Consider the following 72,089-nt stretch of genomic DNA (forward strand, 5'->3'; position numbering starts at 1 on the left):
ACCGCTCGCGTGCAGGAGTCCATCCAGCACTGCCTCACCGACGCACAGGTCCGGGCCGCCCTTCGTGAAGAAAAGACCGAGGCGCGGTGGTCGGCGTTGATGTCAAGCAGTGCCGTCAAGCTCGACCTACTCCGGACCAACGTCGCCGCGAAGAAGAGAAACACCGACCTGGCTTTCCTGCTGGGCGGGGCGGACATGCTCCAGAGCAACGACGAGGCGGTCAAGGCGTGGTATTTGGCGGAGCGTGGCCTCATCCTCAACCAGCTTCCCTCGACGACGACGCCCACGCCCACGCCCACGTCGACGCCGCCGCCAAGCCCGAGTGATGATGCCGCCGAGACTCCCCGCAGCACAGGAGCCACGCCGACGCTGCCAAGCACAGAGACCCCGTCAAGCCCGCGCACGCCGACTCCGCCGACGCCGGAGGCCGACCTTGCCGCCTGATGCGCGCTTTCGTCCTTTCTGCTTTTTGTACGCCGAACTTTTCATCCGATCGCCGATCTACTGGCCGCTTGATCGCCGGATTGTGGCGTCTATTTTGTGCGCGGGAATGACTACGTTTGAATTTGTCGTGGCTAGGGGATGGCGCCTGGGGGGCGTGGCTGGGAGCTAGGCCGCCCCCAGGGGCCAATCTAGCGTCGGTTCGCCCCCGGGCCGCTCTTTTTCGACGCCCTGGGGGGCTGAACGGCTGGAGATGCTCTCACTTGTACTCTCCTCTTGCAAACATCTGCATAATTGCGACAGTCCTTTGGAAGCTAAACTTTTGGCATGCATAGACGGAATTAGCCTTGCTCTGGAATGGTGTCTGAGCGCTCATCATTGAGACTGATCCTGAACTAGCGCCCAACTATCATGAGATGAGAGCCAGATCGATCGGCCAATGCAGCGATTGTTAAGGAGATTAAACACCTACTCTAGAGGGATAATCAACATGTCATCTCCATGATCCGTCGATCGAGGAACTGTGGCGCATCGCCTCGCTCAGCTAGGGCTTCTTTTAAAAAAAAAGAGAAAGAAATGAAAGGTTTGTTCTCGCAAAAAAAGTGAAACACCAAAGAATTGAACCACTAAGAAGTTAAGTAAAAAAATTGAGAGGTAAAGTTGAGTAATTAACACTGAAGAGATCAAAGTGAAACACTAAAAAGTGACACACCACCAGCAGGCGTCGTGTTGTCATTCAGCACAACACACGCAGCATTGCGAGCAGAGGACAACGCGCAGCGCAACTAAAACGCCGGGTGAATCTCATGGCAGACCAACACTTCCTTCCAAGCGCTAGCGACCAACAGCAAACAGCAAATCCTCGCAGTCTCGCCGATCTGATGGTGGTTCGCTCGCCTCCTCGGTGCTGTCGCGCTGCCTCGCTCCCCTCGCGCCGGCCGGTCGTGGCAGCGTATGTGCGCTCGCTGGAACAATGCAACAAGGGAGCAGTGCCGTCGGCCGCTTCATGGCTGCAACGATGCGCTGGGGCAGCATGGAGGGAGAGGCTCGCTGATGAAGGGAAGGAGAGGTGCTGCCGACCACGGCCGCCGCCGCGGCGCATCTGTTCGGGAGAAACAATGGAACCCATGCGGGCATGTGTAGGAGGAACACGTAGGCCGATAGTCCTTATTAAAATCTCTAAAAAGACTTATATTTAGGAACGAAGGAACTAGATTTCTGTGAATCTATTTTCTGAATTCGTAATGCGGAGACACCACGCTATTTGGGCACATATATTGTCCTTGCAACTGCGTACCTTGCACACGCGCTGACATACACAAGCACAAGACGATGATGATCAAGATATGGTTACTCATAAACAATATGTGGTTAGTTTTTCTTTACAGCAGTGTTGTTAATTCCAAGTTCCTCTGATGCACAATTTTACTAGCTCGTATCTCTGAAGAACCACTAGCATAAACTTGGATGGAGATGATTGATCTTTCTTTGAGAGGAGTTCTCACAGAACAGACTCACACGCTCAGCAAGATGTCGAGATCGCGAGATGGCACAGGCAGAAAGTATAAAATTAATTTATTGTTGAAACACGAAGTCAACTTCTTCTAGAAAAAGAGGATAACCCTTGATCTCTTCATCAATCATTGAAGACAAACACGACTAAGGCAATGAATATTTTTTTCTTTCATTATGATGGAATGTAGGGGCAGCGGTCCAATTTCTACTCCGGGTATAAACTTTTCTTTTTGGACCAGGTAAAAACTTCCTACGTTCACCATTGTCATGTCTAAAAGGACATCTTCAGAGTGGACCCTCAATTCGCCCGCAAACGTCTAGACCGAGTTGTCTGGGCGCGGTTTTCCATATAACGTCATCCAACATCGGTCCATGGACCACTTCGTACGTTCGTTTTCTCGCAAACCGGAAGCAAACTAGGGGGCTTGGTGGGAGTCTGGACCTCCGTCACGTAGGACTCTGACACCCCCCGCCCACCCAAAACCACACCTGGACCCCGTGTCTCCATCGCTTTCCCATTTCTCTGCATCCGCTTCCCGCCTGGACGCCGTCACCACTGTACCAAGCCGCCCGCCCGCCAAGCCCTCGCATGACCTCCGTGACTCCACACCTTCGGCACGTAGCTTTGCCTACACCATGGTTCCACACCTATCGTTCGTCCATCACGCATGTACCATCCTCCCCTACAAATGTCGTCAGTGGGGGTCACCATGCCCCGCAAGTGTGTGGTGAGATGCCCGTGCTACATTTTTGATATTTTTTCTCCCTTTGAAGCAATGGATCAGACATGGAGTACATCGCGAGCACTATGTTGAGTCATCCAATGACTATCCGACGAGGAGGATTATGCGGATGAAATGGCGATGATGCAGATGGTCCTTGTAGACGTGAAGCATGCAGAAGCTTGATTTGGATAGGGCATTTGAAGTGCTCCAAGCCCCTTTTGCCGTTGTTTGTGGACCTGCTAAACAATGGGATTTAGAGACCTGGTGGGAGGTGATGACATGTTGTGTGATCATGCACAACATGATCATGAAGGGTGAGGGTGAAGATGCTGTCGGGGATTTGAAATTTGAGAACATGGGTTATGCAACTTCAAAATTAGAATCTTGTCACATTTGATGAGTTTGTCCAAATGCGTCAACAAATTTGGCATCAACCAACTCATGAGTAGCTTAGGAAGATCTGATTGAGCATCTGTGGACGTTAAAGGAGACAACTAGAACATATATGCCAGTTGAATTCATGTTTGAACTATTTTACATTTGAACTATTGTCGCACTTGAATATTTTAACTCATCGAAGATTTGATATGCTATTATTTTGAGTATTGTGGATCAAGAGAAAATTGGGGACATATGTTTAGGGGACAGGGTTGGATGGCTGGCTCCTTTATCCGCATCCGTGGGATAATAGTGTGTCCATTATTAGGGCTAGCGTTGAACATGTCCTAAGACCTCACCAAGCGCCCACCCTCGAGGATGTGATAATGATGACAACGTATATCATGATGATCCTACATGTTGATTATGATGTTAGTTGATATCACAGTTTTCGCCATGGGTCCTAGTGAGGCCGCTAGCATCTCACCCTGGGTCTTAACTCGAAACATGCATGAAAAGCACCTCTGACACGTCAGAAATTCAGATGAAGATGATGCCAACTTAAGATTGAGGAAGCATAAAGCCTTCGACAGAAGGACATATCAGCATATACTCCCTCCCCTTCATTTCAATGGACCCAACTCCAAAAACTCTTGTACCATTGTAGATTTTTCTAGGGAAAATGGGATTCGAACCGACGACCTATAATCACATAGTCCCTCCAATCCATATTAATTATCGCTGACTCTATTATTTTTTATATTATTTATTTCCCGTCTGATAAGAAATCAAAACAAAATTGAAGGTTGCACTTACCAATGGGTGCGGACCCTCGTACACTCATCACATGGCCAAGCTAGCACATGTGCATGAGTGTGTTGCATGGTAGGTAATTAAGCCGGTTGCTTTCCCTAAGCATAATGTGAGCAAATATAGCGAAATTGACAAAAAATATGAGATAGACCTTATATAAAACGAAGGGGTGAGAGTGCTTCCTCCCGGGGCGGGTCTCCCCACGGGGACCTAATACGCGTCAAGTGTCCGAGACGAGAAGAAAATGGCCCCGATGTCGGGATATGAGGTGGGTAACGGGGGCGCTTTTGCTAAGGAAGATGAGGAAGTAAGAGTGATCACCTGACGGTATATCTGGCCATGGGCCGGGCCGGGCCTAAAAAAGCCCACGGCAGAAAACTGAAGCCCAGGCCCTCCCAAGCCCTATCACTGGGCCTACTTTTCAAGCCCAAGCCCGGCCCATCTGGTAAAAAGCCCTAAAAAGCCCTTAGGGTTTAGGGCCGTGGGCCGGGCCTCTTCCTTAAAATGACAATATGCCAAGCCCAAGCCCGTTCAGGCCCTACTGATGGGCTCAAAACTCAGGCCCAAGCCCGGCCCATGGGCAAGCCCATCGGGCCTAGGCCCTGGATTTTAGGGCCGGGCCTCGGTGGGCCGACAGGGCCGGGCCTCGGTGGGCCGACAGGGCCGGGCCTGAGATGGTCAGGACTACCTGACGGGGACGCCCTTAATTGTTGCCATCTAGAATAGTGACACTAGAACACTAGACACCATGGCAATCTTAGCAGCTAAACCAATGACATTATCGTTGCCAAAATAGTCTGAGACAACCCATAAAGATATATCAATAGTTAAACCGTCATGCGGAAACATGAAGTGTAGTGCTATGCGAACGACGAAACAACACGATTCATGCACGACTATTACATCCAGCCGGACATGTTTAGGACTGGAAGGGCACTGACTGCTGGATTTGCTGGTCATGCACAGATCGGGCACTGCAGTGTCGTGTGTGAAGCAGTTTCGAAACATGAATGGCTCCCCAACAACAAGATCGGGTAACTTCACATCACCGCAAGTAGAAAAAACAAAGTGAAACGTGAATATATATTTTTGAGCAATTGAGATCAAAATCGGGCTAGAACAAATACCAACACACCAGCAGGCAGCAGGTGTCACGCAGGCCAGATCAAAAAATAATAATAATAAACCTAAACGCTGTCTGGTGCGCGCGCGCTACCAAACTCGCTGGAACGGCCGCGCTAGAGCCGTCGATCTCTCGCGACCCGCACGACACGTGGCGGTGGACCGACCAGGTGGGTTTTGTCGATTTCGCCCCGTCCCCTTCGTAATTTCGGGAGACGAGCCTAGATTATCTCCTCCATCCTCCCGTTCCACTCTTACCCATTTCCGCTTCACTGTCCGCCGGACGACGACCAAATCCCCACGAAATCCCTAGGGCTTCTCCGCGAGCACGGCCAGCGGGAGAGCCGAGGACAAATTAAACCACGGAGAAAGACGACGGACCGGCGAAGGGTCCCGCAGCAGTTCGACGGGGTGAGGGCGGGGCGCGCCCGCCGGAGAAGGAGGAGAAGGTAGCAGCTACGGGAAGATGGCGGGGGTGGAGCTGGTGGTTCTACGGGAGGCGGCGGCGACCCCGGGGGGAGACGTGAGATCCTGCTGCTTCGACGACGAACCCGAGGTCAGTTTGTCCTACCTTCCCCGCTCGCTCACACACCTCGCGGGTTGTTGGGGTTTCGTCGCCGACGCCATCGTCGTCATTAACGGACGCAGAATAGATCGCTGATGGTTCCGCGGGGGGTAGATCAAACGAATAGGCTCCGAGGAATAGGGAGGGAGGGGAAGGGATTTTTTGGCTGCTGGATCCTTTGTGTTTTCGTGGAGGTGCTCCAGATGTAGGATGCGGCATCCTCTGTTCATCTGAGTTTTTCTCAGTAAGCACTACTGGAACCTACAGGGATCCTATTCACCTACGCAGGCACAGAGTAACATCGTGTTTTGGTAGGCAAATCAGACATGAGATAGGCAATAATCAGGCATACTGATCCTATTCACCTACGCAGACATACTAATAATGGGTTAGTATGCAATAATCAGACATAGGTTAGTATGCAACCAGACATAGGCTAGCAGGAAATCAGAATAGAAATAGGCAACACTTTTAGCTTTTGTGGGCAATTAGAAAGAAGATAAGTAGGCAATAATCAGAATAGAAATAGGCTACACTTTTTGTTTCTGTAGGCAATTAGAAAGAAGATAAGTAGACAATAGTGAGTATGAAAAGATGCGGGTTTAATTACTTCAGAGAAATTATCACAAGCAGATGAAGATATGTGTATTTTCTAGAGTGGTTTTAGAAACTGTCAGCATGCCCCAAATCTGATCTATGATGACTTCTCAATGAATCCATTGGAACAGAATCAATAGCATCCTTTTTTTGATTTTCTTCATGTGCAATATTTTTTCCGGACAAGCATCTTTCTCTCTCTGTGATGAGTAGTGCCCAATGCTTCTGCTTCTCTTGGGAGAGTTGCACATTTCCACTCCTGAGTTTATTTCAGCTTCACTGTTTGCTGAGTTTAGTGGAGTAACATTTTTAGAATTAGTACACTGTGGAAATACCACAGGGCCTTTTCATTCTTTTTTCCTTTTTTCCAGGTTTATTTTGTCCAATCTGCTGACACCGAAACAGGATACAGCTACGAAAATTATATTTTTAGGTATTCCAGGATCATAGTCCAGTTGATCAGGGGTGGGGGTGGGCAAGTTTTTGCAAATGAATCTGTAGTTATCATAGGCAAGTTTTTCTCAAATGCAGGCTGGTAGGGGTCAGGGAGCCTTTACAGCACGGCAAATATACATAGCTGACTGATAGGGTTTTTTTGGGGAATTTTTCACTGATAGTTTTTAACAAAGAAGCCACACGAAGCTCACATATCTCTTCCCACATGCTTGTATTTTTTCACAGCAGGGACAGATTTGTTTTTTGTTGCTGAAAACACGGGATTGATCGCCTCCCAATTTTCATCAAGTTGCCCAAGGATAGCAGACAGCCAAAATCGCCTAACCACGCACGGCAAGTCGGCAAAATCAACGAGCTTTAGTCGCCTACTAAACAACACTTCGGTGTCGCCCACCGCCATGTGCTTAGTCGCCTTCCATTTTTTCATCAAGTCGCCCAAGGAAAGCAGACACCCAAAAATCGACTAACAGGGAGGGGGCGCATCTCGCCTACCAGAGTCAGCTAGTGTTACCTCACCTGACGAACCAAGTCGTCTAGAAAACCCACGACCATCCACCTCGAAATTGCCTAACACGCAGGGACGCATCTTGCCTCCCTCGGTGGCCTAGTGTTGCCTCACCAGACGAACCAAGTCGCCCAAAAACTCATGACCACCCAACCCAAAATCGCCTAACACGGGAGGGGGCGCTTCTTGCCTCCCTCGATGGCCTAGTGTTGCCTCACCAGACAAACCAAGTCGCCCAAAACTCATGACCACCCAACCCCAAATCGCCTAATACGGGAGGGAGCGCCTCTCGCCTCCCTCGGTGGCCTAGTGTTGCCTCACCAGACAAACCAAGTCGCCCAAAAACTCATGACCACCCAACCCAAAATCGCCTAATACGGGAGGGAGTGCATCTCGCCTCCCTCGGTGGCCTAGTGTTGCCTCGCCTGACAAACCAAGTCGCCTAGAAAACACATGACCATCCACACCCGAATTTTCCTAACACGGGAGGGGGCGCTTCTTGCCTCCCTCGGTGGCCTAGTGTCGCCTCACTAGATGGATCAAGTCGCCCAAAAACTCTTGACCACCCAACCAAAAATCGCCTAACACGGGAGGGGGCACTTCTTGCCTCCCTCGGTGGCCTAGTGTCGCCTCACCAAACGAACCAAGTTGCCCAAAAACTCATGACCACCCAACCCAAAATCGCCTAACACGGGAGGGAGCGCATCTCGCCTCCCTCGGTGGCCTATTGTCGCCTCACCAGACAAACCAAGTTGCCCAAAAACTCATGACCACCCAACCCAAAATCGCCTAACACGAAAGGATGCATCTCGCTACCTCGGTGGCCTAGTGTTGCCTCACCAGACGAACCAAGTCACCTAACACGAAGGGACGTATATCGCCTACCCCTGGTGGCGACTTGGTTCGCATCACCCGACGAACTAAGTCGCCTAAGAACCCATGACCGCCTACCCGCATATCACATAAGACGGGGGGATGCATCTCGCCTAACACGAAGGGGGGGGGGGCATTGCGAATCGAAAATGTAAAGGAACCAAACACTAAAATCGCTAAAATCAAACCAAACTCAGTGAGCAGCCTTTACATAGTTGCAGGGAAATTTTCTACTACTAGGTTCTTGGGTTTTTTTTGCCTCCCTTTCTTTTGTGTTCTTGTAAGCATCTAGACTTCAACTACAAGCTTTTTATTTTGCGAGGAACTACAAATACATTATTGGCCATTTTTGTCTTGTGGACACCCAGCCCAAACCAGGGAGACACGGTAGCAAGACACATGCACGCTGAAAGAAACCAAATACAGTTGGAAAAGATAGCATATGTCTTACAAGTTAATCTTTAATGAAAGAGCAAATTAAACTACATGTTAATCATAATGGAAGAGCAAACTGCACTGCACTAACAACAGAAACTTGTCTTTCCAGAATAGTAGTTCAGTCAAAAAGGAACGTGATAGATTCTTCTTTTGTAGTGGGATTGCAGAACATTGCGTTTATAAGCAGCCATACATCATGAATAGTTATAGATTTTAAAGATTTTCAGAATACTGTGTTTACCAGAATAGATTAAGCAAGCAGAAAGTAGAGGATTTTAAAATCTACAAAATAGTCACTTAAGCCATACATAGCTACTTTTGTTCCATGAGCAATAGCAATTATAATGGAAATTAATGACTCGGACTGAGGAACATACCACAGATACAAGCATCCGTGTACATTAAACTGAGGAACATACAATGGTTTTTTTGCCTACCCTTTCTTGTGTGTTCTTCTAAGCATCTAGACTTCAAATACAAGCTATTTGTTTTGTGAGCAACTACAAATACATTATTGCCCATTTTTAACTATGCACAGATTGCCTACACAGATTACCAACACACAATAACTCTGCTTCTTTTTTTCTGTTCTTTTTTTTTTTTTGCAGACACAAGGTGCAAGACAATAGAGAAGATGCAATTCAAGAGTCAACAACTTTTATCTATAATCCAGTTCTACAGGGTACAGGGGATGCAAGAACAGGGGAGACAAGATACAAGTCAAGGTCTGCAACACTTTTGTACAGGGGGGCAATTCTTGCAACTAGAAGATTAGGGGGGACGGAGGTACAGAGAGGGAAATCAACTAGTTTTAGCAGTAAAAGAAGTTCATGGCCAGAAATTTCTGGAACAACACCTTTTTTACCTTCCCTGTTTTCACTGGGGGAAACTTGCCCAGCTACACCAATTCTCTTGCCCACAATTCTTCAGATTTATTGCCTGATCAGCATGAAGAATTGCAGACACATTTTTTTGGGCGTGTTCTGATCTTTCTTCTCCACGATTTTGTGCCTTGATCTCTTGCCCTTTTTACTTCTGTTTTTTCGCTGTGGGAGGAGAGCTCACCAAACGCTAGGCATTGGCGTCTGGCGGCGGCTGGGGGGAAGGAGTCGCACGGGGGATCTGGTCTGGTGGGGCGTAGGATTTTCTGGTGGTGGGTGTGAAAGAAGGATCACGTGAGGGGATGGTTGTCGGGACCTGGCAACGAGAAGTGGAAGACTTGCCTTTTTCACACATGGGCGGGGGACCGACAGGGATGCACCTTCCATAAATTACCGGCCACGAGCCTAGCCCGCATAGCGCGCGGGCGCTGTGTAGCACCGTCCTTATATTTTTAGGTATTCCAGGATCATAGTCCAGTTGATCAGGGGTGGGGGTGGGCAAGTTTTTGCAAATGAATCTGTAGTTATCATAGGCAAGTTTTTCTCAAATGCAGACTGGTAGGGGTCAGGGAGCCTTTAGAGCACGGCAAATATACATAGCTGACTGATAGGGTTTTTTTGGGGAATTTTTCACTGATAGTTTTTAACAAAGAAGCCACACGAAGCTCACATATCTCTTCCCACATGCTTGTATTTTTTCACAGCAGGGACATATTTGTTTTTTGTTGCTGAAAACACGGGATTGATCGCCTCCCAATTTTCATCAAGTTGCCCAAGGATAGCAGACAGCCAAAATCGCCTAACCACGCACGGCAAGTCGGCAAAATCAACGAGCTTTAGTCGCCTACTAAACAACACTTCGGTGTCGCCCACCGCCATGTGCTTAGTCGCCTTCCATTTTTTCATCAAGTCGCCCAAGGAAAGCAGACACCCAAAAATCGACTAACAGGGAGGGGGTGCATCTCGCCTACCAGAGTCAGCTAGTGTTACCTCACCTGACGAACCAAGTCGTCTAGAAAACCCACGACCATCCACCTCCAAATTGCCTAACACGCAGGGACGCATCTTGCCTCCCTCGGTGGCCTAGTGTTGCTTCACCAGATGAACCAAGTCGCCCAAAAACTCATGACTACCCAATCCAAAATCGCCTAACACGGGAGGGGGCGCTTCTTGCCTCCCTCGATGGCCTAGTGTTGCCTCACCAGGCAAACCAAGTCGCCCAAAAACTCATGACCACCCAACCCCAAATCGCCTAATACGGGAGGGAGCGCCTCTCGCCTCCCTCGGTGGCCTAGTGTTGCCTCACCAGACAAACCAAGTCGCCCAAAAACTCATGACCATCCAACCCAAAATCGCCTAATACGGGAGGGAGTGCATCTCGCCTCCCTCGGTGGCCTAGTGTTGCCTCGCCTGACAAACCAAGTCGCCTAGAAAACCCATGACCATCCACACCCGAATTTTCCTAACACGGGAGGGGGCGCTTCTTGCCTCCCTCGGTGGCCTAGTGTCGCCTCACTAGATGGATCAAGTCGCCCAAAAACTCTTGACCACCCAACCAAAAATCGCCTAACACGGGAGGGGGCACTTCTTGCCTCCCTCGGTGGCCTAGTGTCACCTCACCAAACGAACCAAGTTGCCCAAAAACTCATGACCACCCAACCCAAAATCGCCTAACACGGGAGGGAGCGCATCTCGCCTCCCTCGGTGGCCTATTGTCGCCTCACCAGACAAACCAAGTTGCCCAAAAACTCATGACCACCCAACCCAAAATCGCCTAACACGAAAGGATGCATCTCGCTACCCTCGGTGGCCTAGTGTTGCCTCACCAGACGAACCAAGTCACCTAACACGAAGGGACGTATATCGCCTACCCCTGGTGGCGACTTGGTTCGCATCACCCGACGAACTAAGTCGCCTAAGAACCCATGACCGCCTACCCGCATATCACATAAGACGGGGGGATGCATCTCGCCTAACACGAAGGGGGGGGGGGGGCATTGCGAATCGAAAATGTAAAGGAACCAAACACTAAAATCGCTAAAATCAAACCAAACTCAGTGAGCAGCCTTTACATAGTTGCAGGGAAATTTTCTACCACTATGTTCTTGGGTTTTTTTGCCTCCCTTTCTTTTGTGTTCTTGTAAGCATCTAGACTTCAACTACAAGCTTTTTATTTTGCGAGCAACTACAAACACATTATTGGCCATTTTTGTCTTGTGGACACCCAGCCCAAACCAGGGAGACACGGTAGCAAGACACATGCACGCTGAAAGAAACCAAATACAGTTGGAAAAGATAGCATATGTCTTACAAGTTAATCTTTAATGAAAGAGCAAATTAAACTACATGTTAATCATAATGGAAGAGCAAACTACACTGCACTAACAACAGAAACTTGTCTTTCCAGAATAGTAGTTCAGTCAAAAAGGAACGTGATAGATTCTTCTTTTGTAGTGGGATTGCAGAACATTGCGTTTATAAGCAGCCATACATCATGAATAGTTATAGATTTTAAAAATTTTCAGAATACTGTGTTTACCAGAATAGATTAAGGAAGCAGAAAGTAGAGGATTTTAAAATCTACAAAATAGTCACTTAAGCCATACATAGCTACTTTTGTTCCATGAGCAATAGCAATTATAATGGAAATTAATGACTCGGACTGAGGAACATACCACAGATACAAGCATCCGTGTACATTAAAGTGAGGAACATACAATGGTTTTTTTGCCTACCCTTTCTTGTGTGTTCTTCTAAGCATCTAGACTTCAACTACAAGCTATTTGTTTTGTGAGCAACTACAAATATATTATTGCCCATTTTTAACTATGCACAGATTGCCTACACAGATTACCAACACACAATAACTCTGCTTCTTTTTTTCTGTTCTTTTTTTTTTGCAGACACAAGGTGCAAGACAATAGAGAAGATGCAATTCAAGAGTCAACAACTTTTATCTATAATCCAGTTCTACAGGGTACAGGGGATGCAAGAACAGGGGAGACAAGATACAAGTCAAGGTCTGCAACACTTTTGTACAGGGGGGCAATTCTTGCAACTAGAAGATTAGGGGGGACGGAGGTACAGAGAGGGAAATCAACTAGTTTTAGCAGTAAAAGAAGTTCATGGCCAGAAATTTCTGGAACAACACCTTTTTTACCTTCCTTGTTTTCACTGGGGAAACTTGCCCAGCTACACCAATTCTCTTGCCCACAATTCTCCAGATTTATTGCCTGATCAGCATAAAGAATTGCAGACACATTTTTTTGGGCGTGTTCTGATCTTTTTTCTCCACGATATTGTGCCTTGATCTCTCGCCCTTTTTATTTCTGTTTTTTCGCTGTGGGAGGAGAGCTCACCAAACGCTAGGCATTGGCGTCTGGCGGCGGCTGGGGGGAAGGAGTCGCACGGGGGATCTGGTCTGGTGGGGCGTAGGATTTTCTGGTGGTGGGTGTGAAAGAAGGATCACGTGAGGGGATGGTTGTCGGGACCTGGCAACGAGAAGTGGAAGACTTGCCTTTTTCACACATGGGCGGGGGGCCGACAGGGATGCACCTTCCATAAATACCGGCCACGAGCCTAGCCCGCATAGCGCGCGGGCGCTGTGTAGCACCGTCCTTATATTTTTAGGTATTCCAGGATCATAGTCCAGTTGATCAGGGGTGGGGGTGGGCAAGTTTTTGCAAATGAATCTGTAGTTATCATAGGCAAGTTTTTCTCAAATGCAGGCTGGTAGGGGTCAGGGAGCCTTTAGAGCACGGCAAATATACATAGCTGACTGATAGGGTTTTTTTGGGGAATTTTTCACTGATAGTTTTTAACAAAGAAGCCACACGAAGCTCACATATCTCTTCCCACATGCTTGTATTTTTTCACAGCAGGGACATATTTGTTTTTTGTTGCTGAAAACACGGGATTGATCGCCTCCCAATTTTCATCAAGTCGCCCAAGGATAGCAGACAGCCAAAATCGCCTAACCACGCACGGCAAGTCGGCAAAATCAACGAGCTTTAGTCGCCTACTAAACAACACTTCGGTGTCGCCCACCGCCATGTGCTTAGTCGCCCTCCATTTTTTCATCAAGTCGCCCAAGGAAAGCAGACACCCAAAAATCGACTAACAGGGAGGGGGCGCATCTCGCCTACCAGAGTCAGCTAGTGTTACCTCACCTGATGAACCAAGTCGTCTAGAAAACCCACGACCATCCACCTCGAAATTGCCTAACACGCAGGGACGCATCTTACCTCCCTCGGTGGCCTAGTGTTGCCTCACCAGACGAACCAAGTCGCCCAAAAACTCATGACCACCCAACCCAAAATCGCCTAACACGGGAGGGGGCGCTTCTTGCCTCCCTCGATGGCCTAGTGTTGCCTCACCAGACAAACCAAGTCGCCCAAAAACTCATGACCACCCAACCCAAAATTGCCTAATACGGGAGGGAGCGCCTCTCGCCTCCCTCGGTGGCCTAGTGTTGCCTCACCAGACAAACCAAGTCGCCCAAAAACTCATGACCACCCAACCCAAAATCGCCTAATACGGGAGGGAGTGTATCTCGCCTCCCTCGGTGGCTTAGTGTTGCCTCGCCTGACAAACCAAGTCGCCTAGAAAACCCATGACCATCCACACCCGAATTTTCCTAACACAGGAGGGGGCGCTTCTTGCCTCCCTCGGCGGCCTAGTGTCGCCTCACTAGATGGATCAAGTCGCCCAAAAACTCTTGACCACCCAACCAAAAATCACCTAACACGGGAGGGGGCACTTCTTGCCTCCCTCGGTGGCCTAGTGTCGCCTCACCAAACGAACCAAGTTGCCCAAAAACTCATGACCACCCAACCCAAAATCGCCTAACACGGGAGGGAGCACATCTCGCCTCCCTCGGTGGCCTAGTGTCGCCTCACCAGACAAACCAAGTTGCCCAAAAACTCATGACCACCCAACCCAAAATCGCCTAACACGAAGGGATGCATCTCGCTACCTCGGTGGCCTAGTGTTGCCTCACCAGACGAACCAAGTCACCTAACACGAAGGGACGTATATCGCCTACCCCTGGTGGCGACTTGGTTCACATCACCCGACGAACTAAGTCGCCTAAGAACCCATGACCGCCTACCCCCATATCACATAAGACGGGGGGATGCATCTTGCCTAACACGAAGGGGGGGGGGGCATTGCGAATCGAAAATGTAAAGGAACCAAACACTAAAATTGCTAAAATCAAACCAAACTCAGTGAGCAGCCTTTACATAGTTGCAGGGAAATTTTCTACTACTATGTTCTTGGGTTTTTTTGCCTCCCTTTCTTTTATGTTCTTGTAAGCATCTAGACTTCAACTACAAGCTTTTTATTTTGCGAACAACTACAAATACATTATTGGCCATTTTTGTCTTGTGGACACCCAGCCCAAACCAGGGAGACACGGTAGCAAGACACATGCACGCTGAAAGAAACCAAATACAGTTGGAAAAGATAGCATATGTCTTACAAGTTAATCTTTAATGAAAGAGCAAATTAAACTACATGTTAATCATAATGGAAGAGCAAACTACACTGCACTAACAACAGAAACTTGTCTTTCCAGAATAGTAGTTCAGTCAAAAAGGAACGTGATAGATTCTTCTTTTGTAGTGGGATTGCAGAACATTGCGTTTATAAGCAGCCATACATCATGAATAGTTATAGATTTTAAAGATTTTCAGAATACTGTGTTTACTAGCATAGATTAAGCAAGCAGAAAGGAGAGGATTTTAAAATCTACAAAATAGTCACTTAAGCCATACATAGCTACTTTTGTTCCATGAGCAATAGCAATTATAATGGAAATTAATGACTCGGACTGAGGAACATACCACAGATACAAGCATCCGTGTACATGAAACTGAGGAACATACAATGGTTTTTTTGCCTACCCTTTCTTGTGTGTTCTTCTAAGCATCTAGACTTCAACTACAAGCTATTTGTTTTGTGAGCAACTACAAATACATTATTGCCCATTTTTAACTATGCACAGATTGCCTACACAGATTACCAACACACAATAACTCTGCTTCTTTTTTTCTGTTCTTTTTTTTTTGCAGACACAAGGTGCAAGACAATAGAGAAGTTGCAATTCAAGAGTCAACAACTTTTATCTATAATCCAGTTCTACAGGGTACAGGGGATGCAAGAACAGGGGAGACAAGATACAAGTCAAGGTCTGCAACACTTTTGTAAAGGGGGGCAATTCTTGCAACTAGAAGATTAGGGGGGACGGAGGTACAGAGAGGGAAATCAACTAGTTTTAGCAGTAAAAGAAGTTCATGGCCAGAAATTTCTGGAACAACACCTTTTTTACCTTCCCTGTTTTCACTGGGGGAAACTTGCCCAGCTACACCAATTCTCTTGCCCACAATTCTCCAGATTTATTGCCTGATCAGCATGAAGAATTGCAGACACATTTTTTGGGGCGTGTTCTGATCTTTTTTCTCCACGATTTTGTGCCTTGATCTCTCGCCCTTTTTATTTCTGTTTTTTCGCTGTGGGAGGAGAGCTCACCAAACGCTAGGCATTGGCGTTTGGCGGCGGCTGGGGGGAAGGAGTCGCACGGGGGATCTGGTCTGGTGGGGCGTAGGATTTTCTGGTGGTGGGTGTGAAAGAAGGATCACGTGAGGGGATGGTTGTCGGGACCTGGCAACGAGAAGTGGAAGACTTGCCTTTTTCACACATGGGCGGGGGGCCGACAGGGATGCACCTTCCATAAATACCGGCCACGAGCCTAGCCCGCATAGCGCGCGGGCGCTGTGTAGCACCGTCCTTATATTTTTAGGTATTCCAGGATCATAGTCCAGTTGATCAGGGGTGGGGGTGGGCAAGTTTTTGCAAATGAATCTGTAGTTATCATAGGCAAGTTTTTCTCAAATGCAGGCTGGTAGGGGTCAGGGAGCCTTTACAGCACGGCAAATATACATAGCTGACTGATAGGGTTTTTTTGGGGAATTTTTCACTGATAGTTTTTAACAAAGAAGCCACGCGAAGCTCACATATCTCTTCCCACATGCTTGTATTTTTTCACAGCAGGGACATATTTGTTTTTTGTTGCTGAAAACACGGGATTGATCGCCTCCCAATTTTCATCAAGTTGCCCAAGGATAGCAGACAGCCAAAATCGCCTAACCACGCACGGCAAGTCGGCAAAATCAATGAGCTTTAGTCGCCTACTAAACAACACTTCGGTGTCGCCCACCGCCATGTGCTTAGTCGCCTTCCATTTTTTCATCAAGTCCCCCAAGGAAAGCAGACACCCAAAAATCGACTAACAGGGAGGGGGCGCATCTCGCCTACCAGAGTCAGCTAGTGTTACCTCACCTGATGAACCAAGTCGTCTAGAAAACCCACGACCATCCACCTCCAAATTGCCTAACACGCAGGGACGCATCTTGCCTCCCTCGGTGGCCTAGTGTTGCCTCACCAGACGAACCAAGTCGCCCAAAAACTCATGACCACCCAACCCAAAATCTCCGAACACGGGAGGGGGCGCTTCTTGCCTCCCTCGATGGCCTAGTGTTGCCTCACCAGACAAACCAAGTCGCCCAAAAACTCATGACCACCCAACCCAAAATTGCCTAATACGGGAGGGAGCGCCTCTCGCCTTCCTCGGTGGCCTAGTGTTGCCTCACCAGACAAACCAAGTCGCCCAAAAACTCATGACCACCCAACCCAAAATCGCCTAATACGGGAGGGAGTGTATCTCGCCTCCCTCGGTGGCTTAGTGTTGCCTCGCCTGACAAACCAAGTCGCCTTGAAAACCCATGACCATCCACACCCGAATTTTCCTAACACAGGAGGGGGCGCTTCTTGCCTCCCTCGGCGGCCTAGTGTCGCCTCACTAGATGGATCAAGTCGCCAAAAAACTCTTGACCACCCAACCAAAAATCGCCTAACACGGGAGGGGGCACTTCTTGCCTCCCTCGGTGGCCTAGTGTTGCCTCACCAAACGAACCAAGTTGCCCAAAAACTCATGACCACCCAACCCAAAATCGCCTAACATGGGAGGGAGCGCATCTCGCCTCCCTCGGTGGCCTAGTGTCGCCTCACCAGACAAACCAAGTTGCCCAAAAACTCATGACCACCCAACCCAAAATCGCCTAACACGAAGGGATGCATCTCGCTACCTCGGTGGCCTAGTGTCGCCTCACCAGACGAACCAAACCAAACTCAGTGAGCAGCCTTTACATAGTTGCAGGGAAATTTTCTACTACTAGCTTCTTGGTTTTTTTTTGCCTCCCTTTCTTTTATGTTCTTGTAAGCATCTAGACTTCAACTACAAGCTTTTTATTTTGCGAGCAACTACAAATACATTATTGGCCATTTTTGTCTTATGGACACCCAGCCCAAACCAGGGAGACACGGTAGCAAGACACATGCACGCTGAAAGAAACCAAATACAGTTGGAAAAGATAGCATATGTTTTACAAGTTAATCTTTAATGAAAGAGCAAATTAAACTACATGTTAATCATAGTGGAAGAGCAAACTGCACTGCACTAACAACAGAAACTTGTCTTTCCGGAATAGTAGTTCAGTCAAAAAGGAACGTGATATATTCTTCTTTTGTAGTGGGATTGCAGAACATTGCGTTTATAAGCAGCCATACATCATGAATAGTTATAGATTTTAAAGATTTTCAGAATACTGTGTTTACCAGAATAGATTAAGCAAGCAGAAAGCAGAGGATTTTAAAATCTACAAAATAGTCACTTAAGCCATACATAGCTACTTTTGTTCCATGAGCAATAGCAATTATAATGGAAATTAATGACTCGGACTGAGGAACATACCACAGATACAAGCATCCGTGTACATTAAACTGAGGAACATACAATGGGTTTTTTTGCCTACCCTTTCTTGTGTGTTCTTCTAAGCATCTAGACTTCAACTACAAGCTATTTGTTTCGTGAGCAACTACAAATACATTATTGCCCATTTTTAACTATGCACAGATTGCCTACACAGATTACCAACACACAATAACTCTGCTTCTTTTTTTCTGTTCTTTTTTTTTGCAGACACAAGGTGCAAGACAATAGAGAAGATGCAATTCAAGAGTCAACAACTTTTATCTATAATCCAGTTCTACAGGGTACAGGGGAGACAAGATACAAGTCAAGGTCTGCAACACTTTTGTACAGGGGGGCAATTCTTGCAACTAGAAGATTAGGGGGGACGGAGGTACAGAGAGGGAAATCAACTAGTTTTAGCAGTAAAAGAAGTTCATGGCCAGAAATTTCTGGAACAACACCTTTTTTACCTTCCCTGTTTTCACTGGGGGAAACTTGCCCAGCTACACCAATTCTCTTGCCCACAATTCTCCAGATTTATTGCCTGATCAGCATGAAGAATTGCAGACACATTTTTTTGGGCGTGTTCTGATCTTTTTTCTCCACGATTTTGTGCCTTGATCTCTCGCCCTTTTTACTTCTGTTTTTTCGCTGTGGGAGGAGAGCTCACCAAACGCTAGGCATTGGCGTCTGGCGGCGGCTGGGGGGAAGCAGTCGCACGGGGGATCTGGTCTGGTGGGGCGTAGGATTTTCTGGTGGTGGGTGCGAAAGAAGGATCACGTGAGGGGATGGTTGTCGGGACCTGGCAACGAGAAGTGGAAGGCTTGCCTTTTTCACACATGGACGGGGGACCGACAGGGATGCACCTTCCATAAATACCGGCCGCGAGCTCAGCCCGCATAGCGCGCGGGCGCTGTGTAGCACCGTCCAATAATAAAAGGTGTCACACACGCACACGCAGCACACAGGCTTAGCAGAAAAGCAGAGGATGGCAAGCGGGCGAGCAGCAGCAAGCAGTGTCCCCGGATCTGACGGTGGTTTGCCTCCCCGCCGTCGTTGCGCTGCCTCGCTTTGCGGGCGTGGCGGCGTGCCGGGGCAGGGAAAGGAGAGAAGCAATGCTGCCGGCCGATTCTTCGCCGCGCCGGCGCGGAGGGGCAGCGTGGAGGGAGAGGTTCGGCGGGAAGGGAAGTAGTGGCGCTGCCGGACGCCGCCGCCGCGCGTCTGTTCGGGAATCGGAGGAAACGGCGCTCGGGAGTGTGGGCCGGGCCGAGGAAACGGCCCGCAGGCCCGAAGCCCAAAGCCCTGGACGGCGATGGTGTCAGGCACCTTGAAATACCCCCGCCTTGGCGTTGGCGCCCGGCGTAACCGCCTCAACCAACAGCCAGCAGCCAGAGCTCGCCGGAGCCCCAAGAAACCCCTCCTCCCGTCTCCCGCCACCGCGCAGCAGCGCCCACCGCCGGCGACCGATGGACAAGTTCCACGACAGGCAGTACGTGTGGCTGCGGAGCCGCGTGCACGGCACGTACCTCCACGCCAACATCGACGGGAAGAGCGTCTCCCTCCACCGGCGCCGCGCAGCGCTGAGGGCGGCCTGGGCGGTGCACATCCACCAAGGCGACGAGCCGTACCTGCTCCTCTACAACGCCGCCAACGGCCGCTACCTCGCCGCCACGGCCACGCGGGCGCCGCCCGGCCACATCGGCTTCCGCGCCGAGCAGCGCGACTACGACCAGCCGCAGTTGCCGGCCATCATGTGGCGGGCCGCCGAGACGGGATTCAGGGACGACGTCCTGCTCCGCAACGTCGGCGGCCGCTACCTCCGCGCCAACGGCAAGTACACTGGCAAGTACCTAAGCCTGAAGAACGTCACCGTCGACGGCATCAACAACGTCAGCACCATGATGTACTGGACCGTCGAGCCTATCCCTCTCAGAGACCCGAACAGTCCGCTCGGCCTAGCTCCGCCGACTCTGGTGAGTTCGCCGGCCATGGCCCGTCTTGAATTTCTTTCGGCGGATTGAGCGAATTGGGTTAATTTGCACCGAGAGATTGTGAGTTGTGTTAATTTGTTGCCAAATTTGTGCAGTTCTTGCCGTTGGTTGCCAACTCTGCTTCTTGATCTCCTGAACATAAAAATGACCATGGCTTTCTGCGACTCGACTGCAGGGCCGCAGACCCCGAGAGCTCCCCGACATGCTGGGACGCGAGCGAGGGGTGCGGCGGCTGATCCGGTTCGTGCGAGCGAGCGCCGAGGGGGCCGTCGCCGAGGACGGCTGGTCCGAGTTCCATTTCACGGGGAGGTCCGTGTGCGAGCTGAGGAACGAGCTGTACAGCCGCATCGGCCCCCACCGCCACCCCCACCCCGACATCCTCCCCTTCGACATCGCCATGTGCGTCCGAGCGGGCCGCTACGGGCGTTTGATCCCGCTCGTCGTCAACCTGCCCCACGGACGCAACGGCGAGACCCTCCAGATTGTCCTCTGCCTCTCCAGGACCCCTGGTGAGAGCCACTTCGTAATGATCTCCTGATGCTAGTCTTTGACTGAATTTGTTGCGCACGATGTACAGATTTAGGTGTTTGTATTGTTTTAGTGGGTGTTAAACTGCTTGTGCTTGAAAATCAGTTTACTTAAACTGTTATAGTCTGAGAATCTGTTTACTGAAATTGTTGTAGGCTGAAAAGCAATTAAGTGAAACTTTTAGGTGTTTGGAATTGTCTGAAGCTGTTGTTGTCTTGCAGTTTATTGTTCATTCACAGCATCCTTGATATGGAAAATGTTGGTTTCGTACTACTTTCCTTGATTCAGATAATTTAGTTCCTCTATTTGGTGCTGTTTGCCCCCAGTAAAAACCACGGAACTGAAATAGACGAATCAGTTAATTAAATGTCTTTTCAGCCTTAACAAAGAAGATTGTGATATCCGCTTTATTTCATGGAGCCTATTTTACTTGTCTTGAATAACCTGTGAGCACAATTCAGGTTCCTAGAATCTAAATTATATCTAGTTTCTGCACATGAGCTATATTGTTGTCAGGTTTTTTACATCAGTTGTATTATCGGACTTGTCATTTTATTTTATTTTGGAAAACTTTGAGACTTACATTGTTGGTCTGCTTCCTAGTGATCTTTGCCGAGAAATGTACTGCTGGTCGAAACTACTCGTCCCACATTTCTTTTCTTGATTCAGATAATTCAGTTCGTCCTTTTCATAACATCTTGCCGCTATTAGAAATTATGGAACCCAAAAAGGCCAAATCAAGTTCAGTCATCTCGTTTCATCTTTGCATAGAAGATACTAAGTTTCTAACCTGTTAACAAAATGCAGATAGTATCCTACAATAGATAGTGCATAAAAGCTTAGTTCCTTGCAAACTATATTGTTTCAGGTTTTGACTTCTTGATCCTGCCATTTATATTGTTACTGATTAATGGTATAATGCCTAACTGACTCATTATTTTTGCTTATTCAGCCTATGGTAGGCTGCGATACCCGGATGTCCACGCAGAGTAGAGAAAGATCGGAGCAGGAGTCCTGAGAGTTCACCTCCTCAGAATTTTGGCCGCCTTGGACACAATGACAGCAGAACTAGACGCCTACTTTTACATATAGATAGATATAGGTCGAGAAAACTTATGAGCTCTTGTGTTTCTTCAGCTAGCTAAAACTTGCTCTGTTTCGTCGACGTGGCAGGGGCCTTGCAGTTCTATGATTCAAAACTGTTGAAATCGTTGCCTCCAACAGTTGGAGAGTCACTCTTCTGGCATTCATCTCTGTGGTGCTTCCTGGATGAAAACATTTCTTTTGATGATCTTCCACTTCTTTTGGAAGATGATGCATTGATGCACTTTGTATAAATGAAAAGGCAGTGGTTCCTGCCAGTAATGAGTTGATGATCTTGTGTTTCTGTTAGGCTATGAACTTACTACAAATGCATAATGTAGCGGGTTCTTTCTGTGAGCTCATGATCGTACTTCTAGTTGTGCTGTTTTCTGTGCTGGCAAAGGAGTAGGAAAATGAATTTGTAACGTATGAACAAAATTCAGATTTTATCCAACAGCGCTACAAGAAGAAAACTAACTTCTGCACATTACATTGTTTTCAGGATTTGAACATAAGCTGCCTTCTATTTCTTTCGCTGTTTTGTTTGAGCAGACATAAGTTCAATTCACCGTTTCCAGCTGCATTTCTCTTAGATGAAGCATCTGACATCAACACTGATTTGGTGGCTCCTGCTGTGAGAGTTGAGCACTTGGTGTCCCCCTTTCTAATCCTGTTTGTTGGTTATGTGCAACAGCAGGTCCTTTTGTGGTACTATTCTATTTAGAGATTTACTCTTAAGAAGACACATCATATTTCAGAGAGGTTTATTTTGAAAAATAAACATGCGCAGGGTTTTAGCAAGATTCACCAAAATGAAGCTGTAAGCTTTGCGCTTAGTTACCAAATTGCTAGCATTTGTCAGTAACGTTTTTATCTTCCGAATTGCCGATGATAGTAAGATGACACACTTGGCCCTGGAACACAGTCAGTAACTTTGCAGTGCTCGGTCAGCACTCAGCACAAATGTTGTTATTGCGATTCATATTGATCTGAACTAACAACATTCAGCATGCCAACTATTTCTGACAGAAATTGCAGGGTTTTTTTGTTCTTGGTCCTTGGGGTGTAAAATTCTGAAAGCGGGGAAGACTCTCTGAGATCCTGATAATAGCACTGCAATGAAATTGTCTTTTTTTCTGCTCTAGTCTGGATATACACTGATCAGTGCCGTTTCTGGAACTAAGGAGGCGCTGCAGCGAACTCGGTTAGTTAGATTGCTGTGAATGTATTCTCTGAATTCGTAACCTGGAGGCACCCCACTGTTTGGATGTGGGCACATATATTATCCTTGCAACTATTTAGCTTGCACACGTACGACATACACAACAAGCACAAGATGATGATCATCATGATGTGGTTTCAATATGGTTGGTTGGAGTCGGAGTTAACTCATCGATCGCTAGTTCCTCTGATGCACAGTTTTGGTAGCTGGGCTTCAATTTAGTTGGGCTGTAGAAAAACACAATGGAGACTTGGAATGCAGCTACCACCGACAATGTTTTCAGAACTATATTTTTCTTCAATCAGTACCACTAGTCGCTTCTGTTGCAAATCAGTACCATCTCAGAGCCTAGTCGTTGCAAAACAGGCTGACTACCGTATAAGCGTGTATTGACGTTGTATCTGACCGCCCAGGCCCACCTATCAGGTGACATGCTGGCCAACCGGCGCGTGCCGCTGTGCTGACTAGGACGAGGCCGGCGCGGTCGGTCTAAGTGGGCTCGGCCGGTTCGAACCGGATGACTAACCCTAGTTCTCGTTTCCCCCTCCCTCTCCTCTCCCACTGCGGCTCTCAAGCGATGGTGGCGGCAACTCCCGGCGGCGGTGACGGTGGATGTAGCAGCGGCGGCGGTGTGGGCGGCTACGGCGACCTTCCTGGCCTCGGGAGCGATGCGCACGTCGGTCTCGATGGCTCTAGTTCTTCCTACTACTCCAGCGACGAGGAGGAGGAGCGACAAGGAGGAGGAGGAGGAGGTGCCGTTGTCCATGGAGCAATGGGTGCGGCTGGCTGAGATGTGGGTGGCCAACCCTACCATGAGCCATCAGTGGACCATGGAGCGGATGGATTGCTATAAGTCCCTCCCCTCTCTTGTTTCTGCCATGTTCAAATAGGTGGCTAGGGTTAGTGTTCTAACTATTAAAAAAACACAATTTTGTTGTCACTTGTAGCTTGGATGATGCTATTTGAGATGTTAGGATTCGCTTTGATGCTATGCATAATTTGGATATGAAGAATCACTAGTAGAAAATAGGGCTTTGGTTGAGGCCAGGATAAGGGCATTAATCCCGGTTCATTCACGAACCGGGACCAAAGGGTGCACCAGTCCCGGTTCGTGAGGCCAGGGCGCCGGCCGGGCCTCGGGGGCCACTGGTCCCGGTTCCAAACACGAACCAGGACCAATGGGCCTCCTGGCCCAGCACCTTGAGTCTCGGTTGGTGGCTGGAACCGGGACCAAAGGTTGTCCTTCAGTCCCGGTTTTAGCCACAAACCGGGACTAAAGAGAGGCCTATATATACCCCCCACCCCTGCCCGCGAACAGAGCCACTGCTCAGTTTTTTGGCCGACCGTGGGAGAGGTTTGTGGTGCTCTAGCTCACCTCCTATGCACATGAGGTGTTCGATGAAATGCCCGAGTCACACTTAAGCTTTCTCCTGTTGAAGCTCCTTATTCAAGCTTCATTTTCCTCAAGATTTCTCTAAGTTTGGCGGTCCGTCCTGTCCCGTCCCCATCCTCACCGCCGTCGATCGCTCACATCGATCTCGTCGCCAGCACCACCGTGGTGAGCCTCTTGTTCTTATCTTCTTTCTAAAAGAAAAAAACAATTCTTACTTATGATTTAGATAGATACTTGTATAATATTCTTACTTTTATTATTGTTTGTTATTATATAGTGTGATGGTTTTGGTATTCGCCTCCATCGGCCCTCGTCCTGTCTATGATTTGGATGTGGTATATATTATCTTTTATAACTATTTGTTTCATTTAGTATTTATGACAATTATGCCTACCAACGTGACATAGATGTTTTTATCTAGGAGGTATGTGAACCGGAAATTCCAACCGACCCTATGTTGATAGGTTAAATTTAGTTAAAAAAGAAAACAATTACTTGAAGAAAAAATTGAAAAGAATTGAGGAGAAGATGAAATTGGAGTTGCATGTTGCGGATGTCGTCGATGATCACAAGACTAAGATGGATGCCATGCGCTTGAAGATTAGAAAGATTAGAAAATATGCCATTCATACCGAGGCTTGGTATCATTATGTCGTTGGATCAATTGTTACCTTACTTGCGATTATGATCGCATTTGTTGTTGCATTGAAATGTTTTACATATTTTCAATGTATGGTTTAATTAGATGCTCTAGACAACTATATGTTGTTCAATAAGATCTATGTGTGAACTTTATGTATTTATTTTTTCAGTAATAACATTTGATCACTACTGTACTTTGGTTTTAATGTGATGATGAACTTCTATTAATTTTGTCACTTCTCTATTCATGATGTTCTGTAATGGTTTTTGACACACTTAATTATATATAATGCACGCAGATGAGCCGGCAATGGATGTACGGTGACAGACACACCTTTGAGTATATGAAGGCTGTGCATAATTTTCTCGAAGTGGTTGAGGCAAACAAGCAGAATGGTTTTATGTGTTATACATGCCCTATGTGTGAGAATATATAGTCTTACTCTAACCCGAAAACCCTTCACATCCACCTGCTTGAGAAGGGTTTCATGCCACACTATAATGTTTTGACCAAGCACGGAGAAAGAGGGGTTATGATGGAAGACAACGAAGAAGAAGAGGATACTGACAACTATCTGCCCCCTGAATACGGTGATGCTGCAATGGGGGAAGATGAAGATCAAGAGGAACCAGATGATGTGCATGATGATGATCTTCGTCGGGTTATTTTTGATGCAAAGAGACAATGCCAAAGTGAAAGGGAGAAGTTGAAGTTCGACCGCATGTTAGAGGATCACAAAAAAGGGTTGTACCCAAATTGTGAAGATGGCAACACAAAGCTCGGTACCACACTGGAATTGCTGCAATGGAAGGAAGACAATGGTGTATCTACCAACGGATTTCAGAAGCTACTGAAAATATTGAAGAAGAAGCTTCCAAAGGATAATGAATTGCCTGACAATACGTACGCGGCAAAGAAGGTTCTATGCCCTCTAGGATTGGAGGTGCAGAAGATACATGCGTGCCCTAATGACTGCATCCTCTACTGCGGTGCGTATGAGGATTTGAATGCATGCCCGATATGCGGTGCATTGCGGTATAAGATCAGACGAGATGACCCTGGTGATGTTGATGGCGAGCGCCCCAGGAAGAGGGTTCCTGCAAAGGTGATGTGGTATGCTCCTATAGTACCAGGGTTGAAACGTCTGTTCAGAAACAAAGAGCATGCCAAGTTGATGCGATGGCACAAAGAGGACCATAAGAAAGACGGGAAGTTGAGATCACCCGCTGACCGGTCGCAGTGGAGAAAAATCGAGAGAACGTGGGGGGACTTTGCAGGTGATGCAAGGAACGTATGGTTTGGTTTAAGCGTGGATGGCATTAATCCTTTTGGGGAGCAGAGCAGCAATCATAGCACCTAGCCCGTGACTCTATGTATTTATAACCTTCCTTCTTGGTTGTTCATGAAGTGGAAGTTCATTATGATGCCAGTGCTCATCCAAGGCCCTAAGCAACCCGGCAACGACATTGATGTGTACCTAAGGCCATTACTTGAAGAAATTTTACATTTGTGGAATGGAAAGGGTGTACGTGTGTGGGATGAGCACAAACAACAGGAATTTGACCTACATGCGTTGCTGTTTGTAACCATCAATGATTCGCCTGCTCTCAGTAAACCTTTCAAGACAGATAATTAAGGGATACCACGCATGCATGCACTGTTTAGATGACACTGAAAGTATATATTTGGACAAATGCAGGAAGAATGTGTACCTGGGACATCGTTGATTTCTTCCGACCAACCTTCAATGTCGAAAGAAAGGAAAGCATTTCAAAGGTGAGGCAGATCACCAGAAGAAGCCTGTTGTCCGTATTGGTGATCACATACTTGCTATGGTCAATGATTTACAAGTAATCTTTGGAAAGGGTCCCGGCGGACTATCTGTTCCGAATGACGTTGAGGGACGCGCACCCATGTGGAAGAAGAAATCTATATTTTGGGACCTATCCTATTGGAAAGACCTAGAGATCTGCTCTGCAATCAACGTGATGCACGTGACGAAGAATCTTTGCACAAACCTTCTAGGATTCTTGCGCGTGTATGGGAAGACAAAAGACACACCGGAGGCATGGGAGGACCAGCAACGTGTGCACGAAAAAGATGGCATGCCTCCAAAGCAGTATGAAGGTCCTGCCAGCTACACTCTTACCAAAGAAGAGAAGGAAGTCTTCTTTGAATGCCTGCTCAGTATGAATGTCCCATCTGGCTTTTCGTCAAATATAAAGGGAATAATAAATATGTAAGAGAAAAATTTCTAGAACCTAAAGTCTCATGACTGCCACGTGATTATGATGCAACTGCTTCTGGTTGCATTGAGGGGGCTTCTGCCGAAAAACGTTCGATTAGCCATTGTGAAGCTATGTGCATTCCTCAATGCAATCTCTCGGAAATCCTTCCAAGGTTAAGGAGTGATTTGGCGTCATGTCTTGTCAGTTTTGAGCTGGTGTTCCCACCATCCTTCTTCAATATCATGACGCACGTCCTAGTTCATCTAGTTGACGAGATTTCCATTATGGGCCCTGTGTTTCTACATAATATGTTCCCCTTTGAGAGGTTCATGGGAGTCTTAAAGAAATATGTTCATAACCGTGCTAGGCCAAAAGGAAGCATCTCCACGGGCCGCAAACAGAAGAGGTCATTGGCTTCTGTGTTGACTTCATTCCTGACCTTAAGAAGATTGGTCTCCCTCAATTGCGGTATGAGGGGTGATTGACTAGAAAAGGCATGCTAGGAGGGGACTCAATAATATATAGGGACGGGCATTCTTGATCGCAAGCACACTACACAGTTCTACAGAATTCTACCTTGGTGACTGTCGGTGTCAAAACCGGCGGATCTCGGGTAGGGGGTACCGAACTGTGCGTCTAAGGTCGATGGTAACAGGAGACAGGGGACACGATGTTTACCCAGGCTTGGGCCCTCTCTATGGAGGTAATACTCTACTTCTTGCTTGATTGATCTTGATGAATATGAGTATTACAAGAGTTGATCTACCACGAGATCGTAATGGCTAAACCCTAGAAGTCTAGCCTATGTGATTATGATTCTGCCTTATGGACTAAACCCTCCGATTTATATAGACACCGGAGGGGACTAGGGTTATACAAATTCGGTCACAGAGAAAGGAATCTACACATCCGAATCACCAAGCTTGCCATCCACGCAAAGGAGAGTCCCATCCCGACACAGGAAGAAGTCTTCTATCTTGTATCTTCATAGGCCAACAGTCCGGCCCATGTTAATAGTCCGGCCGTCCGAGGACCCCCTAATCCAGGACTCCCTCAGTAGCCCCTGAACCAGGCTTCAATTACGATGAGTTCGGCGCACAGATCGTCTTCAGCATTGCAAGGCGGGTTCCTTCTCCTAATACTCCATGATAGTCTCCGAACACGAAAAACGTGTCCGGCTCTGCAAAACAAATACCAGACACAACCGTAGAGAGTATAATATTTCACGAGTCCAATCCGCTGACAACTTTTTGTAGCGTGACATCACGTCACCACCCGGCCATTATTCGAATCGTTTTTTAGCCTGCTGCTCCATATTTCGAGGCGCGGTTTCACTGGCACATCTTGTCAAAGCAGATATCGTGTCCCCTTATTGCGGGATTCTCATTAATACGGGCATGGGTAACCCAACCGTGCCACTTGCATAGCCCTCGGGGAATAGACGAGTTTTAAGGCGAGTGGGGAGGCGCACGATATTCACTGCCTTTATAAAGGGATAAGGAGTCACCCTTTTTCACCCACGCCTTATCTCTCTCTGCCCATCCCATTCTTGAGCTCGAGCGCCCAAGTTCTCATCTTCTCCGCCCCCAGAAAGCACTCCAGCCATGTCCAAATCTGGAGCGCAGGGCAAGTGGATGGCCTCCTCCGTCAAGGAGAAGGACATCACAAAGCTCCGGGAGGCCGGGTACTTGGCCAAGGAAAGCGTCCATTGGCTTCCGGCCGAGGGACAGATCGTACTGTCACGCCCAAGATGCGACCCTATCCTAAAGGAACTCGAAGGTCCCACCAAGGATAGAAGCACATCTTGAAGACGCTTTTGCAAGGTGGATATCATTACATCAACATTACATAATAGATGGGGATACATACATAAGGCATACAAGGCCACACGAATACAATATCATCATACACCAGAGCATCATCCGACTACGGATGAAACACAAACAGAAACTCAAACAACATCCACCCTGCTAGCCCAGGCTGCCGACCTGGAACCTATCCCCTGATCGAAGGAGAAGCAGAAGAAGAACTCCAAAACAAGCAAACATCACTCTCGCGTCATGATCATCACAGAACCTGTACTTGCAACTATTGTTGTACTAATCTGTGAGCCACGAGGACTCAGCAATCCCATTACCATGGGTATCAAGACTAGCAAAGCTTAATGGGAAAGGAAGGGGTAAAGTGGTGAGGTTGAAGCAGCGACTAAGCATATATGGTGGCTACCATACGCAAATAAGAGCGAGAAGAGAGCAAGCGGAATGGTCGTGAAGCTAGCAATGATCAAGAAGTGATCCTGAACTCCTATTTACGTCAAACATAACCCAAAACCGTGTTCACTTCCCAGACTCCGCCGAAAAGAGACCATCACAGCTACACACGCGGTTGATGCGTTTTAATTCGGATCTGGTGTCGAGTTATCTACAACTGGACATTAACAAATTCCCATCTGCCCATAACCGCGGGCACGGCTTTCAAAAGTTTATACCCTGCAGGGGTGTCCCAACTTAGCCCATGATAAGCTCTCGCGATCAACGAAGGATATACCTTCTCCTAGGAAGACCCGATCGGACTCGGAATCCCGGTTTACAAGACATTTCGACGATGGTAAAACAAGACCAGCAAAGCCGCCCGATGTGCTGACAAATCCCGATAGGAGCTTCACATATCTTGTTCTCAGGGCAACACCGGATGAGACTAGCTACGAGTAAAACCAGACTTCGAGTTTCCCCGAGGTGGCCCCGCAGGCAGCTCGGTTCGGACCAACACTCGAAGGAGCACTGGCCCCGGGGGGGGGGGGGCTAAAATAAAGATGACCCCCGGGCTCCGGAAACCCAAGGGAAAAAGGGCTAGGTGAGGCAAATGGTAAAACCAAGGTTGGACCTTGCTGGAGGAGTTTTATTCAAAGCGAACTGTCAAGGGGGTCCCATAAATCACCCAACCGCGTAAGGGACGCAAAATCCGGGAACATAATACCGATATGACGGAAACTAGGGCGGCAAGAGTGGAACAAAACACCAGGCATAAGGCCGAGTCTTCCACCCTTTACCAAGTATATAGATGCATTAATTAAATAAGAGATATTGTGATATCCCAACATAATCTTGTCCGCCATGGAGAAATCTTCAACTTCACCTGCAACTAGCAACACTATAAGAGGGGCTGAGCAAAAGTGTTAACATAGCCAAGCAACGGTTTTCTAGGAAGGGTGAAAAGGTTAGAGGCTGACATGGCAAATTTGGGAGGCTTGAAGAGCAAATGATAGGTAGCGCAGCAAAGCGATAGAACGAAGCAACTAGCATAGCAATGATAGTACTGAGATCCAGGGTAGCGGTCATCTTGCCTTAAATCCCGCTAGGAAGAAGAATGAGTCCATGAAGAAGATGAAGCCACGAAGATGAACCAAGCGTAGACGAACGAATCCTCACGATCGCAATGAAACGGGAACTATCGAGAAGAAGCACACAACATAGTAAACACACCACACATGAACAAGACATGATGCTCAACCAAGTATGATGCATGACAAGGCTACATGAAGCTACTCATGGCAAGAGATGGTGCAAACGAGAGCAACACATCAAGGCAAGTTCAAATGAGGCCGGAAACAACATATAACAAATCCGATAAGTCCTCATATGCAAATTTTGAAATAGGTCCAGATCTGAATAACCTTATGTTCAAGTTGTTAAACAGCAAGTTAAGATGCACCATGATGATCTACATGAGATTCTAGTCAAGTTACATATAAAGTTCATTTAATTCGGAGCTACGGCCTAGAAGATATGAGCAAAACAAGTTAAACATGACATTGATGCAAAATGCATACAAACATCAAGCAAGCACTCTCAAAACATGGATGCAACATGATAATCTGAAACTACATGCAAAATCAAGCAAGTTTCATATAGAGCACACTCAAAACGAAGCAACGGTTCCACACATACACTACAAGTTTAAAGGACAAGCTGTCCAAAACAGCAACTAGGCATCTTGCAAGCATCAAAACTACATGCTACAGTACCACAATATGAAAACAAAAGGCATGGGCATGATGTACAGGTAAATCATGACAAAACATGAACACTGAGCTATCTCCAGAAATCACTAGAACATGCTCAAAAAGACATGGCAAGATTGCAAATAATAACAGTTTCAGGCTTAGCAAAAATAACATCAGGTTGCAATGTTTAGAGCTATCAAACAAGATGTTACAGGAACTTATCATGGCAAACAAAGGCATGGCATGAATCTAATAATTGCATAGAACAAAAGTCCCTTACTGACCATGAGAAAGATCAGAAGATATGATGGCACCCATGTAAACATAGAAAGTTATATGACAGATTCATACATGGCAGGAACAACGATAAGTAGGCATGTTGGTGAGCTTGAACCACTCACCACAGAGCAATACATGGCATGGCAAGGCAACCAACAGTAATAATACATGTTTATCAAGCTAAGCATAGCAAGAACAAGTTCATAGGGTGCATGGATCACTAGCAAAACACATGGCACAAACTGAACTTAATGTTAACAGGCTAACATAAACATTATTTAGCAACTTTGGAGCAAGATTACAACAAGCTACAGCAAGCCTTAAATGTAACCAGGGGCATGGATGGATATATCATGACATGTATAACAAAACATACTTAGTGAACATCTCCAGATTATGCATAGAATGACTTGTAGCAGCAGGTTTACATAGCATCACGAAATAACAGATTCAGCCTAGCAAAACAGTAACAGCAAGTACACTACTTCAAGAGCTCGATGCACTCATTACAAGACTCACAAAAATTACATGGATAGTACCACTGTAAAGATGGTATGATTTAGTACAAAACACATGTAGAGATCATGCTCATAGGATGCACACATCAAATGCAACAAAAATAACAAAACAACGAGTTACAACAGTTTCAGCAGATTAACATCATATAGCACTCTTGCAATGATGATTCAGGCACCAAGATGAGCTCAAATGAACATGGTGCAATGAAACACAATTAAGAGCATCTCACATCGAACATTTTGATATACTACACGCACAAAACGGAGCAGTAGGCAGCAAGTTATGATGCGTTGAACAGGGCATGAAAATGCAAATATTTCAGGGACTTAGTCAAATTTCGGGGTCAACCTTGTCTTCTCAAATCCAGATCCGGGCGCGGTTGACGAGGTTCGCTAGTGAGGATGCGATGGCCGGGGCAGGGGAAGGTCGCCGGAGGTAGGGCCGGCCGAATCCGGCGAGGCGACGACGCGGGGAGACCGGGGGGGGGGGCGCCGACGAGGTGGGAGGCCGAGGCGCGCGGGCTCCGGCGGTCGGGGCGGCGCGGCGCCACAGCGGAGAGGCGGCGGCGGGGCAGAGGAGGACGGCGGCGGGGCGGCCGGTCGGGCGGCGGAGCGCACTCCGGCGGCGCGCTGGTGGCCGGCGGCGGGGAAGGCGCATGGCGGCGGGGCGGGACGCGCTCGGGCTGAGCGGCGGCGGCGCGCGGGCTCACGCGGGCCCGCGATGGGCCTGGCGGGCTGCAGCGGCGGACGGTGGCGGGAGGCCACGCGACAACTTCGGATTGGGCGCGGGACGGCGGCTGGACGTGTCCGGCCGTCGGCGGACATGTCCGGCTGCGCGGAGGGGGAGTTGCTTGGGTTTCATCTGCGAAAAATGGAAGGGGAGGCATATTTATAGATAGAGGGAGCTAGGAGAGTTCAAATGAGGAGCGGTTTTCGCCCACACGATCGTGATCGAACGACCGAGAGCATGTAGGGGGTTAGGATGGGTTATTGGGCCATTTTGTAGGGGTGTTGGGCTGCAAACAAAAGAGGCTTTTACGGTTACCCGGTTAACCGTTGGAGTAGCAAACGACCTCCAAATGACACGAAACTTGACAGGCAGTCTACCGGTGGTATACCAAGGCCGCTTGGCAAATCATGGTCCATTCCGAGAATGTTTTGAACCCGCTCACAACAAGAGACAAAAGGGGGACGCCGGAGGACATAAGAGCACCGGATTGCAAAACGGACAACGGGGAAAATGCTCGGATGCAAGAAACGAACACGTATGCAATGCAATGCACATGATGACATGATAAAATGCAACACGCAAGCAAACGACATGGCAACTACAGCGAATAGCTGGAACACACCTGGTGCATCGAATCCGGGGCGTTACAACACTCCTCCACTAAAAAGAGATCTCATCCCAAGATCTTAGGACCGAGACGGAAGGGAAAATGGATAAGGTGAAGCAAGAACTCCAGAGAAGAAACAAAGAATCGAGAGCACTCGAGAAAAAGAGAGGAACGCTGAGAATACGAGAATCAAATGCTCATGGAAACAAGATAGACTCTGAAACCACTCCGGTTAGAACGCGATAAGAAACAAATAAGACTGAAAGGATTTAGGCAGCACTCCGGCTGAAAATGGAAGGAATGGAGACATGAACTTGAGAGGACGGAATGATACTGATGAAGACATGACACAAAACCTCCGGAAAGAATTGAAAGAATTGAATGAAAAGAACTTAGAAGGAAGGATTGAAGGAATTTGAATATCTGAGAAGAACGAAGAAATGCAAAACTCCACTTCAGAAGAAAATGAAGAATTATTTGCGCTTCGAGACGCGAGAAGAAAAGATACTTGAACTCCACCAACAAAATCTTGATGAACTCCTGAAGAATGAATTAAATCATGAAGAACCACCATGAAGAACTCCGGTGACAAAAGGATGATGAGATAGAAATGAAGGATGAAACAGATAAGATGACCCTTGCGGTGATTTAGATGGAGGTTCCGACGAAATGACCGAGGAAATTTGAACTCCGGAAAAGAAAAGATGAAAACACTAGGAACTAGAATTTATTCAACAAGAACAAACTCCGAAGAAAGGGATTACTCACTTGGATGAAATATGAATAAGATTTATTGTATGCTTATCCTTCATCAAATTAAATTGATGACAAGCAATGGATTTTGCATACTACTTATTTTGTTGAAAATGATTAAGGGGAATATGGCGCAAAACTTGAGGAAGTCTTCATGAACCACCGGTAGGATTGGAAAGAACGAATGAACTAATATGATAATCAAGGAAAGAATCTTGAACGAACCACCATTAAAATTAGAAAAATGACTGATGAAAGAGAATGAATCACCAGGAGGAATTAGAAGAACCAATATGCTAGAGGGGATTTAGATGCAAGAGAACAAAGAGATCATGAGCTGATTAAAGAACACTTGAACGAAGCGCCGGGATAAATAGAGAATGATAGCTGAAATGTGAGGGCGAAGAATTCTTCTGGAACGATGGCCTCCGGTGAAAAGAAACGGGAAAACAACTTCTGACATACTCCGGATGGTTAAGAAAAGGAATATCTGACAAATGGAATAATTCGAGAGGATAATATGAAGTTACAACCACGAATCTTTGGGAGAACGGGCAAGATTTAAGAGGAACTCTTCTTCGGTCTTCAAATGACGACGAGAAACACCACCAAAATTACTGAGATACTCCGGTAGAATGAAAAACAGAGAGGTTGATCCAACAATGAAAAAGATTTGAAACCGATCTTGGAAAGGCATCTGACTGATGGGATCCATTCTTACGTCACCCTTTGAAAAGAATTTGAGAATAACTCCGGGAGAATTAGAAAGAGTCAGGTAAGATCCTGGGAAAAGACCTGTGGGTTAGGGCCCACTGAAGAGATAACACCGTTGAAAAGGGATGTTGAACAGATAGATGATGCATCGGAACAACTGAAATATTTGAATGAGGTGATAACCTCGAATTAATTCAAACACAGACAAATCTCCTGAGATGTCTTGAACACTCCGGAAGGATAAACTGGCGAGAGGCGAACGAGCAAGTAAAAACACTTGAGCCGAGGAAAATAATATGATCAACACCGAATACTTGAATTGGGTCCACCAGAAAAAGAAAGGGATGAAGAATGACGAACGAGACGAGAATTCACCGGTTGAAATAATTGATGAAAGGCTGAAGAGGCTCCACACGAATGATATTGATGGTCGAAAGAGACTCAGACTCCGGGAAGAAAAAGGGTGGGAGGGCGGGAAAAACTAAGGCACTTGGAGGGGAGAATCAATGAATAACTTGAAGAGAAAACACTGGTTGAAATCATTAAGGAAAGAAAGCAAAGACTTCGCACGAGTAGGATGGATACTCGATTACAGACTCCGGTTTCGAGAAAAAAAAGGGGTGGGCAGGTGGGAAAATAAAGCAACTGAGTGTAGAGAAACAACTTCGTTGAGAGCAAACTGAGGATTGAACTCAAAGATGAAGAGGCTCGAGTCAACTTGACTAGAAATGCACCGGATCAAAAGAGCTGAGAACCAACGATCGAAAAAACCAACTGCGTGATCCTAAAGAAAATTTGAAAAGAGAAGAGGAGTAATTCAAAACACCTACGTCAAGATTCGTCACCAAAGCGATGAAGGGGCTGAGGAGTAAAAAGAATTCCTACTCTCCGATATAACTAGACTCCGAAAACAGTTTTCTTTCTAGACTCAACATCGGCCAAACTACACGATCAATCAAGGGGGGCTCCTAAGGTCGGTTGAGGGTCTGATACCAACTTGTCACGCCCAAGATGCGATCCTATCCTAAAGGAACTTGAAGGTCCCACCAAGGATAGAAGCGCATCTTGAATATGCTTTTGCAAGGTGGATATCATTACATCAAAATTACATAATAGATGGGATACATACATAAGGCATACAATGCCACACGAATACAACATCATCATACACCAGAGCATCATTCGACTACGGATGAAACACAAACAAAAACTCAAACGACATCCACCCTGCTAGCCCAGGCTGCCGACCTGGAACCTATCCCCTGATCGAAGGAGAAGCATAAGAAGAACTCCAAAACAAGCAAACATCGCTCTCGCATCATGATCATCACAGAACCTGTACCTGCAACTATTGTTGTAGCAATCTTTGAGCCACGAGGACTCAGCAATCCCATTACCATGGGTATCAAGACTAGCAAAGCTTAATGGGAAAGGAAGGGGTAAAGTGCTGAGGTTGCAGCAACGACTAAGCATATATGGTGGCTACCATACGCAAATAAGAGCGAGAAGAGAGCAAGCGGAATGGTCCTGAAGCTAGCAATGATCAAGAAGTGATCCTGAACTCCTACTTACGTCAAACATAACCCAAAACCGTGTTCACTTCCCGGACTCCGCCGAAAAGAGACCATCGCGGCTACACACGCGGTTGATGCGTTTTAATTCGGATCTGGTGTTGAGTTATCTACAACCGGACATTAACAAATTCCCATCTGCCCATAACCGCGGGCACGGCTTTCAAAAGTTTATACCCTGTAGGGGTGTCCCAACTTAGCCCATGATAAGCTCTCACGATCAACGAAGGATATACCTTCTCCCAGGAAGACCCGATCAGACTCGGAATCCCGGTTTACAAGACATTTCGACGATGGTAAAACAAGACCAGCAAAGCCGCCCGATGTGCCGACAAATCCCGATAGGAACTGCACATATCTCGTTCTCAGGGCAACACCGGATGAGACTAGCTACGAGTAAAACCAGACTTCGAGTTTCCCCGAGGTGGCCTCGCAGGCAGCTCGGTTCGGACCAACATTCGAAGGAGCACTGGCCCGGGGTGGCTAAAATAAAGATGACCCTCAGGCTCCGGAAACCCAAGGGAAAAAGGGCTAGGTGAGGCAAATGGTAAAACCAAGGTTGGGCCTTGCTGGAGGAGTTTTATTCAAAGCGAACTGTCAAGGGGGTCCAATAAATCACCCAACCGCGTAAGGGACGCAAAATCCGGGAACATAATACTGATATGACGGAAACTAGGGCAGCAAGAGTGGAACAAAACACCAGGCATAAGGCCGAGTCTTCCACCCTTGACCAAGTATATAGATGCATTAATTAAATAAGAGATATTGTGATATCCCAACATAATCCTGTCCGCCATGGAGAGATCCTCACCTTCACCTGCAACTAGCAATGCTATAAGAGGGGCTGAGCAAAAGCGGTAAAATAGCCAAGCAACGGTTTGCTAGGAAGGGTGAAAAGGTTAGAGGCTGACATGGCAAATTTGGGAGGCTTGAAGAGCAAATGATAGGTAGCGCAGCAAAGCGATAGAACGAAGCAACTAGCATAGCAATGATAATACTGAGATCTAGGGTAGCGGTCATCTTGCCTTAAATCCCGCTAGGAAGAAGAACAAGTCCATGAAGAAGACTAAGCCACGAAGATGAACCAAGCGTAGACGAACGAATCCTCACGATCGCAACGAAACGGGAACTATCGAGAAGAAGCACACAACATAGTAAACACACCACACATGAACAAGACATGATGCTCAACCAAGTATGATGCACGACAAGGCTACCTGAAGCTACTCATGGCAAGAGATGGTGCAAACGAGAGCAACACATCAAGGCAAGTTCAAATGAGGCCGAAATCAACATATAACAAATCCGATAAGTCCTCATATGCAAATTTCGAAATAGGTCCAGATCTGAATAACCTTATTTTCAAGTTGTTAAACAGCAAGTTAAGATGCACCATGATGATATACACAAGATTCTAGTCAAGTTACATATAAAGTTCATTTAATTCGGAGCTACGGCCTAGAAGATATGAGCAAAACAAGTTAAACATGGCATTGATGCAAAATGCATACAAACATCAAGCAAACACTCTCAAAACATGGATGCAACATTATAATATGAAACTAAATGCAAAATCAAGCAAGTTTCATATAGAGCACACTCAAAACGGAGCAACGGTTCCACACATACACTCTATACAAGTTTAAAGGACAAGCTGTCCAAAACAGCAACTAGGCATCTTGCATGCATCAACACTACATGCTACAGTACCACAATATGAAAACAAAAGGCATGGGCATGATGTACAGGTAAATCATGACAAAACATGAACACTGAGCTATCTCCAGAAATCACTAGAACATGCTCAAAAAGACATGGCAAGATTGCAAATAATAACAGTTTCAGGCTTAGCAGAAATAACATCAGGTTGCAATGTTTAGAGCTATCAAACAACATGTTACAGGAACTTATCATGGCAAACAAAGGCATGGAATGAATCTACTAATTGCATAGAACAAAAGTCCCTTACTGACCATGAGCCAAAAATGATCAGAAGATATGATGGCACCCATGTAAACATAGAAAGTTATATGACAGATTCATACATGGCAGGAACAACGATAAGTAGGCATGTTGGTGAGCTTGAACCACTCACCACAGAGCAATACATGGCATGGAAAGGCTACCAACAGTAAGAAGACATGTTTATGAAGCTAAGAATGGCAAGAACAAGTTCATAGGGTGCATGGATCACTAGCAAAACACATGGCACAAACTGAACATAATGTTAACAGGCTAACAGAAACATTATTTAGCAACTTTGGAGCAAGATTACAACAAGCTATAGCAAGCCTTAAATGCAACCAGGGGCATGGATGGATATATCATGACATGTATAACAAAACATACTTAGTGAACATCTCCAGATTATGCATAGAATGACTTGTAGCAGCAGGTTTACATAGCATCACGAAATAACAGATTTAGCCTAGCAAAACAGTAACAACAAGTACACTACTTCAAGAGCTCGATGCACTCATTACAAGACTCACAAAAATTACATGGATAGTACCACTATAAAGATGGCATGATTTAATACAAAACACATGTAGAGATCATGCTCATAGGATGCACACATCAAATGCAACAAAAATAATAAAATAACAAGTTATAACAGTTTCAGCAAATTAACATCATATAGCACTCTTGCAACGATGATTCAGGCACCAAGATGAGCTCAAATGAACATGGTGCAATGAAACAAAATTAATAGTATCTCACAGCGAACATTTTGATATACTACACGCACAAAACGGAGTAGTATGCAGCAAGTTATGATGCGTTGAACAGGGCATGAAAATGCAAATATTTCGGGGACTTCGTCAAATTTCGGGGTCAACCTTGTCTTCTCAGATCCAGATCCGGGTGCAGTTGACGAGGTTCGCCGGAGAGGATGCGGTGGCCGGGGCAGGGGAAGGTCGCCGGAGGTGGGGCCGGCCGAATCCGGCGAGGCGACGGCGTGGGGAGACCGGGGGGCGCCAGTGAGGTGGGAGGTCGAGGCGCGCGGGCTCCGGCGGTCGGGGCGGCGCGGCGCCACAGCGGAGAGGCAGCGGCGAGCTGGCGAACGGGCGGCGGCGGCGGGGCAGAGGAGGACGGCGGCGGGGCGGCCGGTCGGGTCGCCGGAGCGCACTCCGGCGGCGACGCTGGTGGCCGACGGCGGGGAAGGCACATGGCGGCTGGGCGGGACGCGCTCGGGCTGAGCGGCGGCGGCGTGCGGGCTCGCGCGGGCCCACGATGGTCCTGGCGGGCCGCGGCGGCGGACGGCGGCGGGAGGCCACGCGGCAGCTTCGGATTGGGCGCGGGACGGCGGCTGGACGTGTCCGGCCGTCGGCGGACATGTCCGGCTGCGCGAAGGGGGAGTTGCTAGGGTTTCATCCGCGAAAAATGGAAGGGGAGGGCATATTTATAGATAGAGGGAGCTAGGAGAGTCCAAATGAGGAGCGATTTTCGCCCACACAATCGTGATCGAACGACCGAGAGCATGGAGGAGGTTAGGATGGGTTATTGGGCCATTTTGAAGGGGTGTTGGGCTGCAAACAAAAGAGGCTTTTACGGTTACCCGGTTAACCGTTGGAGTATCAAACGACCTCCAACTGGCACGAAACTTGACAGGCAGTCTACCGGTGGTATACCAAGGCCGCTTGGCAAATCACGGTCCATTCCAAGAACGTTTTTAACCCGCTCACAACAAGAGACAAAAGGGGGACGCCGGAGGACATAAGAGCACCGGATTACAAAACGGACAACGGGGAAAATGCTCGGATGCAAGAAACGAACACGTATGCAATGCAATGCACATGATGACATGATAAAATGCAACACACAAGCAAACGACATGGCAACTACGTCGAATAGCTGGAAGACACCTAGCGCATCGAATCCGGGGCGTTACACGTACCCGCTCCAGAGCCCCATGAGAGGGTGGTGTTCGTCTCCCACTTCGTCCGCAGGCTGGGATTCCCTCTCCACCCGTTCGTTGACACGTCTCCAACGTATCTATAATTTTTTATTGTTCCATGCTATTATATTACCCCCTTTGTATGTTTATGGGCTTTATTTTACACATTTATATCATTTTTGGGACTCACCTACTAACCAGAGGCCCAGCCTGTATTGCTGTTTTTTTTTGCCTATTTCAGTATTTCAAAGAAAAGGAATATCAAACAGAGTCCAAACGGAATGAAACCTTCGGGAGCGTGATTTTTGGAACGAACGTGATCCAGAGGACTTGGAGTGCAAGTCAAGAAGCAATCAAGGCGGCCAGGAGATAGGAGGGCGCGCCCACCCCTCCTAGCCGCGCCCCTGTCTCCTAGGCCCCTCGAGCGGCCATCGACGTACTTCTTCCTCCTATATATACCTATGTACCCCGAAAACATCCAGGGAGCCACCAAAACACAATTTCCACCGTTGTAACCTTCTATATCTGCAAGATCCCATCTTGGAGCCTTCATCGGTGCTCCGCCGGAGGGGGAATCGACCATGGAGGGCTTCTACATCAACACTATAGCCCCTCCGATGAGTTGTGAGTAGTTTACCACAGACCTTTGGGTCCATAGTTATTAGCTAGATGGCTTCTTCTCTCTTTTTGGATCTCAATACAATGTTCTTCCCCTCTCTTGTGGAGATCTATTCGATGTAAACTATTTTTGCGGTGTGTTTGTCGAGATCCAATGAATTGTGGGTTTATGATCAAGTTTATCTATGAGAAATATTTGAATCTTCTCTGAATTCTTTTATGTATGATTGAGTTATCTTTGCAAGTCTCTTCGAATTATCAGTTTGGTTTGGCCTACTAGATTGATCTTTCTTGCCATGGGAGAAGTGCTTAGCTTTGGGTTCAATCTTGCGGTGTCCTTACCCAGTGACAGAAAGGGTTGCAAGGCACGTATTGTATTGTTGCCATCGAGGATAAAAAGATGGGGTTTATATCATATTGCTTGAGTTTATCCCTCTACATCATGTCATCTTTCTTAATGCGTTACTCTGTTCTTTATGAACTTAATACTCTAGATGCATGCTGGATAGCGGTCGATGTGTGGAGTAATAGTAGTAGATGCAGGCAGGAGTCGGTCTACTTGTCACGTACGTGATGCCTATATACATGATCATGCCTAGATAATCTCATAATTATTCGCTTTTCTATCAATTGCTCGATAGTAATTTGTTCACCCACCGTAATACTTATGCTATCTTGAGAGAAGCCTCTAGTGAAACCTATGGCCCCCGGGTCTATCTTTTATCATATTAGCTTTCAATCTACTTTTATTTGCATCTTTACCTTTTGCATCTATATTATAAAATACCAAAAATATATTTATCTTATCATACTATTCTATCAGATCTCACATTCGCAAGTGGCCGTGAAGGGATTGACAACCCCTTTATTGTGTTGGTTGCGAGTTCTTTGTTTGTTTGTGTAGGTGCATGGGAGTTTTGAGGAGCCTCCTACTGGATTGATACCTTGGTTCTCAAAAACTGAGGGAAATACTTACGCTACTATTGCTGCATCACCCTTTCCTCTTCAAGGAAAACCAACGCAAGCTCAAGAGGTAGCATTCGTCCGTGGACTCATGTTCTACTACGGGCTGGACTTCCACGACCCGCTCCCCAACTCCATCCTCAACATCTCGGCATTTATTGTCGTGTGCGAGGCCTTCCTCCGCATCCCACCTCACTTCAGACTATGGCTGAAGACCTTCAATGTGAAGCCGAAGGTGGTGAGTGGTCAACAAGCAGAGTGCGGAGGCGCCATGGTGGGCAAGATGCCCAAAGTTACATGGCCCGAAGGCTCTTTCATGCAGACTGTCAAAGGGTGGCAGTCGAAGTGGTTCTATGTCACAGAGCCACGCGACACCAACTGGGCCGCGGCTCCCGCATTATGCTCCGGAGTCCCGATGCGGCTCACCTCCTGGCAAGAGAAAGGCATGACCTGGTCTTCTCCGTACGAGCTGACAGCGCTCCAGACATGCATTCAGAACATGATAAACAAGAGAATCAAGCTCATCCAGGTGATGCTGGTTCGCTGGATCCTTCCGTGCCAATGCCGGACTTGCCATCTATGGGAATTCGATCCGGACAAGCACCAGACCCTGCTGGAGCTCTTCGGCACTATGCATAAAGACATCTCGAAGGTGCTCTTCAAGGCTAATGAGGTGCGGCCGGACACGACCGAGGATCGCGGGCATGACTTAACCCACCCTGCTAGTCTGGTAAGTTTCTCCATGTTTTCAAGGTGCACCCTTTACTTGCATACCCGAGGAAGGCATCTAAGCCTCCCTATTGATCCTTTCAAGCCTGGACAGAGAAGGCAGAGCGGATTAACTATCCGGCTCCGCTGCCCGAGGACCCAGAAAACCCGCTTCTGACGAAGATGCTGGTTCCGGCATCTTATTAGGCGCCAGAGAAGAAGGCCAAGGGGACCAGAGGTGGTCTCCATCGCAAGGGCACTTCGGACGTGACGTCCAAAGACGCCGAGACTCATTCCTCCGTCGCCGAGGACGACGAGGAAGAGGAGGAAGAAGAAGAAAGTCATTCCCCCCCTGAGGGGGAGAAAGAAGAGGCCGGTCTCCATGCGTCTGGAGACCGAGGCGTCCAAGAAGGGGAAAGCTTCCCTTCCGGACAGCTCCACCGCGGCCACCGACAGCAGCTCGGAGTGGTGCCCCAGGGACAAGCCCCCGGCCAAATTGTAAGTGTCCGGATACATTCATATATCCGGTCCCTCTACTTCATTGTTTTGACGTGTTGAATTGTGTATTTTTAGTCTGGCTCGGTCCAACCTCGAGCTGTCCTTATCTTTGGAGGACTCGCTGGACCCGGAGGCGATGGACAGCGGGACCCTTCCAGTGGCCTCCTCTCCCAAGGACATAGATGGCGCCGAGGCATCATCCCAAAGGATCCCAGGCCCAGGAGAGATTCAGGAGGCCGTCAGGGAGGCGCCGGAGTGTGAAGCCTCAGCTGCCAGACACATGGGGGAGCAAACCCTCGTGGATACTTAAGATGTGGGCTATATCCAATTCGGCCCCCAGCTGAATACAGTTCCAGAGACCCATGTGGCTCCGGAATCAAGCCAACCGCCTCTTTCGAAAGAAGTAGGTGTGCCTATTTCACCGGTGACCTCTGTCCATCCAGAGGTATCGGATAATTTGTTGGAAGCGTTGCGAGGCGTTTCCACTGTTGAGGAACACGTACCCTTATGGGTACGGTGATTGAGAGGGTTCAGTCTGCGAAGAGCGGACTGACCAAAACCTGCACAAACCTTCTAACAGGATTTGAGGTAAGCAACGCATTTATAAAAATAATGTCACAGTATAGACAGTAGCCCCTGAGACTCTGTCCGGTGTTCGGAAATAAAATCCGAACAGAGGATTAAATAATTTTCACAGGAGACTAACCTGAAATGTCTATATGGATAAGGAGGCGTCGCTACTGTCTGCGACCTCTCATACTGCTGAGGTCTCGGGATTGAAGCAGAGTCTGGAGCGGAACAAGGAGGAACTCGGCCGCGTGAAAAAGCAGTTGGAGGATAGCCAAGGTATGCAATAACCTTGTATATATTCAGGAAGGATGAAAGATTTGCACTGACTGAAGTGCCGTTTTATTTGTTAGGAGCGGCGACTGAGGTGGAGACCCTCAAGAATGCGCTGGCCAAGGCCGAGGAGGAAGCGGCCAAGGAAAAGGCCGCACGTGAAAAGCACGAGGCCAGGGTCAATGAGGTCCAGCAGGAGGTCCAGGACACCGTCAAGAAGTGCGAGTCCTTGGAGCGTGACCTTATGGATCAAAATTCCGAACTGGACAAGGCCCACCAAAATGCACACGATGCCCGGGTTGAAGCCCAAGGCGCCCTCCAGGAAATCCAGGAGGCCAGGAAAATCGCGGCGGGTAAGGCCTTTATTATGCAAAGCAAATATGTGAAGAAAAGGTTCCTTTTACTAACCCGGATTTGGAGTTCTCCAGGGGCATTTGCAGATCTACCGTGCAACATTTCAGACGCTGCGGAATTCTTTCGAGCCAAAGAGGGGAGCTCCACGGAGAAGCTATTTTGGGCGCAATACCTTGCGCCAGAATATCCGGTGCCCTTTAGCGATCAGCTGAAACAGCTGGTCGAGCTGCATAGGATGGCCAAACTAGCCATGAAGGATTTGATAATCTGGCTATGGCCTGCCGAAGCTCTGCCCAGCAGCTACTTCGGGCTCGTGAAGCGGCTGGTCGGTGCCTGCCCTCGGCTTGATGCCATCAAGTGATCGGTCTGTATTGAAGGCGCGCGCATGGCCTTCGCCCGAGTCAAGATGCATTGGGTGAAGATGGACGTCGTGAAGGTTGCGACCAAGGGACCGCCAGCGCGCAAGGAGCACCGCATGCCCAGGCTGTATTTTGATAGTGTCCTGGACGGATCCCATTGTGTGGCGGAGCAATGTGCTAAGGATGTCATCTTTGAATGAATACATTCATGTTATCCTGTCCTGTACTATGAAACAAGATCGTTCCGTAATATAATGCTTGTTATTTAAAATTTTACCTCATGTGCGGCCGTATTGTGAAATCTGAGAGTTGGCCAGTCGTCGGCTTCCGCCCCCACGTAGGTAGTACGGGGGTGTCCGGGATAAATCTAAACACTCTTTACTCCAAAGTTTGGTCCTTAAAGGAGGTGTTTAGCACAACGAACCAGGCAATCGGACTATATGGCTTTATCACTCTCACTTAGCCATAGGAGTTTGACAATAGAAATTTAGGCGCAGCCCCTAGTGTTCGTAAGTCTGAACTTGGGGTACTTTAAACACCTGATCGGATAAAAACCGATTCCTCGCGTAATGCGGAAAAAATCACTAAGGATTTGTAACGTCTCGAATAGTTGACCGGCTCGCGCCGCATCATGACAGTCAGTTTTCGGCTTTCTCTACTGAGGTGCTCATCTGAATGAACCAGGACACAATCGCAGTAGTTCTCCCTTTACTACCCTAGCAGATATAGCGGAACGTAAGGTAGCAAGCACAGGAGCCGGGTAACCCAACTATTGACCAAAGACATGATTCGGAACTGATGCATATAGTGTTATAAGTTCGGAGTGCCAAACTACACTGTAAAAAAGTGTTCGGACTTTGTTGCCATATTATGGAGCGTAATGAAGCCCCTGGCGAATTAAGGCGTACCAGAGTGTATAGGTGCAATTTGATAAAAATATCAAGAAAAAGAAAAAAAATGAAATAATAGGCTAATGCTGCAAAAATTGGGCCATAAACTATTTTTCATTCTAGTTTTGATTAGTACGTCAATGCGTATTTTGTACAAGTAGTGCGATAAGCAACAGGGCTATTTGACATGCCGAAACCAAGGGAGAGCTGCGTGCGGGTCCTCAAAAAGCAGGTATAATGATCGTTTAAAGAGACCACCTGGAAATTCCCTTATATGTCAATGATTCTTGCCGTCTTGGTGTATCTGTCCCTCTATAGGTCCGTCGATCAGGTCACCAGGAAGGACCTGGGAAAGAAAAGAGACCTGGAAAGAAAAAGAAAAAGAAAAAGAATGCGGGTCCAGGAGCGGTTGAGCCGTACTATGGACCTCGATCTAGCTGTGCCTCCGTCTATGCCCATGGTATAAGTGCGTAGTTATGTACGCGTGGTACGAATGTCGCCGCTTGGTCGGGACTGGGACGGAGGCTGGATTGCTAGTCAAACTCTTGACGAGCTGGATTGTCCTGCTGCAGGTTAGTTCGGACTCGTTTGACAGTGTCCGGTAGCTTGGTAGCCGAATTAAGGTTCTGCCTGAAAAGGCCACTCTGTACTTCTGCTACAAGGGCCGCGGTGTGCTCCTCGGTATGAATGGAACGTTCCGTGTTTCCATTGACTATTATGACACCACATGGTCCGGGAATTTTGAGCTTGAGATAAGCATAGTGCGGCATCACATTGAATCGAGCGAATGTTGTTCGTCCGAGCAGTGCGTGGTAGCCACTATGGAAAGGGACGATATCGAAGATCAATTCTTTGCTTCGGAAATTGTTCGGGGATCCGAAGACCACTTCCAGTGTGATGGAGCCTGTGTAGAAGGCCTCTACACCTAGTATGACACCTTTAAAGGTGGTTTTGGTGGGCTTGATCCTTGAGGGATCGATACCCATTTTGCGCATTTATCCTGATAGAGCAGGTTCAGACAGCTGCCACCATCCATGAGGACTCGCGTAAGGTGGAATCCATCAATGATTGGGTCGAGAACCAGTGCGGCCAAACCGCCATGACGGATACTGGTTGGATGGTCCCTGCGATCAAGGGTGATCGGGCAGGACGACCATGGGTTGAATTTTGGGGCGACTGGCTCCATCGCGTAGACGTCCCTGAGCGCGCGCTTGCGCTCCCTCTTGGGGATATGGGTAGCGTATATCATGTTCACCATTTTAACTTGGGGGGAAACTTATTTTGTCCCCCTGTGTTCGGTGGCCGGGTCTCCTCGTCATCGTCCTTGCTTTGCGACCCCTTCTCCTTGTTCTCGATGTTTAACTTGCCGGCTTGTTTAAAAACCCAACACTCTCTGTTGGTATGATTGGCTTGTTTATCAGGAGTGTCGTGGATTTGACATGGACGATCGAGTATGCGGTCCAAGCTGGACGGGCCCGGATTGTTTCTTTTATATGGCTTCTTTCGCTGACCAGACTTAGAGCCACTGAATCCGGTATTGACCGTCGTGTCTTTGGTGGTGTCACCGTTGCTTCGACGCTTGTGTCTGTTGCGTCGGGGCTTGTTGTTGCTGTTTGTGGCTTCAAAAGTGCCAGGTTCACTTGCATTGTTATTGCAACGGGCTAGCTAGCTATCCTCACCCACACAAAAGTGGGTCATAAGCGTCGTAAGGGCTGCCATGGACTTAGGCTTTTCTTGGCCGAGGTGTCGGGCGAGCCATTCGTCACGGATGCTATGCTTAAAGTCCGCTAGGGCTTCAGGATCCGGACAGTCGACGATCTGGTTCTTTTTTGTTAAGAACCTAGTCCAGAATTTCCTGGATGACTCTCTGAGCTGTTGAACTATATGACTTAACTCATCAGCATCCGGAGGTCGGACATATGTACCTTGGAAATTGTCGAGGAAGGCATCGTCCAGCTGCCGATGGAGTTTTCGGGCAGACTATTCAACTAGTGTCGAGCTGGTCCCTTGAGTTTTAGCGAGAGGTATTTGATGGCATGAAGATCATCACCACGGGCCATATGAATATGGAGAAGGAAATCCTCAATCCACACTGTGGGGTCTATCATCCCATCATATGATTCGATGTTGACGGGTTTAAACCCTTCTGGGAATTCATGTTCCATTACTTCATCAGTGAAGCAAAGGGGGTGTGCGGCACCTCTATACCGGGCCAAGTCATGACATAGCTCTGATGGAGTTCGTCTACTGTCTTCGGTCCGGGCGTGGTTATGTTTGTCACGTCCGGCCGGATGGCCATCATTGCGCATCGGGGCACACCCCCGCAATCCATAGATCGATCTAGTCTGGCCTGCTCTATTTACTAGGTCATGTGTGTATCCCCGAGCTATTGTATTTCTGTTTTTACGGCGAGGTAGTGCGGGCTGGTGTTCGGCCCGAGCTACCGCTTTATCCCGGCCATGTGGTGGTCGGTCAGCCGCATTATGCACTGGTAGGACGGGCTCCAGTGCCTCGTCATCGAATTGAGGTAACAATTTGCGCTTTAGGTAGCTTTTGGTTGGGCGCTCGAGGTCGTATTCCTCGGCTTCCAGGACATCAGTCCATCTGTCATTGAGCAGATCTTGATCAGCTTGAAGCTGCTGCTGCTTCTTTTTCAGGCTCCTTGAAGTGGCTATTAGCAGGCGCTTAAAGTGCTCTTGTTCGACGGACTCCTCAGGGACGATAAAGTCTTCGTCGCTGAGGCTCACCTTGTCCTCAGAGAGCGGAAGGTAGTTACTATCCTCCAAGTCTTCGTTCGTGGCCTATTTGTCAGGGCTAACTCGCCCATCTTCCCATTCATCCTGTTCAGAGGTTGGCTCAACGGGGTCTTCATTGTCTTCGGCATCGTCCAGAGTATTATTTTCTCTTGTGACAGTATTGTTGTTTTTACCACGGCGTGGCTTAGAGCAGCGCCGCTGACGTCGGCGCTTTGGCTGTATCTCAGGAGGCTTATCCTCGACTGGATTTTCATTGTCGCCTTGTTCTCTTTGGGTGTATCCACCATGTATACGTCATACAAGGAGGTGGTTGTCCAGTGCCCTGTAAGCGGTGGTTTTTGTGCCTGCTCCTCTCCGGCATTGTCATCCATACCGTTGATGTCTTCAGAGTCGTAGTCAAGCATGTCGGTTAAGTCCTTGATAGTGTCTATGTAGTGGGTGGTTGGTGGGAAGCGAAATTCTCCGTCATCAGCTTCCAATTCAAGCCGGATATAGTTCGGCCGAGAGTCTCCTGACAAGGAGAGGGCTTTTAGTGAGTTTAGCACATCTCCTAAAGGTGAGTGCCGGAAGATGTCCGCGGAGCTGAACTCGACGATCGGCGCGGATGCACGTGGTTTGGAACTTATGGCCGGAGACGAATCCGAGGTTCCGATGACACAGGCCCCGCTCGAGGTTGGACCTGTGTGTGGCTCCAGCACCACTGAGTCTGCGGCTTCCATGGAGGGGTTGAACATCCCGTCCTCGGATGGTGCAATCTGCTCCGGATCAAGGGCTAGAGCGGTTGTAGGCCCTATCTCCTAAGCACAATCCGATGACAGATTTAGGTCATGTTCATCGTGGTGGCAGGGAGCGGTCGTCACAGGCTCGAATCCGTCGAAGATCAAGTCTCCACGGATATTGGCCACATAATTCAAGCTTCCAAACCTGACCCGATGGCCAGGGGCGTAGCTGTCGATCTGCTCCAGATGGCCAAGCGAGTTGGCCCGCAGTGTGAAGCCGCCGAATACGAAGATCTATCTGGGGAGGAAAATCTACCCCTGGACTGCATTGTTGTAGATGATTGATGGAGCCATCAAAACTTTTGGTGACGACCCATCGGACCTCTCAATGAAAGCAGCAATGTCAGTGTCAAAACTGGCGGATCTCGGGTAGGGGTCCCGAACTGTGCGTCTAAGGTCGATGGTAATAGGAGACAGGGGACACGATGTTTACCCAGGTTCGGGCCCTCTCTATGGAGGTAATACCCTACTTCCTGCTTGATTGATCTTGATGAATATGAGTATTACAAGAGTTGATCTACCACGAGATCATAATGGCTAAACCCTAGAAGTCTAGCCTATGTGATTATGATTCTGCCCTATGGACTAAACCCTCCGGTTTATATAGACACCGGAGGGGACTAGGGTTATACAAAGTCGGTTATAGTGAAAGGAATCTACACATCTGAATCACCAAGCTTGCCATCCACGAAAAGGAGAGTCCCATCCGGACACGGGAAGAAGTCTTCTGTCTTGTATCTTCATAGGCCAACAGTCCGGCCCATGTTAATAGTCCGGCCGTTCGAGGACCCCCTAATCCAGGACTCCCTTAGTGACCCCGTATGTCAATGAACACAAGAATATTCTATGCTCCAAACACCCGGAGCAGTGTGACAACTGGATTACATGTGAGCACATTAGGGCTTTCGGCAGTTGGTTGCAAACACATCTCATGTGTGACACCATTGTTTCTGATGAGCTATACTCGTTGGCCAGGGGACCATCTTCGACTATATTAACTTACAAAGGGTACGAGATAAATGGGAATACATTTTACACGATCGCCCAAGATCGAAAGAGCACCAACCAAACAGTGGTGTCCGCTTTGATGCAGCAACCAAGAGGGGAAATGACACATATTATGGTTACATAGTGGAAATATGGGAACTTGACTATGGACATGATTTTAAGGTCCCTTTGTTTCAGTGCAAATGGGTCAATCTATCAGGCGGCGGGGTACAGGTAGACCCACAGTACGCAATGACCACAGTGGATCTAAACAATCTTGGGTACATAGACGAACCATTCGTCCTAGCCAATGGTGTGGCACGTGTTTTCTATGTGAAGGATATGTCTACCAAACCGAGAAAAAGAAAAGATAAGGAAGCGAATACATCATACGATGAGCCAAAGCGCCACATAGTTCTTTCAGGGAGAAGAGACATCGTGGGAGTGGAGGGCAAGACAGACATGTCTAAGATTATGAAAATTTTCATGAAATTCCTCCCTTCAAAGTCAAGGCTGACCCAAGCACCTTGTTAAACGATGAAGATTATCCATGGTTACCGCACAATAAGCAAAGGACACAAGCGAAGAAAAAGTGAAGAATTTCTCTCCACAACTATTATGATGATGCCTTCGATCTAGAATATCACTTCAGTTACATGTGAAGAAATGAAATGCCTTTTGTAACAGATGAGTTTTAGCACATGCTATGTGGGTGAAATGATGACACCATGCCAACTTTCAACCTTTTCAGAGTTCATTTGTAGTGCTTTTCAATTTCAGGGTCATTTAGCTCAAAAAATCAGTAAATGCATGGAAAATACCAAATGAAGTCAGAAAGGGTTGATAATTTATGATGTGGCTTTGAATGGTTGAACACACAAAAAGTCTGGAGTTGAAATAAGTTCAAAAAATGAAATCCCTTTGTAACAGATGAGTTTTCATCCGAAACCTAGAGAGATTGTCCATTTTGTACACGAAGTGCATCCAGTTTTTGCAGTAACCCTCTCAACTTTTTATCACATGCTATATGGGTGAAATGATGATGCCATGCCAACTTTCAACCTTTCCAGGGTTCATTTGTAGTGCTTTTCAATTTCAGGGTCATTTAGCTAAAAAAATGAACTAATAGCAAAAAGAATGAACTAAAAAGCTTTTACAAAACTCTAATAGCAAAAAAACTCTAATAGCAAAAAGAATGAACTAAAGAATCATTTTTTATTATGATCAACAAAAACAAAACTATAATATTCTTTAACAGCAAAAAGAATCAACTAAAAAGCTTCTATAAACCTCGAGTATTTTTTAAACTTAAATTATATAAAATTTATGCAACTAAAATTATCAAAATATAATTTTATACATTTTAGCAAAAAGAATATAATGATTAAAAACACTAATATTAAATAGCAAGAAAAATAATCACTCAAAAATCTATTTTTAAAGTAAAGTTATTCACAAACTAGTGATTCACACAAATTTCAAAGAAATCAAATTTGAACTATTCGAATTTGAAAACTAATGATACTAACAGAAAGTTTATAATTTTTGTGACCTAAAGCAAAAAAGAATCATTCAAAAACTCTAAGTATTTAGCTATAAGTAGAAACAAAAGAAAATAAATAAAGCAAAAAACAAAACAAAAATAATGGATTTTTTTAAAAAAAATGCTACCTACTGAGCCACCATGCCCTACATAAGACTAGAAACCCAACCAGCTAGTTGGGCCAGGATGTATAGGTCCACAGAAGGCCCAGTAGGCCCACATGCAGAGAGAGTGAGTTTACGTCCATAAGCCTGCATTAGGGAGGAGTTCGAAAGGGAAGGCACATGTGCGCTTTAAACCAGTCCCGACGCCTCTCAGCTAATGAGGTGGGACTAAACATCTACCGCACCGTGGTTGTGCCAGGCATGGGCTATTGATCCCACTTCGTGGCTCGAACCGGGACCAATGCCCACCTTTGGTCCCGAGCCAATGCCCACCTTTGGTCCCGGTTCGAGCCACAAACCGGGACCATTTCCACCCTTTGATCCCGGTTCGTGCCACCAACCGGGACCAAAGGTTTCTACTTCCTGCCCTTTGGGCTGGCGAAAAACACTTTTGGTCCCGGTTGGTGGCTCCGGGACAAAAGGGTGGCCTTTAGTCCTGGTTTGAGCCACGAACCGGGACCAAAGATGTGGGTATATAAACAACACTTCAGAATTTTTCAGTTTTCATCTACCATTGCCCCCGACGATGCTGAGCACATCGACGCCGTCAGGCTGCCCCGACATCGTCCGCCGCCCCCGTCATCGATGTTGCCGCACTCCTGCCACGTCTTCTTCGTCATCCCTGAGCCCGCGGCCCTACCCCGCCCCCGAGCCCGCAGCCCTGCCCCGCCCCTAAGCGTGCCCGTGCCCGCCCCGGCCCGCCCTTGCCATCGCCGTCGCCCCCGCCCTCGCCCTCTCCCTCGCCGGCCGCCCCCGCTGTGAGCCGCCGCCAGGCATTTTTTTATTCGTAGCATTTTGTTCATAGATTTTTTTATATTATGATTTTTTGTTCATATATAATGTATGTACGTGGCTATGTATGTATGGATGGGTGTATATATGATGTTAGTTTTGTTCATAGAATTTTTGTATATGATGCTTTTTTTATATAATAATGTTCTTCATATATGATGTTTTTTTGTTCATAGAATTTTTTCCATGTATGTATGTGGCTATGTATGTATGGATGGATGTATATAGAAAAACAAGTCTAGATATATCGGAAAAAAACAAGTCTAGATATATCGGAAAAAATGTTACGCCCTCATATTAAGTTTGTTCGATGAATGATCTATGTTTAAAATCATATTAATTTTGTTCGATGATGATTTTTTTGTTCAGAAAAATTTACTAAGTTAAAATGTTCTTGTGTTGGGGGAGGAGTCCTCAAAACATATCAAGTGTTGTATTTTCACTCGAAACGTATCCCCGATAACTTCGACACGAGGGGGGACATCGACCAACCCCCTCTCACCCGACCAACTCTCGAGTCCACCCAAACTGAGACTGAAAAGGCATTGTCGAGGCCACCCCAAACCCTAGAAGAGTTGTCGAGGCCACCCAAATTTACCAAGTTAAAAGAGCATTGTCGAGGCCACCCCAAACCCTAGAAGAGTTGTCAAGCCCACCCAAATTTACCAAGTTGAAAGAGCATTGTCGAGGCCACCCCAAACCCTAGAAGAGTTGTCGAGGCCACCCAAATTTACCAAGTTAAAAGAGCATTGTCGAGGCCACCCCAAACCCTAGAAGCCTTGTCGAGGTCACCCAAATTTACAAAGTTAAAAGAGTGTTGTCGAGGCCACCCCAAACCCTAGAAGCGTTGTCGAGGCCACCCAGATTTACCAAGTTAAAAGAGCATTGTCGAGGCATATCGATTATTTTTTGCAAAGTGTCATCTCCTGAAAGTATAACCCCGATAACTTTGACATGAGGGGGGACGTTGGACATGCATGAGAGAGGTGGTCCGCAACTAATCCATTGCTCATATATGCCTATGATTCCTTGTTGTGATTAATTAGCTAGGTATATGTTTGCCACTAATATATCCAACTCTCATGTTTGTATATTGCCATGTTGTAATATTTGCAGAAACTATGGACAGAGACTTAGAACAAGAAGAGTTGTTGGGGGATATAATCCGCGATAGAGATGATCCCTTGTCATTTATCAACGACACCGATGGTTAGGAAGGAGAGGATGACGACTCCGATGATCCAACAATGGAGGAGGAGGAGATCATGACGTCTCCGTTGACCAAATGTCGGAGGAAGGAGATCATGATGACAACTCCAGTGACCGAATGGAGGTGGGAGTTGTTGCAAAGTCCGGCGAGGTATATATATTAATTAAGCTTGTGCTGACTTGATGCATTAATTCTTTTGGTATGTACATATATTAATGCTTCTTTCTTCTTTTATAGCCCTCCGGATCGAGCCAAATTTCCATAAGGAGACGAGGCCCGAAGAAAAGGTTGCGCCAGGATGAAAGGTTCACGATCATAGAAGTCACGGACGATGGCCGACCAATTGCTCCCAAGCGGACCAAGGACGCATTTGTACATCAGTGTGGAGCTGTTTGTAGAATCTAAAGTATGTCTAGAGGGGGGGTGATTAGACTACTTGACCAAATAAAAATCTAGCCTTTTCCCAATTTTGGTTCTTGGCAGATTTTAGCAACTTAGCACAAGTCAAGCGATCAACCTACACATGCAATTCTAAGAGTATAGCAGCAGAAAGTAAAACAATTGCATATGAAGGTAAAGGGGAGGAGTTTGAGAAGGCAAACGCAATTGGAGACACGGATGTTTTTGTCGTGGTTCCGATAGGTGGTGCTATCATACATCCACGTTGATGGAGACTTCAACCCATGAAGGGTAACGGCTGCGCGAGTCCACAGAGGGCTCCACCCACAAAGGGTCCATGAAGAAGCAACATTGTCTATCCCACCATGGCCATCGCCCATGAAGGACTTGCCTCACTAGGGTAGATCTTCACAAAGTAGGCAATCTCCTTGCCCTTACAAACTCCTTGGTTCAACTCCACAATCTTGTCGGAGGCTCCCAAGTGACACCTAGCCAATCTAGGAGACACCACTCTCCAAGAAGTAAAAAATGGTGTGTTGTTGATGAAATCCTTTCTCTTGTGCTTCAAATGATAGTCTCCCCAATACTCAACTCTCTCTCACAGGATTTGGATTTGGTGGAAAGAAGATTTGAGTGGAAAGCAACTTGGGGAAGGCTAGAGATCAAGATTCATATGGTAGGAATGGAACATCTTGACCTCAACACAACTGTAGGTGGTCCTCTCTCAGAAAATGTATGTTGGAAGTATAGGCACGTTCTGATGGCTCTCTCCATGAATGAAGAGTGGGTGGAGGGGTATATATAGACTCCATACAAAATCTAACCGTTACACACAACTTGCAAAGGATTTTCGGTGGGACCGACATGTCAACTCGGTGGGACCAATATGGTTAGGGTTAGGGCATAACGTAATCTCGGTGAGACTGATTACACAAACTCGGTGAGACCGATTTTGGTAATAGACAAACAGAGAGTTGGTCAGGTAAACTCGGTGAGACCGATTCGCTCATCTCGGTTGGACCGAAACATTACGAAAGAGAAACAGAGAGTTTGCATTGCAATCTTGGTGGGACCGATCTCTCATCTCGGTTTGACCGAAACATTACAAAGGGCAACAGAGAGATTACAATCCCATCTCGGTGAGACCGAGATCCCTTTTGGTGAGACCGAAAAGACTAGGGTTTGTGGCAGTGGCTATGTCAACAGAACTCGGTGGTGCCGGATAGAAAGAATCGGTGGGGCCGAGGTTGACTTTTGGTTTGGGACATATGTGGATGTGAGAAAGTAGTTGAGGGCTTTGGAGCATATCACTAAGCATTTTGAGCAAGAAACTCATTAAGCAACACCTCATCCCTCCTTGATAGTATTGGCTTTTCCTATAGACTCAATGTGATCTTGGATCACTAAAAATAGAAAATGTAGAGTCTTGTGCTTTGAGCTTGAGCCAATCCTTTTGTCCTTAGCATTTTGAGGGATCCACTTTTCTCATCTATGCCATGCCAATCATTGAGCTTTCCTGAAACATTTATCTTGAAATAGAATTAGCTCAATGAGCTATATGTTGTTAGGAATTACCAAAACCACCCAGGGATAGCTGCACTTTCAATCTCCCCCTTTTTGGTAATTGATGACAACATATAGATCAAAGCTTCGACAAATGATAATAAGATTGGAAAAACATCATCGCTTTGAGAAGTATGTAATAAGCAAGAGCTCCCCCTAAATTTGTGCATTATTTAAAATTTGCTTTGGACTACAAATGCACAATGTGTTAGGATCATGGGTCACTCTTCCATGTCACATACATCTTGGTGGAGCGCTCAAAATGATAATAATTGAACACATGCACTCATCACCAAGCATAGTGAATGATCATATGAGGATATACGAGATAATATCATCCAACAAGCATTAAGGTAGCATAGCATATGATCAAACACATGATCAAGCAAGTATCTCACAAAAGGCATAATGTATCAAGCAAACACACAAATAAAGAATTTTAACCACCAAAACAAGAGAGATCAAAAGCAACACTCTCTCTCGAAGCCTATGATCTATACATTTTTCTCCCCCTTTGGCAACAAGCTACCAAATTTTAAGTTAAAAATGCATAGTGCTAAACGACTCTCAGGCTTGTTCTTCATGAGGTGGTGTAGAGATGACTCCAAGGACGAAAGCATCAGTTGATGTAGCCGGAGCTGGTGGAGTGGCTGCTGGAGCTGGTGGCACAGAAGTTGTAGCTGGTGCAGATGATGTAGCTCTCGTGTCTGGAACACGTACTGCAGCAGATCTCTGTCCTCTGGGCACTCTAACAAATGCTTCTGTAGTAGACTTGCCCTTCTTATGCTCCACTTCCTCCTGAAGTTGCTCAACTGTAGTTTGGATCTCATTGACCTTTACATCAAGAGCATAAAACTTCTGTTCAATGATTCTCTCCAAACTCTCCTGGTTTTGAGTCAGGGTGGCCAGGCCCTTCTCAATCCTCAAGGTGGAGGTAATCAAATAGCCAAGCTGATCTTGCTTGTTCTTCAGGAATATTTGAGATGCCTCTTCAGCAGTTGGCATCTTTGCAGCTTTCCCTGCCCTTGCCTTTTCTCTCTTATCATGTGCTTGCACAGATGATGGTTCCTCCTCATTCATCTCAAAGGTGTTATCTTCAAACTCAGGATATAAGGGTAGATGCTCCTTATCCAAAAGGTATGTGCCTGTGCCCATCTTTGAGTTGATGAGCTCCTGAATGTGTGGAGCATACCCACAACTTCTCTTCTGATCAGCAGCAATCCTTTTGATTGTTTCCACAATCAGACTCACGACTTTGAATTTACTGACTTTGAATTTTTGAGGTATATCAAACAAGTGCAGCAAGTTTATAGCATGACCTCTGATCATCTTATGATCTACTGGCTTTGGCAGCAATGTGTGCCTAAGGATCCAGTTGATTATAGGCAGACCAAACAACAAGAAGTGTACAGATCCAAGCTTGTGTGTTTCCAAAGCTTTATCTGGGATCTCTCTGTACATGTGAGCTATAGTGTTGTGGTATTTCTTCTTCTCAGAATCTCTCCTCATAGAGGGCTTGCCAATAACTCTGGCCATGGTCTTCTTGACCCTTTCCTTCCTTTTCTTGCCCTCTCCAGTTTCTTTGGACTCAAGAGTGAACTCCATTGTTTCACCTGTGGCAACCTTCCTGGGTTTGGATGTAGGCACTCTTGTTCATGCATGACTTTGTGGTTGCAGCTGTGCCATACTCCTTTTTCAACACCTTCTTCTTTGAAGTGGCCTCATCCTCAGCAGAAATATAGTCCTCATCTTCAGAATCTGAGGTTTTCTTCTTCCTTGTCCTGGTGGCTTCTTTTGGCAAATTTCTGGGTGTGCTCCTGCTACCTTCATCATAGCTGCTTGAGGGACTAGTGCCCTCACTCATCTGAGCTTGCTCCTTTGACTTGTTCTGGCTATCACTTTGATCAGACATTTCTGCAAACTCACTGACAGCAGACCCTGTGAATAGATATAGATGAGGTGGAGTGGATGAGCATCACAAAGTACAGAGGTTTTTCCAAAACAATTGAGTCAAAAACTTAGTTTTAGTTTTCCACAGATAGCATTTCGGAGCTACCGATTTGTAAACTCGGTGATACCGAAGCAGCTTTTGGAACCTAAACTAGTGATCTCGATCAGACGGAGTCACAGTTCGGTGGCACCGAGACTGCTAGGGTTTCACAAAGAATCGATCTCGGTCACACAGATTTGCAATTTTTGGTCAGACCGAAAATCACATGTGCAATGGCCTAAGCCAGATCGGTGTGACCGATTTCTACAACTCGGTCGGTCCGAGATGAATTCGGTGGAAACCTAACCCTAAATTTTCAAATCAAATCTAATCTACGGAGTGCTTTCACTGGCTAGAATGATTTCAAACGTGGAAAGAATCATGGCAAAGCAATGTGCTAGGAATCGAAGTGAGTGAATAGCACAAAGTTCAAGTTCGTACCCTAGTTTGGCGACGAACTTACTACGGCGGCAACGGCGGGGCAGAATGCCGTTGAAGGCGGAGGAGACCAGCGGCGGGAGGTCGCTGGCAACGAGGAGGATGATCCGGAGACCCGAAGAGGTGGAGCAGGCTATGCGCAGGCGAAGGGTTTCGGAAAAATTTCCAAAGTTTAACTCGTGAGTATATATAGCCTGACCCTGTCGGTGTGACCGAAAAGTTCTAATCGATTGCACCGAGGTTGAAAACCTAGATCAACTTAGTGATCTCGGTATGACCGAAAGGGATGAATCGATCAGACCGAAATGCACAAAGAGGTTTTGGAAGTTTAAGTCTATGATGAATCGGGGACTCCGAGTGCTCCTCACACAGAGTGGTTTGAATCTGACTTGATCAAACTTTGTGATGTAGCATGAATAGAGTTTGAGACGAGAAAAGCATAGATAGCTAGAGAAGGTTCTTAGGCATTCTTTTCCATCCACTTGGCAAAAGAAAAGAGACCAAACAATCAAAAGAACAAGTGGATGTCCTCGAATGAGTAAAATATGCAATCAACATGCTCACACAATAAAATGGCAAATGAAATATGTGGCAAAGCATGCACAACCAATACTAGCATCTATCAAACAATTGGCGCTGACTAGGTCATCTATATGTGAGTATATTTACATAGGAGTCAAATGAGAACATTTGATCATAGGTCATACTCATCATTTAAGCACAAGTGGGGTTACCACTTTTACATAAAGCATTGTTGTGTTCACACCATTAGAGTTGCTTTAGCTCAATTCTTAGAGTAAAGCTCCCCCTAGATGTGAGATCCCCCGTAAGAGGGATGAACTAACCTTGGGTTCTGTCGATGATGACTTCATGTAGATGTTGAAGATGTGGATGCTCATTGTTTATGTAGATCATTTGGAGCAGTCCATTGGAGTGATTTGCACTTTCAATACCTACACGGGTTAGTCCCACAAGGAACAAACAAGGATATCCATAGACATAGAGTGATGCACACACAAGATGATGTCCATGAAAGCATTAGGTTACCTTGTCCCTTGTCTTACCAACAAGAGGGTTTGTGACTCCATGAACTAGTGCAAGATGTGGAAGTTGATTGCACTCGCCCTTGCCAAAATGATATGAGTGAAGTATGTTGGTGGAGTCACCCTCAAGAACTCTCTAGTTCTTCTTCTTTGGCATCAACATAATCTTGATGGGAATCCTTGGAGTTGTAGTTGTACTTGATGAAGTAGAACTTGATGTAGTCTTGGGAACCCACTTGACCAAGGCCTTAGGAGCTTCTTCAAATGCATCAATCTCTTCTTGAAGCTTGTCCTTGCCTTTTTGCTTGTGGTCTTGTGGTGGAAGATCATCTTGAGCTTGTGTCCCCTTGAAAGAAGTAGGATCATACTTCTCTTGTTGAGGAACAAACTTCGTCTTGGGGTATTGATCTTCTTCCCACTCAACTCCATTGGCATTGAACTTTCAAAACCATCACCTTGATTCTTCCGGTGCCTTCCTTGCTTGCGTACAATTTCCTCGAATTGCTTACTTCCGGCAAGGCTCTTGTAAACACCTTTCTCTATAATTCCCTTCAATAAGCTATTTTCTTGCTCAAGTGTAACTTGGCTAAGAGAATCATTAGTGGAATCAATAGAACTACTAGAAGCAACAACATTGGATTTAGCATGATTATTGTTACTACTAGAAGAAGAATCTTTCTTGTTCTTGTTACTAGACTTGACTTGTGGCATGTAAGTAGATAAGAGTAAACGCTTGGCAATGTAAGTAGAACTTTTCTTCCAAAGATCCTCATTGATGGCCTTTAAAAACTCATGCTCTTTCTCAAGGTTGAGCTTTTCAAAACGTAACTTCTCATGAGTCTTTAAAAGTTATCGATGATCTCCCAAGATAGTTTCATGAGCTAACTTAAGAGTGTTTAGTTCTTTAGTTAGGAGCTCAATCTTCTCCTTATCATTTTCATTCATTTTATCTTGATTAGCATGATTATTTGACGTTTCATCATAGTATTCATCACTAGAGTTGTCAACAAGTAAATCATCATCACCTAACAACTCATCTTCATCACTATTGAAATCAACATACTCAGGGTGTGATACCTTTGGGCCTTTAGCCATGAAGCATCTTCCAATTCCTTCATTTGGTGAGTCAAATATGTCGTAGGAATTGGTTGACACAAGTGCTAGACCGGCAACACCTTCATCTTGAGTATATTCGGAGTCGGAGTGCTAGCTTCTCTTGGAGTGATTGTCGGAGTCGGAGTCGGATACCCATTCACTGACATGAGCTTGATGTCTTCGTTTTGTGTAGTTCCTTGATGACTTGTCCTTCCTTTCCGAATCCTTGCTTCTCCGGGATGTTCTTCGTTCATAACGATCATCTCTACTCCTTATTTCTCTTGATGGTGATTATTCTCTTCTACTCCTTCTTTTTGGAGAATCTTCTCTTCTTTTGTAGGGAGCCATACACTCATTGGAATAGTGTCTGGGTCTTCCACAATTGTAGCAATTATGCTCATGACTAGAAGATCTTTTGTCATTGTAGGACCTTGACTTGGAAATTCTTTCCTTGCTTCTACTCTTGTAGAACTTGTTGAAGTTCTTCACCATTAGGCTCAATTCTTCATTGAAGGTTTGTTTCTCACTTGATGATGTGGGAGCTTCACATGAGGCTTTGTAAGCACCACTTGACTTGTTGTGGAGCTCTTCCTTATCCTTGAGTGACATCTCATGAGCAACAATTCTTCCAATCACTTCCGTTGGCTTGAGATCTTTGTAATTGGGCATCATTTGGATCAATGTGCACACGGTATCATATTTTCCATCCAATGCTCTTAGGATCTTCTTGATGATGAATTTGTCGGTCATCTCTTCACTTCCTAAGCCGGCAATCTCATTTGTGATGAGAGCAAGCCTAGAGTACATTTCAGCGATGCCTTCACCATCCTTCATTTTGAACTTGTCAAGTTGACTTTTAAGCACATCCAACTTGGATTTCTTGACGGAGCCGGTACCTTCGTGCATGTCAATCAAAGTATCCAAAATTTCATTTGCATTCTCAAGGGGACTGCTTTTGGTGAATTCTTCGGGGCACAATCTGTTGAAGAGGATATCACAGGCTTGAGCATTGTATTGCAGCATCTTCAACTCTTCCGCGGTAGCTTCATGGTTCGGTTCTCTCCCATCAAAGAATTCACCTTGCAATGCAATATGCACAGTAGCCCAAACAGCGGGGTTATGTCCAAGAATATTGCTACGTCTTGATCTTATGTTGGTTTTCCTTGAAGAGGAAAGGGTGATGCAACACAGTAGCGTAAGTATTTCCCTCAGTTTTTGAGAACCAAGGTATCAATCCAGTAGGAGACTCCTCACAAGTCCCACGCACCTACACAAACAAACAAGAACTAGCAACCAACGCAATAAAGGGGTTGTCAATCCCTTCACGACCACTTGCGAATGTGAGATATGATAGACATAATATGATAAGATAAATATATTTTTGGTATTTTATGATATAGATTGGAAAAGTAAAGATGCAAATAAAAGTAGATAGCAAACTTATATGATAAGAGATAGACCCGGGGGCCATAGGTTTCACTAGTGGGCTTCCCTCAAGATAGCATAAGTGTTATGGTGGGTGAACAAATTACTGTCGAGCAATTGATAGAAAAGCGAATAATTATGAGATTATCTAGGCTTGATCATGTATATAGGCATCACGTCCGTGACAAGTAGACCGACTCCTGCCTACATCTACTACTATTACTCCACACATCGACCGTTATCCAGCATGCATCTAGAGTATTAAGTTCATAAAGAACAGAGTAACGCATTAAGAAAGATGACATGATGTAGAGGGATAAACTCATGCAATACGATATAAACCACATCTTTTTATCCTCGATGGCAACAATACAATACGTGCCTTGTTGCCCCTGCTGTCACTGGGAAAGGACACCGCAAGATTGAACCCAAAGCTAAGCACTTCTCCCATTGCAAGAAAGGTCAATCTAGTAGGCCAAAACAAACTGATAATTTGAAGAGACTTGCAAAGATAACTTAATCACACATAAAAGAATTCAGAGGAGATTCAAATATTTCTCATAGATAAACTTGATCATAAACCCACAATTCATCGGATCTTGACAAACACACCACAAAAAGAGTTACATCGATTAGATCTCCAAGAGGATCAAGGAGAACTTTGTATTGAGATTCAAAGAGAGAGAAGAAGCCATCTAGCTAATAACTATGGACCCGAAGGTCTGTGGTAAAACACTCACAACTCATCACAAGGCCTTGGAGATGATGTAGAGGCCCTCTGTGATCGATTCCCCCTCCGGCGGAGCACCGGCGAAGGCTCCAAGATGGGATCTCGCGGATACAGAAGGTTACGGCGGTGGAAATAGTTTTTCATGGTCGCCTCTGATGTTTTCGGGGTACATGGGTATATATAGGAGGAATAAGTAGGTCGGTGGACACTCGAGGGGCCCACAAGGGTGGGGGTGCGCCCAACCCTAGGGGGTGCGCCGGGCACTCTCGTGGCCGCCTCCCTAGTTTCTTGACTTCCACTCCAAGTCCTCTGGATCACGTTTGTTCCAAAAAGATCGCTCCCAAAGGTTTCATTCCGTTTGGACTCCGTTTGATATTCCTTTTCTTTGAAACACTGAAATAGGCAAAAAAACAGCAATACGGGCTGGGCCTCCGATTAGTAGGTTAGTCCCAAAAATGATATAAATGTGTAAAGTGATGCCCATAAACATCCAAAATGGGTAATATAATAGCATGGAACAATCTAAAATTATAGATACGTTGGAGACGTATCAAGCATCCCCAAGCTTAATTCCTGCTCGTCCTCGAGTAGGTAAATGATAAAAACAGAATTTTTGATGTGGAATGCTACCTAGCATAATTCTCAATGTAATTTTCTTTATTGTGGCATGAATGTTCAGATCCAAATGATTCAAAATAAAAGTTCATATTGACATAAGAAATAGTAATACTTCAAGCATACTAATCAAAGTAATCATGTTTTCTCAAAGTAACATGGCTAAAGGAAGTTCATCCCTACAAAATCATATAGTTAGGTCATGCTTCATTTTCGTCACACAAAAATGCTCCCATCTTGCACACCCCCGATGACAAGCCAAGCAATTGTTTCGTACTTAAATAATCTCAAACTTTTTCAACTTTCACGCAATACATGAGCGTGAGCCATGGATATAGCACTATGGGTGGAATAGAATATGATGATGGAGATTGTGTGGAGAAGACAAAAAGGAGAAAGTCTCACATTGACGAGGATAATCAACGGGCTATGGAGATGCCCATCAATTGATGTCAACATGAGGAGTAGGGATTGCCATGCAACGGATGCACTAGAGCTATAAATGTATGAAAGCTCAACAAAAGAAACAAGTGGGTGTGCATCCAACTTGCTTGCTCATGAAGACCTAGGGCAATTGAGGAAGCCCATCGTAGGAATTATACAAGCCAAGTTCTATAATGAAAAATTCCCACTAGTATATGAAAGTGACAACATAAAAGACTTTCTATATGAAGAACATGGTGCTACTTTGAAGCACAAGTGTGGAAAAGGATAGTAACATTGCCCCCTTTTATTTTCCTTTTTTTTCTTTTTTTTGGCCTTTCTTTTTTCTTTTGGCCTTTCTTTTCCTTTTTTCTTTTTTTTCTGTGGCCTTTTTTTTGGCCTTTATTTTTTTTATTTGGGGAAAATGATCTAACAATGATGATCATCACACTTCTATTTATTTACAACTCATGAATTGCAACTCAAAACTGGAATAAGATATGACTCTATATGAATGCCTCCGGTGGTGTACCAGGATGGGCAATGAATCAAGAGTGACATGTATGAAAAATTATGCATGGTGGCTTTGCCACAAATACGATGTCAACTACATGAACATGCAAGCCAATATGACAATAATGATGCGTGTCATGATGATGAACAGAATGGTGGAAAGTTGCGTGGCAATATATCTCGGAATGGCTATGGAAATGCCATAATAGGTAGGTATGGTGGCTGTTTTGAGGAAGATATAAGGAGGTTTATGTGTGATAGAGTGTATCGTATCACGGGGTTTGGATGCACCGGCGAAGTTTGCACCAACTCTCAAGGTGAGAAAGGGCAATGCATGGTACCGAAGAGGCTAGCAATGATGGAAGGGTGAGAGTGCGTATAATCCATGGACTCAACATTAGTCAAAAAAGAACTCATATACTTATTGCAAAAATCTACAAGTCATCAAAAACCAAGCACTACGCGCATGCTCCTAGGGGAATAGATTGGTACGAAAAAACTATCGCTCGTCCCCGACCGCCACTCATAAGGATGCACAATCTAAGAACACCTCATGTTTCAAATTTGTTACACAACTTTTACCATACGTGCATGCTATGGGACTTGCCAACTTCAACGCAAGCATTCTTTAAATTCATAATCACCCAACTAGCATGACTATAATATCACTACCTCCATATCTCAAAACAATTATCAAGTATCAAATTGATCATAGCATCCAATTCACTTCCTATGATAGTTTTTATTATACCCAACTTGGATGCCCATCATTCTAGGACCAATTTTATAACCATAGCAAATACCATGCTGTTCTAAAAGACTCTCAAAATAATATAAGTGAAGCATGATAGACTAACAATTTGTACAAAATTAAGCCACCTCCGTGCTCTAGAAGATATAAGTGAAGCACTAGAGCAAAACTATCTAGCTCAAAAGATATAAGTGAAGCACACAGAGTATTCTAATAAATTCCAATCATGTGGGTTTCTCCCAAAAGGTGTGTACATCAAGGATGATTGTGCTAAAATAAAAAGAAAAGACTAATATCATACAGGACGCTCCAAGCAAAACACATATCATGTGGCGAATAAAAATATAGCTCCAAGTAAAGTTACCGATAGACGAAGGCGAAAGAGGGGATGCCTTCCGGGGCATCCCCAAGCTTAGGATTTTGGTTATCCTTGAATATCTTGGGGTGCCATGGGCATCCCCAAGCTTAGGCTCTTGCCACTCCTTAGTCCATAGTCCATCAAATCTTTACCCAAAACCTGAAAACTTCACAACACAAAACTCAACAGGAAATCTCATAAGTTCCGTTAGTGCAAGAAAGAAAAACCACCACATAAGGTACTGTAATGAACTCATTATTTATTTATATTGGTGTTAAACCTACTCTATTCCAACTTCTCTATGGTTCATACCCCTACATATTAGCCATAGATGCATCAAAATAAGCAAACAACACATGAAAAACAGAATCTGTCAAAAACAGACCAGTCTGTAGCAATCTGTAACTCTCGAATACTTCTGGAACTCTAAAAATCCTTCCAAAATAGGAAGTCCTGGATAATATTTCTATTGACCTACAGAAAAAAGAATCAACTCAAAATCACGTTTCTGTGAATTACTAAAATTATTTTTGTGCGCGCAAAGTTTCTGTTTTTCAGCAGAATCAAATTAACTATCACCATAGGTTATCCTATAGGTTCTACTTGGCACAAACACTAATTAAAACATGAAAACACATGTAAACAGAAGGTAGATGCAAAATTTATTAATAAACAGAAGCAAAAACAAAAAACAAAGATAAAATTGGGTTGCCTCCCAACTAGCGCTATCGTTTAACGCCCCTAGCTAGGCATAAAAGCGAGGATAGATCTAAGTAGTGCCATCTTCGGCACTCAATTCATAAGTAGCTCGCTTGATAGATTCATAAGGTAATTTAACTTTCTTTCTTGGAAAGTGCTCCATTCCTTTCCTTAATGTAAATTGGAATCTAATATTCCCTTCCTTCATATCAATAATCGCACCAATCGTTCTAAGGAAAGGTCTACCAAGAATAATAGGACAAGAAAGATTGCAATCTATGTCAAGAACGATAAAATCTATAGGCACATCATTCCTATTTGCAACAATAAGAACATCATTGATCCTTCACATAGGCTTTTTAATGGTGGAATCCGCAAGGTTCAAATTTAAAGAGCAATCATCAAGATTATGGAAACCTAGAATATCGCATTGTGGAAACACTAGCACCCAAATCACATAAAGCATAACACTCATGATCTATAATTTTAATCTTTATAGTAGGTTCCCACTCATCATTAAGTTTTCTAGGTATAGAAACTTCCAAATTAAGTTTTTCATCATAAGATTGCATCAAGGCATCAACAATATGTTTGGTAAAAGCTTTATTTTGACTATAAGCATGAGGAGAATTCACAAAGGTTTGCAACAAGGAAATACAATCTACTAAAGAACAATTATCATAATTAAATTCCTTGAAATCCAAGATAATGGGTTCAATGCTATTTAAAGTCTTGACCTCTCCAATCCCACTTTTACCAAATATAGCATCAAGATCTAAAAACTCCGAATCCTTGGGACGCCTTTTAACTAAAGTTGACTCATCTCCAGTCCCATCATTATTAAGATTCATATTGCAAAACAAAGATTTAATAGGGGACACATCAATAACTTTAAGATCTTCATCATTATTTTCATGGAAACTAGAAGAACACGCCTTTACAAAGCAATCTTTCTTAGCACGCAATCTAGCGGTTCTTTCTTTGCACCCATCAATGGAAATTCTCATAGCTTTGAGAGACTCATTGATATCATGCTTAGGAGGAGTAGATCTAAGTTTCAAAGAATCAACATCAAGCGAAAGTCTATCAACGTTCCTAGCCAAATCATCAACTTTAAGCAATTTTTCTTCAAGCAAGGTATTAAAATTCTTTTGAGTGATCATAAATTCTTTAACACTAACCTAAAAATCAGAAGGCATCTTATTAAAATTACCATAAGAATTGTTGTAGGAATTTCCATAATTATTAGAAGAATTACTAGGGAACGGTCTAGGATTAAAATTTCCTCTATAAGCATTGTTACCAAAATTATTCCTACCAACAAAATTCACATCCATAGATTCATTATTATTCTCAATCAAGGTAGATAAAGGCATATCATTGGGATCAATAGAAGCACTCTTAGTAGCAAACAATTTCATAAGTTCATCCATCTTTCCACTCAAAACATTAATTTCTTCTATATAGCATGCACTTTTTTACTAGTGGATCTTTCGGTGTGCCATTGAGAATAATTAGCCATAATGTTATCAAGGAGTTTGGTAGCTTCTCCTAAGGTTATTTGCATAAATGTGCCTCCCGCGGCTGAGTCTAAAAGATTTCTAGAAGCAAAATTCAATCCGGCATAAATTTTTTGTATGATCATCCATAAATTCAAACCATGAGTAGGGCAATTGCGAATCATCAAGTTCATTCTTTCCCAAGATTGGGCAACATGCTCATGATCAAGTTGTTTAAAATTCATAATATCGTTCCTAAGAGAGATGATCTTAGTGGGAGGAAAATACTTAGAGATAAAAGCATCTTTGCACTTATTCCATGAATCAATACTATTCTTAGGCAAAGACGAAAACCAAACTTTAGCATGATCTCTAAGTGAAAACAGAAATAACTTCAATTTAACAATATCATTATCTGTGTATTTCTTCTTTTGCATCTCTCACAAATCAACAAAGTTGTTTAGATGGGTAGCGGAATCTTCACTAGGAAGGCCGGAGAATTGATCTTTCTTAACAAGATTCAGCAAAGCAGCATTGATTTCACAAGACTCAACATCATTAAGAGGAGAAATCGGAGTACTAAGGAAATCGTTATTATTGGTATTGGGAAAGTCACACAATTTGGTATTATCTTGCGCCATCGCGACAAGCAATCCAACACACAAGCAAACAAAAAGGAAAGTGAAAGAGAAAGGAAATTGGGAAAGAGAGGGCGAATAAAACGGCAAGGGTGAAGTGGGGGAGAGGAAAACGAGAGGCAAATGGCAAATAATATAATGCGAGGGATATGAGTTTGTGATGGGTACTTGGTATGTCTTGACTTGAGCGAAGACCTCCCCGGCAACGGCGCCAGAAATCCTTCTTGCTACGTCTTGAGCTTGTGTTGGTTTTCCTTGAAGAGGAAAGGGTGATGCAGCACAGTGGCGTAAGTATTTCCCTCGGTTTTTGAGAACCAAGGTATCAATCCAGTAGGTGGCTCCTCACAAGTCCCACGCACCTACACAAACAAACAAGAACTCGCAACCAACGCAATAAAGGGGTTGTCAATCCCTTCACGACCACTTGCGAAAGTGTCTGATAGAGATAATATGATAAGATAAATATATTTTTGGTATTTTATGATATAGATTGGAAAAGTAAAGATGCAAATAAAAGTAGATAGCAAACTTATATGATAAGAGATAGACCCGGGGGCCATAGGTTTCACTAGTGGCTTCTCTCAAGATAGCATAAGTATTACGGTGGGTGAACAAATTACTGTCGAGCAATTGATAGAAAAGCAAATAATTATGATATTATCTAGGCATGATCATGTATATAGGCATCACGTCCGTGACAACTAGACCGACTCCTGCCTGCATCTACTACTATTACTCCACACATCGACCGCTATCCAGCAGGCATCTAGAGTATTAAGTTCATAAAGAACAGAGTAATGCATTAAGAAAGATGACATGATGTAGAGGGATAAACTCATGCAATATGATATAAACCCCATCTTTTTATCCTCGATGGCAACAATACAATACATGCCTTGCTGCCCCTGCTGTCACTAGGAAAGGACACCGCAAGATTGAAACCAAAGCTAAGCACTTCTCCCATTGCAAGAAAGATCAATCTAGTAGGCCAAACCAAACTGATAATTCGAAGAGACTTGCAAAGATAACTTAATCACACATAAAAGAATTCAGAGGAGATTCAAATATTTCTCATAGGTAAACTTGATCACAAAACCCACAATTCATCGGATCTCGACAAACACACTGCAAAAAGAGTTACATCGAATAGATCTCCGAGAAGATCAAGGAGAACTTTATATTGAGATTCAAAGAGAGAGAAGAAGCCATCTAGCTAATAACTATGGACCCGAAGGTCTGTGGTAAACTACTAACAACTCATCGGAAGGGCCTTGGAGATGATGTAGAGGCCCTCCGTGATCGATTCCCCCTCCGGTGGAGCGCCGGCAAAGGCTCCAAGATGGGAGCTCGCGGATACAGAAGGTTACGGTGGTGGAAATAGTTTTTCGTGGTCACCTCTGATGTTTTCGGGGTACATGGGTATATATAGGAGGAAGAAGTAGGTCGGTGCACACTCAAGGGGCCCACGAGGGTGGGGGGCGCGCCCAGCCCTAGGGGGGTGCCGTGCACCCTCATGGCCGCCTCGCTTGTTTCTTGACTTCCACTCCAAGTCCTCTAGATCACGTTTGTTCCAAAAAGATCGCTCCCGAAGGTTTCATTCCGTTTGGACTCCGTTTGATATTCCTATTCGTCGAAACACTGAAATAGGCAAAAAAACAGCAATACGGGCTGGGCCTCCGGTTAGTAGGTTAGTCCCAAAAATGATATAAATCTGTAAAGTAAAGCCCATAAACATCCAAAATGGGTAATATAATAGCATGGAATAATCAAAAATGATAGATACGTTGGAGACGTATCAAATATGCATTTTCATCTTATGTTTCCAACTAGCAAAATTAGTACCATCAAAGTAAGGACCTCTACAGTGGTAATTTCCCTCGCTAGACGCCATACTCTCCTAGGTTGTGAAACCAAGGCTATGACCACCAAAATCTATGGAAATCAAAGCAAATGGAGACCAAAGCTCTGATACCACTTGTAGGATCAAAAGTACGTCTAAAGGGGGGTGATTAGACTACTTGACCAAATGAAAATCTAGCCTTTTCCCAATTTTAGTTCTTGGAAGATTTTAGCAACTTAGCACAAGTCAAGCAATAAACCTCCACATGCAATTCTAAGAGTATAGCAGCGGAAAGTAAAACAATTGCATATGAAGGTAAAGGGGAGGAGTTTGAGAAGGCAAACGCAATTGGAGACACGGATGTTTTTGTCGTGGTTCCGATAGGTGGTGCTATCGTACATCCACATTGATGGAGACTTCAACCCACGAAGGGTAATGGCTGCGCGAGTCCACGGAGGGCTCCACCCACGAAGGGTCCACGAAGAAGCAACCTTGTCTATCCCACCATAGCCGTCGCCCACGAAGGACTTGCCTCACTAGGGTAGATCTTCATGAAGTAGGCAATCTCCTTGCCCTTACAAGCTCCTTGGTTCAATTCCACAATCTTGTCGAAGGCTCCCAAGTGACACCTAGCCAATCTAGGAGACACCACTCTTCGAGAAGTAACAAATGGTGTGTTGTTGATGAACTCCTTGCTCTTGTGCTTCAAATGATAGTCTCCCCAACACTCAACTCTCTCTCACAGGATTTGGATTTGGTGGAAAGAAGATTTGAGTGGAAAGCAACTTGGGGAAGGCTAGAGATCAAGATTCATATGGTAGGAATGGAATATCTTGACCTCAACACAAGTGTAGGTGGTTCTCTCTCAGAAAATGTATGTTGGAAGTGCAGGCACGTTCTGATGGCTCTATCCATGAATGAAGAGTGGGTTGAGGGGTATATATAGCCTCCACACAAAATCTAACCATTACGCACAACTTAGCAAACTCGGTGGGACTGACTCGTGAAACTCGGTCGGACCGATTTAGTAAATAATGTGACCGTTAGGATTTTCGGTGGGACCAACATATCAACTCAGTGGGACCGATATGGTTAGGGTTAGGGCATAACGTAATCTCGGTGAGACCAATTACACAAACTCGGTGAGACCGATTTTGGTAATAGACAAACAGAGAGTTGGTCAGGCAAACTCGATGGGACCAATACACTCATCTCGGTTGGACCAAAACGTTACGAAAGGGAAACAGAGAGTTTGCATTGCAATCTCGGTGGGACCGATCGCTCATCTCGGTTTGACCGAAACGTTACGAAGGGAAATAGAGAGATTACAATCCCATCTCGGTGAGATCGAGATCCCTTTCGATGAGACCGAAAAGACTAGGGTTTGTGGCAGTGGCTATGTCAACCGAACTCGGTGACGCTGGATAGAAAGAATTGGTAGGGACGAGTTTGACTTTTGGTTTGGGACATATGTGGATGTGAGAAAGTAGTTGAGGGCTTTGGAGCATATCACTAAGCATTTTGAGCAAGAAACTCATTAAGCAACACCTCATCCCTCCTTGATAGTATTGGCTTTTCCTATAGACTCAATGTGATATTGGATCACTAAAAATAGAAAATCTAGAGTCTTGTGCTTTGATCTTGAGCCAATCCTTTTGTCCTTAGCATTTTGAGGGATCCACTTTTCTCATCCATGCCATGCCAATCATTGAGCTTTCCTGAAATATTTATCTTGAAATAGCATTAGCTCAATGAGCTATATGTTGTTTGGAATTACCAAAACCACCCAGGGATAATTGCACTTTCACTGTTGTTAGGGACAGTGTCCCGATCAGCGTCCAACAATGGAATAAGAGTAAGGACAACTGTCGGTGTCAAAACCGGCGGATCTCGGGTAGGGGGTCCCGAACTGTGCGTCTAGGCGGATGGTAACAGGAGACAAGGGACACGATGTTTTTACCCAGGTTCGGGCCCTCTCGGTGGAGGTAAAACCCTACTCCTGCTTGATTCATATTGATGATATGGGTAGTACAAGAGTTGATCTACCACGAGATCAGAGAGGATAAACACTAGAAGCTAGCCTATGGTATGATTGTTGTTCGTCCTATGGACTAAAGCTCTCCGGTTTATATAGACACCGGAGAGGGCTAGGGTTACACAGAGTCGGTTACAATGGGAGGAGATCTACATATCATGTCGCCAAGCTTGCCTTCCACGCCAAGGAACGTCCTATCCGGACACGGGACAAAATCTTCAATCTTGTATCTTCATAGTCCGGGAGTCCGGCCAAAGGTCATAGTCCGGCCATCCGGACACCCCCTAATCCA

At 45.8% G+C, this 72,089-nt stretch overlaps 1 protein-coding gene and 2 long non-coding RNA genes across 3 annotated transcripts; all 3 read left to right on the plus strand.

Moving 5' to 3' along the window:
* Positions 1-5,210: 5,210 nt before the first annotated feature.
* LOC123161684 (uncharacterized) lies at positions 5,211-9,428 on the plus strand. The gene is made up of 2 exons (XR_006480817.1): positions 5,211-5,550; positions 9,037-9,428. It is a non-coding gene; the product is annotated as an uncharacterized lncRNA (long non-coding RNA).
* Positions 9,429-15,422: 5,994 nt separating this feature from the next.
* On the plus strand, positions 15,423-18,627 carry LOC123161685 (uncharacterized). The gene is made up of 2 exons (XR_006480818.1): positions 15,423-15,500; positions 18,452-18,627. It is a non-coding gene; the product is annotated as an uncharacterized lncRNA (long non-coding RNA).
* Positions 18,628-19,020: 393 nt separating this feature from the next.
* On the plus strand, positions 19,021-22,013 carry LOC123159818 (uncharacterized). The gene is made up of 3 exons (XM_044577638.1): positions 19,021-20,094; positions 20,288-20,621; positions 21,593-22,013. Exons 1-3 carry the CDS (start codon positions 19,588-19,590, stop codon positions 21,631-21,633), a joined length of 882 nt encoding a protein of 293 aa, XP_044433573.1. The 5' UTR covers positions 19,021-19,587; the 3' UTR covers positions 21,634-22,013.
* Positions 22,014-72,089: the final 50,076 nt, after the last annotated feature.

The sequence above is a fragment of the Triticum aestivum genome, chromosome 7B (genome assembly GCF_018294505.1).
Source record: "Triticum aestivum cultivar Chinese Spring chromosome 7B, IWGSC CS RefSeq v2.1, whole genome shotgun sequence".
Lineage (NCBI taxonomy): Eukaryota > Viridiplantae > Streptophyta > Magnoliopsida > Poales > Poaceae > Triticum > Triticum aestivum.

Excerpts from the sequence above, each read along its gene's own strand:
- LOC123159818 (XM_044577638.1), top strand. The coding sequence starts at position 19,588 with ATGGACAAGTTCCACGACAGGCAGTACGTGTGGCTGCGGAGCCGCGTG. Across the intron at positions 20,095-20,287 it reads GCCTAGCTCCGCCGACTCTG|GGCCGCAGACCCCGAGAGCT; the intron begins GTGAGTTCGCCG and ends ACTCGACTGCAG. Across the intron at positions 20,622-21,592 it reads CTGCCTCTCCAGGACCCCTG|CCTATGGTAGGCTGCGATAC; the intron begins GTGAGAGCCACT and ends TTGCTTATTCAG.